Below are 72,089 nucleotides of genomic sequence, written 5' to 3'. Positions count from 1 at the left end.
CTGCCCTTTGGTGCTCTCTTGCACATTTCCATGTCTAGTTCCAAGGCTCTGCTCTGAGCTTGGGCCTACACTCCGCTGCTAGTTCTATGTCTCGTTTCCTGGCTAGTCCCAAGGCTCAGCCTTGGCCTGGCTCTGGTCTTTGTCCTACGCTCCGCTGCTAGCTCTGTTCTCTCTCTGACCTGACTCTGTGTTTCTGCCTATGTTCCTCTCCAGGTTCCGCTCCTTGCTTTGTCTTTTCCTTGCCCTGTTGGTTTTCTCTCCCCTCTGTCTTGTTGTTTCAGTACCGACCTGTTGGTCGCGTCACACAGGACAGTATCACTAGTCAGTCCTGTTGTTTTAGTACCGGCCTTTTAGTTGTGTCACACAGGACAGGCGTACATGACAAATTGCCCTTGCCCGCCTCCTGTGCCTTAGTCATGCCGCGTGCTTGTGTCTCAGCCGTGGGCGCTGGCCAGTGAGGCGTGGCCCCTGCCTTGATCCCTGGCGTGGCTCCTAGCACGCACCCTGCCTTGAACCCTGGCGTGGCTCCTAGCACGCACCCTGCCTTGAACCCTGGCATGGCTCCTAGCACGCACCCTGTCTTGTTTGTTGAACCTTGTGCCTTGGCGTGTCTCTATACAAGCACCCTGTCTTGTTTGTTGCTTTGAACCCTGGTGTGTCCCCTACGCACGCACCTTGCCTTGCACCTTGCTTTGAACCCTGGCATGTCCCCTACACATGCACCCTGCCTTGCACCTTGCCATGGACCCTGGTGTGCCCCTAGCACGCACCCTGCCTGGAATCCTGCCTTGGACCTTGGCGTGTTCCCTAACATGCACTATGCCTGGATATCTGTCGTGCCACCTTGCCTGAACCCTGGTTTGCCTGCCGGAGCCTGCCGATCGCTGCCAGAGATCGTAAGCCTGATGACTGCGGCCTGATGTCCTGAGCTGATGTCCGCAGCCTGATGCCCTGATCATGTCGATCATTGCCAGCTGTCCGGAGTCCGATGCCATTGTGCCTTTGCCTGTACCCAGGCGTGCCACCTGGCACGTACCATGCTATGGACCTTGGCGTGCCCACGCACACACTTTTCCTTGTTTGCTTGTTCTCACGTTTTTGCACTGAATGTTCCTGCAGTTGTCTAAATGAAGATACCTTGAACATACGTCTTGTCTTGTTTCCTGCTTGTCCCTGGTTGTCAGACAGTCACATAGTGTCCCCCTGAGCCGGCCGTCTGGTCCCAGCAGTCGTGGTCGCTCACCCCCTTGGTCTTGCCCCTGACACTCCCTGTATAGCGGGTGGTTCCTCACAAGGTCAGCTCGCCCTCGGTGGGTGGGTGCCACGACCCAGAGGGTCCACTCAAAAAATAGGCTCAGCAGGAGCTGAGCCCGTCACACCGCCTCTGCAAGCACCGGGTCAGGGGTTACCTGTCGGTGTCTGGCTTTCTCAAACTTTATATCTCTCCTCATTGTTTAGCTGCAAGTTATCACCTCTGCATGGTGGACCCCGGGCTGCGATTGCACTTCAAATCCTATTACCATCTTTATTATTGGGTGCGTTCCGCCAGCCCTTAACAAATATGCTCACTAGTTCTTACTTTCAATGGACATTTAGTGCGACCCACTTAGATTTCATTGCATGGGCACTTTATTATATGTATAACACCCTCAGAGGAGCATGTAATAAAATTCTTAATTTCATATTCTGTGCCATCTTTAGTAATGCCCAGTTTTTTGCTGGTTTGAATCAGTTGGCACATTTTGCATCTGCGGCAGGGAAAAAAACCTTTCATAATGTTCTGAAAAAATCTGAATGATTTTTGAGGGTGAGTATTCTGCACAGTCGGTGTAATCAAATTCCCTAGATTACGACCTTTTGTATAGGTGAGACAGGGGAGTGCAGGAATTTGTTCCTCCTGAATTTTATCATCCTTCAATATATCCCAATGCCTACTGACTATTTTTCTAAGGTTATTGGAGTGAGAATTGTACTGAGTTGTAATAGGAATGACATCAGTAGAATCTTTATCTTGCATTTTTAACTTTTCATTAAAAAGATCCTGGCGAGGTATATTTTCAACATAATATTTAGATGTAGCCAGTAATTGTTTATCGTAACTCTTTTCCAGAAATTTAGAAATTAATGATTCCGCTTCCATATTAAATTAATGGGGTTTTGAGCAATTATGGTATAGTCTCATATACTGGCTTTTGGGTACATTCAGCAATCATCTAGGTAAGTGACAGCTGTCAATGGAAATAAAACTATTGGTGTCTGTAGGTTTGTTAAAAGTGCAAGTTTGCATTGTAGAGATTTCAATAAAAAATTTTAAATCTAAAAAATGAATAGTTTCATTACTGGTATAGTGGCTGTAAAATTTAAAAAGAAGTCATTTTTATTAATATCATTTAAAAATTGATTGAAGGACAGTGGTCCTCCAGACCATATAAATATCACATAATCTATAAATCGCTGCCAGAGGACCTGGTTCGCACGCAGCATGCCCCCATGGTAGATGGTGTCCTCCTCCCATCATACCACGTATATATTAGCGTAGCTGGGTGCAAACCTGGTCCCCATAGCAGTGCCCCATTGCTAGGTGTAGTAGTGCGCCTCAAACTTAAAATAATTACGCGTTAAAATAAATAGCATACATTCATTTAGAAAGTAAATTTGATCCTTAGGTAGGGAAGAAAATTTATTTAAAAAATATGTTGCCGAATCGCAACTTTACCATGCTCAATAACAGTGTAAAGCGATGAGATATCTAAGGTGCCAAGAATGTAGTGGTCCTGCCACTGTATACTCTGCAGAAGTGTAAGTACATGAGTACTATCTTTTAAGTAGGCCGGTAAGGAGGGTAACAATTTCTGAAGATGAAGATCTACATAACGTGATATGTTAGCTGTGAGGCATTGTATTCCCGATATTATGGGGCGCCCTGGTGGATTTGTCAAACTTATGTATCTTGGGTAAGTAATAAAACATAGCCAGCCTTGGAGAAGTAGTATTAATGAAATCATATTAGTTTTTAATTAAAATTCCCTTGTTAAGTCCTACGGAAATTAGATTTTTCATTTCCACAATGAATTCCATGGTGGGATCTGCTTCACGTCACTTGTCTTATCTATTGCATTTTTTCTGTGCTGTGTTGTGCATAAATATGTGATTCTTCAGATTTTGTATTAGTCCATGCCTGATGAAGAGACCTGAGTAGTCTCGAAAGCTTGCAATTTGTTACCATCTTTTCAGTTAGCCATTAAAAGGTATGAACCACTGAGGACTCTCTATTTTTATATATTTGCAAGTGTTAACACAATAAAATTTCTTGACAGATTTGTTAAAATAGAGATATTGTGGCCAACCATAGATGATCAAATTGAACCCACTATGAATTTATCAGAAAAATCAAATTTTCCCAGCATTTTAATTTTTGCAATTCGTTTCTCCTGAATCTAGTAATCCAGCCAAATGGTGACTGGTCACCACTTTGCCAGATGCTTTTAGACCCAAGAAGGGATTAATAAAAGATAAAATGTTATATTGACCTCACCCATTTCTTATTATGCTGTTGCAACTTTCTGCCAAGCCTTCTGTCTGCTTCCTCTTGTTCTCTCTCATTGACTACTGATTCTTCAGCACATTACACTATTACTAGACCATGTACACACATCATAGACATTAGTAACATGCAAGTGGCCTCGTCAGCATTAAAGGGGGTCAGAGACCTAAAAGTGAGTATTGCAACAGTGGAGGAAGCTGCTTCTGCAGGACAGGTGATGGACAAGGTGAGTACAATATTTTCCTATTTTTTAGTTCCTTCCTTGGCTTTCATTTATTATTGTTTGAGGTATTTAGAGACCTTGGAACATGATAAATGTCATTTAAAAGCAAGCGGTGCACTTTCGATGCACATCAAATAAATATGATGCAAATAAAATTTCCTATCCGAATTCGAAAAAGTCTTCTAAATTCAGATTTTAGGAGATTCGCTCATCTCTATGGTCAACCTGTTTAATATAAAATCAATTGCAATTTTATTGGCTCAGTGAAAATATAGGTTGAACAGATAATACAGTATATTACATATCTTGCATTGGTTACACGTTACTTTGGCAATGCGTGCAGTAAATGTGATTTCTTTTTCTTTCATTGTTCTGGCACCACAACTTAAAAAATGTATGTAATTGATCCATAGTTATCATTATTATACGAAAGTTTTATCTGAATCTCAGTACAATAAATTTGTGATTGGTGCTCACATAATACTTTCAATGCATACAAGTGGTCTTCCAGACTACTAACACTTGACCCTTTTGCATAAGATGGTGTCTGTCCTTATCAGATAGATAAGTTTTCTGTTGGTACTGAAGTATTGTTATCAGTGGTTAAGAAAGCCTGTTATGTTTCGAGGATCTGGTGTTAACCTTTATGACAATACGTTTACCCCATGAAACATTGCAAAGAAGGGTGAGTGTTCAACCTTGAAGATGTGATGAACAGAAGCCAAGAGAAGTGGACAATTCATCTTCTCAACAGTGACACTCATGCAAAAGAGAAGAAATGCTCTACGTCAAATTATAGGGAGTTGTCATTCAGTCATAGCTTAATATTGTGCTTCTTTTTTTATAAACAATCTTTAGTATTATTTAATATTACTTTTTCACCTCAGTTCATAATTACATAGTACATACGGTTAAAAAGAAAAAAACAAGTGGCCGTCAAGTTCAACCAAGGGTAGGGAAAGGACAAAGGAAAGGGCAAACGCACAATCATAATGCATGATCGAGTCTGTCTCAAAAGAGGTATTCGTTACCTCCTGATCCCAATTGTTGATTGCCTGGACGAAACAGTCAGAAAAAAACTTTACACATTTCCATAAACAATTAAGTTATTTTCTTCTAAAAAACATCCAAGCTGTTTTTTAAAATGATCAGTGGTTCATCAAGCAATTTTCACGAGAAACAAAATAGAAAGAGGGGCAAAAAAAATTTAATGTGAAAATTGCCATTTCGAACATATTTTTGAAAAATAGGTGAAGCTCATTTTGGCATTGCCATGCGTGCCCAGGAGGGGAATCATAACTTGTGCCACTATTGGCTGGTGTATATTTCTGGCAATGGCACCCAGAAGTTGAACGATGTGCCAGGTTCATTAAGAGACATGTACACTCCTTATTCCAGTACTCCTTTAATTAAGACTGCCATGCAAAAAATGCCAGTCTTAATCAATTGGTGATTACTAGAGTTAAGCAAATTTGTTCAGGTTCCTGCTTATTCAGCAAGCTATAGCGCTTACCAAATAAGCTACAGCGGGAACCCGGGTACATGGAGCGCGCTGGCTGATCGGCGCCGCAGCTGCGTCGCGGCTGTGTCACTGTCACAGCACATGCATGGAGAGCCTGTGTGTTGGCTCTCCATACATGTGCTGTGACAGTGACACAGCTGCGACACATGCAGCTGCAACGCCGATCAGCTGATCAGCCGGCACGCTACATGTATCCAGGTTCCCGCTGTAGCTTATTCAGTAAGCGCTATAGCTTGCCGAATAAGCAGGGACCCGAACAAATTCGCTCAACTCTAGTGATTACAGTATGCAGAGGTATATCTAGGTTTTTTGACACCCGGGGCAAGAATTCGTTTTGATGCCTCCCCCCATCACAAGCAAATATGCGATTTGCACTCTTAGTCATGTGCCAACAGGCTGCTCTTTCTGTTTTTCTCAATGTTCAGTGAAAAACTGAGCAAAGCAGGAAGAAAAGCTCGTTGTCACGTGACATTAAGTATAAAAATCACATATGCGTGAAGAGGCCATGTGATAACTGCTGGAGTCAGCAAGTTGAGCTGAATCATGACAGTGCTTATGTTACACACTGTTATAATTGGCATGCTACAATACTTCACTTTATAATTAAATGGCTTGTTCAGGTTTGAGATGAAAGTCTGCAGTCACTCAAGGTGACTGCAGGCTTCTGCATTCTCACATCACATGCACTGAAGACTTTTAGGACTCTCCGTTGCCGGTGTCAAAAGTGAATGGTCATGTCAGCACAACTATGCGATTTTGGGGCGTTCTGCGGTGGTGTCTGTAACTTGGCTGGATTACATCATGGGTAAGCACTAAGCTGGTATTATAGCAGCATGTGTGGCTTGAATGATCGATCCTTTCATTATACTAAGGGAGAATTCCTTGAAATGCTTGTTTATAATCACAGAATGATTGGTTGATCCATACTGGGGTCCATTGCGATTCTATTGCCCTATATGACCTTTATGACTTATCACCACTGCTTTTCTTCTGCTTGCCAGATCCTCTTTATATAAAAACCCCTTTTTGTTTGTGATATTTGCCTTTTAAATATATGTTCAATAAACTTTATTGATTTTATTTTTGAGTATTCGTGGTTTATGGATACTTTGTATCCATCTTGAGGTTATACAAGTATGCAATTTGTAGACTTTTGACCACATTAGAATTGACTGGCCTCACTCAATTCATTTTCATTGAGTGAAGCCACATATGTCTAGTCGGCCAAGACTGCATGTATGCAAATCACCCGCACCAAAGAATCTTGACAGTGTGAAGTGTGCACTGTATTTCAGAAGTATGCAGTCACATAGATTGACTGCAGACTCATCACAAACTTGGATGACCGCCATAATGCTCCTAGCATAAATAAAAACATGAGAATTAGTATCACGAAAAATCAGTTACATCCAGGCACCTTATAGATGATGTCTGTGGAGTCTTTATCTTTATTTTCTCCATCTTGTCCAGACTCCAAGATGACTTTTCACATTCACAGCTCGTCTCTGCAGACTTTCATCTTGTGCAGCACATCCCCACACAATGTAGTTTTCTGCGTGCAGACCGGAAGTACGCCGTACTGAATGGAAGCGCTCGCAGGATAAAACGAATGCACCATAATAGGTGACATGATAATGACAGCTTAACACCTTCTTTTCATTATTCCTGTCATGAGTACAGCAACGAAACGCGTAGGGAGTGGAGATAGCCACCGGTTTGGTAGGATGCAGTATTAAGTGTATTTGCCTTCTAAAGCATTCATTTTGACTGAGGTGACCGTGTTCCAATTATTCTGTACAAAATTGGCACCGCATGTCTGCACTGTGGCCCTGGGGATGAATAAGTATACACCCCATCTGGCCTTGCTTTTAGTGTATTGCAGTTGTGAACTATCTGGGGGACATTTGCCTTGCACACTCAGTATGACACTAGTATGCCTAAAGTGTTTGAGAAGCAGCAGCATATTTTCTTGAATTTATAGCATGTTTTAAAAAAAAAAAGGTGTGGACAAATCTCCGTTATTGTTATATTGATCTACTATCATAATATCTCTTTAGCTGCAGACAACTATATAAGGATATTGGAGATGGTTGAGGCCATTTACCCTTGATAATTACAACTAGAAAGTATAGTTGTCTGATTGATATTGCAGTGATAAAAGGTACTCTGTACAATATATGCTGTTTCTTTGCCAAATATGACAATCCAATTCATTGAAAAAATATACAGTATATGATACATTTACTGTTGAACTAACCTTGAGGTATATGATCTAATTCGAATCTGTTGCAGTTATTTTCACAGGCTTCATTAATAATTGTAAAACTATAATTATAAGCCCAATTAATCTGGCACTGAGCATTACATGCCAGTCTCTTAAGAGGCTAATCTGTGCAAACTGAGTACCATATATGTGCTGTTTGTCCTGCGCTCAGCACTTTTGATACGTTTTTATATAACTAACAATAAAACTTATAAAAATATCTGCCCTAAGCTGAGCCCCTGAATTAATAATTGCTCCTCACTATATTCCCTGCACAAAATATGACCCACGCACTGTCCCTCTTATGGTACATGCCCTCCATACGGCCCCCTCCTTTCCATACTAGGGTCCCTCCTCACGCTGTCCTCTCACGTTGGTTCCCCCCTATAGGGCCCAGTCTCTATACTGTACGCCTTCGTTACACTTCCCTTCCTTGGCATACTGTCCCCTCCTGGCTGTGTCTTTACACTGCCACCCCATACTAACCCCACACTACTCAGTCTCTATTCTGTGACCACTCACACTTTTCTACCCCCATACTTTCTCCTCACACAATTCCCCTAAATAGTCTTCTCACACATTTCCCTCTACCTCCTCATACTGTCTCCCCTCACATCCCCCTGCTAACCGTACTACCTCCTCTCATTCTTCATACTGCCTGCCCCCACATCCCCCTGACTCCCTATACTGTGCCTGCACCCATCCTATCACCCTTGCTCCTTATACTGTGTTCACAAACTTTCTCACCCTCGCTCTCATACTGTTTCCGCACCCATTGCCCGCACTCCCCATACTGTGTCCGCACCCATCCCCCCACACACCACACTCTGTCTGCATCCATTACCCCCTCAAATTTCTTGTGCTTCCCCTCATTGTGTCCACACCCATCCCTTTCTCGTTCCTCAAACTATGTCCTCAAATCTTACTTCTTCTCCCTCCAAAACTGTGTACTCAAATCCTATTTCTTCTCCCCTCACGCCCCAAACTGTGTCCTTAAATTCTATTTCTTCTGCCCCCCCCTCAAACTGTGTCCTACAATCCTATTTCATCTGCCCCCACCCCCAAACTATGTCCTTAAAATCCTATTTATTCTGGGCCCCCAATCTGTGTTCTTAAATCCTATTTATTCTGCCCCCAAACTGTTTCCTCAAATCCTATTTTGTTTGCCCCAACCCACCAAACTGTGTCCTTAAATCCTATTTGATCTGCCCCACCCCCTGAACTGTGTCCTTAAATTCTATTTATTCTGCCCCACCAAACTTTATCCTTAAATCCTATTTATTCTGCTACCCCAAACTGTGTCCTTAAATCCTATGTCTTCTGTCCCCCCCAAACTGTGTCCTTAAATCCTATTTCTTCTGCCCTCACATTCGTTACAACAAACCTTCAGTGTCTTCAGCTCCACTGGAGCACTTACCACCGCTCGTGCCTCTACAGTGCCAGCAAGTGACGTCAGCAGGGTGATAACATGACCTGATTACGCTGCTGACGTCGCCCTGACTCTGCGGCTAGAGCTTCAGTTAGTACAATTGAACACTGGGAGCCAGCGCACTGCATCTTATCTAAGCTGGCTGTCACCATGACAGCTGGCTCAGAAAGCTGCTGACTCCCAGACCGAGAGTGGTAAAATATAGCCACCGGGGAAGCAACCCAACGGTGCCCGGGGCATATGCCCTGCCTGCCCCCCCTCCCCGATATGCCTTTGACAGTATACACTACTTGTTTACATTCAGTTAAGATTGTATAGAAAAAGGAGACACAAATAGTCATGTAATGATTTCTTCCTGTGAAAAGTCTTCATATATACAACAATAAATAATACTTTTAACTTTTCTTAAATTTTCTTTATGTTAAGAAAAGCAGAGATTTAAATTTGAGACTGATGTTTCTTTAGTATTATGAACAATGTGGGAGTAAAATCACTATTCTCTTCAGTGTAACAATCATTTACTTATGTTTTATTATAATTTTTCTTAAGTGTATTTCTCAGTGATGAAAGCATTTACTATTGATCAGCGTAAAAAAGACATCGTTGTAGATGATGAGGAAAAAGCTAATATATTAAACACCTTCTTCTCCATGGTATTCACAGTGGAAAATGAAATGCTGAGAGACAAAGAAAACCCTATATTTAAGGGCCTTTTACACGTAGTGATATCGCTAAAGCGTCACCGATTTTGTGATGCAGCGGCGATATCGCTAGCGATATCGCTACATGTGACACTCACCTCTGACCACCCCCCCCCCCCCCGCTGGCTATCGCTGATCACGCGAGATCGGCCTGGTCCATCTCTCGTCGTCGGCTTCCTGCTGGCGCCGACGAGCGAGCCATGGACGCGGGCGGAAGACGTCACCCTCGGCGCGTCTGACAGGTGAGTAACGACCGCCGACCGCTGCTGCATCGCTAGTGAGATCTGCCTTTTTGGCAGCTCACTAGTGACCATTTAGCGATGCACCAGCGATCCTGACCGGGTCATATCGTGGTCGTGATCGCTGGTGCATTGCTAAATGTAACGGGGCCTTAAGGGTCAGCAATCTAACCCAAGAAGAGTTGCGAAACTGGCTAAATAAGATTAAAATGGATAAATCACCCACAAGTACTAAGAGAACTAAGTAATGTAATATACAACCATTATTTCTTATATTTATGGAATCTATTGCGATGGGGTCTGTTCCACAGGACTGGCGCAGAGCAAATGTGGTACCAATATTCAAAAAGGGCTCTAAAAGTGAATCTGGAAATTATAGGCCAGTAAGTCTAATCTCTATTGTTGGTAAAATATTTGAAGGGTTTCTGAGGGATGTTATTCTGGATTATCTCAATAAGAATAACTGTATAACTCCATATCAGCATGGGTTTATGAGGAATCGCTCCTGTCAAACCAATGTAATCAGTTTTTATGAAGAGGTAAGCTATAGACTGGACCAAGGAGAGTCATTGGATGTGGTATATCTTGATTTTTCCAAAGCGTTTGATACCGTGCCACACAAGAGGTTGGTACACAAAATGAGAATGCTGGGTCTGGGGGAAAATGTGTGTAAATGGGTAAGTAACTGGCTTAGTGATAGAAAGCAGAGGGTGGTTATAAATGGTATATTCTCTAACTGGGTTGCTGTGACCAGTGGGGTACCGCAGGGGTCGGTGTTGGGACCTATTCTCTTCAACATATTTATTAACGATCTGGTAGAAGGTTTACACAGTAAATTATCGATATTTGCATTTGATGCAAAACTATGTAAAGCAGTCAATACAAGAGAAGATAGTATTTTGCTTCAGATGGATCTGGATAAGTTGGAAACTTGGGCCAAAAGGTGGCAGATGCGGTTTAACAATAAATGTAAGGTTAAACATATGGGAAGAAGGAATCAATATCATCATTACACACTGAACTGGAAACCATTGGGTAAGTCTGACATGGAGAAGGACTTGGGTATCCTAGCTAATGATAAACTTACATGGAGTAGCCAGTGCCAGGCAGCGGCTACCAAGGCAAACAGGATCATGGGATGCATTAAAAGAGGTCTGGATACACATGATGAGAGCATTACACTGCCTCTGTACAAATCGCTGGTTAGACTGCACATGGAGTATTGTGTACAGTTTTAGGCACCGGTGCTCAGGAAGGATATAATGGAACTAGAGCGAGTACAAAGGAGGGCAACAAAATTAATGAAGGGGATGGGGGATCTACAATACCCAGAGAGATTAGCAAAATTAGGATTATTTAGTCTAGAAAAAAGACGACTGAGGGGTTATCTAATAACCATGTATAAGTATATAAGGGGACAATACAAATATCTCTCCGAGAATCTGTTTATACCAAGGAAGGTGTTGGTCACAAGGGGGCATTCTCTACGTCTGGAGGAGAGAAGGTTTTCCAACCAACATGAAAGAGGATTCTTTACTGTTAGGGCAGTGAGAATCTGGAATGCCTTGCCTGAGGGAGTGGTAATGGCGAACTCAGTCGAGGGGTTCAAGAGAGACATGGATGTCTTCCTGGAGCGTAACAATATTGCATCTTACAGTTATTAGTTTCTTTAGAAGGACGTACTGTAGATCTGGGATTTATTCTGATGGAATATAGGCTGAACTGGATGGACAAAAGTCTTTTTTTTGGCCTTGCTAGCTATGTTACTATGTTACTATGTTATATTTATTAATTGTGAATGGATCTTTTTCAATATATTTTTAAAGGTTAGGCTGAGTTCAATCAATCCTGTGAAGATCAGGCCAGTCACTTCCACAAATTGCGGACTTAATAGGTTTTGCGGGTGCTTGTCCACATCGCAGTTGCTATCCACTATAGCATCCATTAGTTATATCATACGTACCAGAATTGTGCATGCAGCAATTAGTTCAAGCGATAAAAGTCTATGTTCACTCGCACATTTGCTACAGTTCAACCTTGTGCTGTCCATGTATGGTTCACCGCACACATGGACCAAACACACGCTTATCTGAGTGAACCCTTAGATGTAGGATAAAAAAACAACATAGAAAACATTCAGTGCTTAGAAAACCTGTCATACTACAGTATATTATTGAAAATAGACTAAGGGTGCTTTCACTTTGCGTTTTGCCACCCGTTCATTGGTCCCTTCGGGGCTAACGTCCAAACACCCCCACAAAATGGAATTCAGGCATATGTGTCGTCAGGGCCATAGACTATAATTGTGCCGACAGAGTGAACTTGCGCTCTGACGTGCATCATTTTTGGGAGTATACGTCTACTGGACTCTGACACGCAGATATAGTACACTATGTCTATGGCTCCATCGGTGCATATGCCCAAATTTCGTTTTGCGGGCAGGGTTCAGACGTAAGCCCCAGCGGGACCAACGAACAGGTGGCAAAACGCAATATGAAAGTGTGGTGCCCCTGAGGGTTCAGTCGCCACAGAGGTACTGCACCTCCTCCTGAGGTGTGGTACCCCACTATCCAGGTAAGGTGGAGACACCTGACCACACTCCAACACCTGCATCCCACACCACAAAGTAGTGTAGCAAAGCACCTTCGGCGGCTCCCTGCTTGGAGTGTAGCATAGCACCCCTTGGTGGCTCCCTGCTTGGAACACAAAATGTGCTGGGAGGTGGGTGGAGTTGAGTTCACATAAAAGAGCGGGAAGAGTTGAGTCAGTCAGTCAGTCTTTCACTCAGTCAGTGAGTGAGGATGTAGAATAACAGAGTGTGAGACAGAGAAGATCCCCGGGAGAGGGATGGAAGAAGGAAGTGCTGCAGCAGGCTACAGTGATCTGGGTCTGCTGGCACAGGAAAGAGACAGAGAAAGGAAGCTTGATTCTCCATTGGGAAGAAGGATTAGCACAGAACGTGAGAAGAATAAGAGAACAAGGACCAGGGTTAGAGGAGAACCCTTTTCAAGTTCTAAGCGCAAGGTCGGGGTCCGGTCCCCGAGGTGGTATGGATACTAATGGTCCTGCAGCAGACACCGGAGCAATAGAAGTAGTGACCACTTTATTCCCACTCAAGACTTGGGGGCACAACAGCAAGATATTAGTGAGCCGGGACTTAGTAGCAAGGAGTACCCGAAGCCGTACAAGTAGAGTTCATAGGAACATCTTACAGGAGGAACTCCAATGTAACTCAGTACTAGGAGTACTTCATTCAAAGTCGCTATAAGAGGAGATGTTCAGAAAAGGCACATATGTTGGCAGAGTGTTGGAAAGGAGTACTTCATCTTGCCTGGAAGTTGGCTGAGCTCCTGACCCGGAGGACACGGCACGGATGCGGGCGCCTGTACCTGCAACAGACTGTGAGTAAAGCTTTGGAACTACATGCCCTGGTGTCCTCCACTTATTCCTGCGCCAACCTGCCCAGCACTGCTACATCCCTTGCGCCTGACACTACACCATCTACGTGTCACTTCACCTACACTGCCCTGGGACTACAGCCCTGCCTGTGGAGGGCTATACCATCACTGCTGCACCACACCATCTGTCCCAGAGGATCTGTCTGCAGCGTCGGCTTACATCTCTATTGCCGAACACCACAGGTGGCATCACGAAACACTCATAAGCACACTGAACATTTCCCTTTTACAATGCGTGCCCGGGTCCCAGCTGCCGTGACATCTCCCATTGAGGCTCATCGGGCCCGGTACCGAGTACCCCACAGCCCTGGGTGTGAGGGCATCCCAAAAGTACCCTGACTCCGTTGCAAAAGAGTGGCACACGTCTACTAATTCTTGGCCATGTGCTTCCCACAGGTTGACGCCTTCAGTTCACACTACAAATGTCAGCTGACTCAGAAAGGTTTTGAGAGAATTAAGTGATAAGCCAGTGCCAGAGAGCAGCTCTCATAAAGAACACAAGAACGCTCAACAGAGCGAGTGCTCCTGTGTATGGGAGAGTCAGGCAAGACAGCGCCTGATCGAACGATCAAAAAACATTGTTCAGCTGACAGCAATTCAAATTGTATTGGGGGAGATTAAGGTGTAATCATTACAGTTGAAGTCAAAGCATAGAAGGTCAGATAACATTCAGAATTAGAACAAATTATAAGGATGGTGTCGGACAAATCAGTAGTTGTGGATCTGCGACAAAAGATTAAGATCAGTGAGTTTAAAAAATTTTCACTAATATCCGCTTCAGGGAGGAAGACTAGAATTCATACAAACAGGAGACAATCTGGACAAAGTATAGAACCAAGATAAGGAAAAGGATCAAAGTTATTAGGACAATAAGCAGAATAGCATTCAGTAAAGGGCCTTTTACACATAGCGATATCGCTAGCGATATCGATAAAGTATCACCGATTTTGTGACGCAGCAGCGATATCGCTACATGTGACACTCGCCTCCGACCGCCCCCCCCGCTGGCTATCGCTGATCGCGCGAGATCAGCCTGGTCCATTTCTCGTTGTCGGCTTCCTGCTGGCGCCAACGATTGAGCCATGGACGCGGGCAGAAAATGGTCATCATCGCTGCGTCTGACAGATGAGTAACGACCGCCGATCATCGCTGTGTCGCTGGTGAGATCTGCCTGTTTGGCAGCTCACTAGCGACCATTTAGCGATGCACCAGTGATCCTGACCGGGTCATATCATGGTCGGGATCGCTGGTGCATCGCTAAATGTAACGGGGCATTTAGACTGAGGAACAAGATATAGTTACTAGTTACTGTTACTCAAGTAAAAAATAAGATTTAAAAATGTAATGCCAAAATTGACTCACTTGGGGATGTCATGTCAATATAACTTGGAAAAGCGTGGTAAAACTGAACGTGGATATAATAATCAAAATGATATTAATAATGATAATTTTTGTTTTTAAAGCGCCAACATATTCCTAATCATTTTGTCTAGTTGTTAATGTTATTAATTGGACTTGTATGCCTAGAAAACAACTGTGATGATTAAATCTTAGGCCGGTTTCACATTTGCGCTTTAGGCGCTGCGACGGCCTGCGCACGGCCGCCGCTAAGCCCCGCCCCCTGCCGGCTCCCTGCCCGCCCCATCCGGTCATCGCCTCCTACTAGCGCACATGGACGGCAAAATCCTGCTAGCGCACGGCCAGCGCACGATCTGCGCACCCTATGCTAAAGATAGGGTGCGCAGATCGCAAGCGTCCATGTGCGCTAGTAGGAGGCGATGACCGGATGGGGAAGGCAAGGAGCCGGCAGGGGGCAGGGCTTAGCGGCGGTCGTGCACAGGCCGTCGCAGCGCCATAAAGCGCTAATGTGAAACCGGCCTTATACTTTATTCTGTCAAAATCCTTCTGAAGGTACATGTTCAAACAATAAGGCATTTCAAAGCAACACATATGGAGTGAGCACCAAGTATACAAGCGTACAATAAGTAAGGAAAAACACAAACATTAACCCCTTAGTGACAGAGCCAATTTTGAGCATAACTACAGAGCCCCATTTTTCAAATCTGTCATGTGTCACTTTATGTGGTAATGACTCTGGAATGTTCTACGTATCCAAGTCATGCTGAAATAGTTTTTTTTTTTTTCGCAACAATTTTCAATCTTTGAATGCTTATATCCTTAAACCAGACTGTCATATCACAAAAATAGTTGATAAATAACATTTACCATATGTCTGCATTACATCAGCAGCATTTTCAAACATCCTTTAATTTTGTTAGGATGTTAGAAAAGTAAAAATTTAGCAATTTTTTTTAAAGGAGATTTACCAATCCTATGTCATACAGATCTGTTCAGTTTTGAGGTGACTTTGAGGGGCCTATATATTGGATGAATCCCAAAAGTCATGCTATCAAATATTCTATGGTATTCTAAACTGCTGTCTGGAAATTTGTTAACCCTTCAGGTGCTGCACAGGAATTAAGGGAAGCAGGGAATGAAAAATTCGATTTTTTTCCATTAATATATTGCTTTAACCGGTCATTTTTTATTTCCACAAAGGGTAATAGGAGAAAATTAACCCCTAAATGTATTACTTATTTTCTCTTTAATGGGGCAATATTCCATATGGAGGCAAAAACTGCTTTCTGGGCACACGGCAGAACTTGGAAGGTAAGAAGCCCTGTTTGGTATTTTTTAGCATAAAATTGGCTGGAATAAATTGCCGACACCATATCACGTTTGCAGAGCCCCTTGGGTACCAATATAGCAGAAATCTTAACAAGTGACCTTTTTTGGAAACTAGACCCCTCAAGGAATTCATCGAGGTGTTGTGACCATTTCGTACCCATAGCTATGAAGCCCCCAGAAGTGGCCACATTTTGGAAACTAAACCCTTTAAGGAATGTATCTATTTATTTTACTCACTTATATAGCGCCATTAATTCCACAGCACTTTGCAGACATTGTCAGCACTGTCCCCATTGGGGCTCATAATCTACATTCCATATCTGTCTTTGGAGTGTGGGAGGAAACAGGATAACCCATGCAAACATGGGGAGAACATACAAACTCCTTCAAGATGTTGTCCGTGGTGGGATTTGATTCTAGGACCCCAGCGCTGCAAGGCTGCAGTGCTAACCACTGAGCCATCTTGTGTGTAGTGAGCATTTTTAACCCAGAGATACTTCACAGAAATGTGTAACATTTGCATGTTAAAACGATAAATGTTTGTAATTTTTATAAAGGCGCAGAGAACTGTAGAACCAGAAAAGGGCTCAAAGAGTATAGTCCTAAAATAACATTTTATTAGATTTAAATCAAAATTACCAATACAGGGCAGAATACGGGGGAAATACAGACAGATAAAGTGCATAGTGCAAACCGCCATCCACCAGCCAAAGTTGCTATAAGAGCTTTACCATTATATATTAGCACCTATAGTTCTAAATGTTTTTTTGGCATTAATATAAGGCGACAGGTTTATACAGACGATATTACCACATGTAAGTAATTTCATGTTAAAGAGCCGTTCTGGACTGAATTTCAGCACTAAGCATTTGCTCTTTAGTCTCGATACCTCTATGGAGTTTATTTATACACCGCTTTGCAAAGCCTATTATTATTATTAGGAATCTTTCCTGCTGTCATTAGCTTGATAGAGCAAATGGTGCATATTTATTTGGCAATTGATGTATTTGATTTAGCAAAAAAATCCTTCTATTAATGCCCAAAAAACATTTTGAACTATAGGTGCTAAAATATAATGGTAAAGCTCTTATAGCAACTTTGGATGGTGGTTTGCACTATGCGCTTTATCTGTCTGTATTTCCATGTATTCTGTCTGGCAGTCTCTGGATTTTATTGGTAATTTTAATTTAAATCTAATAAAATGTTATTTTAGGACTATACTCTGAGCACTTTTTTGGTTCTACACTCCCTTACAGAAGTTATGTCGCTTATCCATGTTATGTAAATAAAAGCTTATAACCTGACGTTAAATTCATCCATTGGTTGTATAAATTATTCTTTTGAAAGCTGAAACCCTACAATATGTGGTTTAGGTTAAGAAAATAAATTGGCATCAATGCAGAAATATTGATCATTTAATGGACACAGAATGCTCAGATTTTGGCAAGACAAAAGTTTTGTCGCCTGGTCATATAATGCACCCAATCCTAGATAACATCCTCACCTGTGCTCAGTAAATGATCGGTTAATTAGTGGGTGTGTATAAAAAGAAACCTAGCACCCCAGACCTTCACTTGAGCTGCAACTGGAGCTCTGACAACATGCCAAATAAACACCCTGCGACCAAAGCCTGGATTATCAAGAGGCTGAAGACCAGATCCACTGCATAGGTGGCTGACACCTTTAATGTGTCTCAGCGTCAAGTACAAAGAATTAAAAAAAGATTTGAAGAGACTGGAGATGTGTTTGACAAGCCCAGGTCCGGCAGACCCTGCAAGACAACTGCTCAGGAGGAATGTTTCTTGGTTAGAAAATCCAAAGCAAGCCCCTCTTCCACTGCAGCAGAGCTCCAACAGGCCTGGTCACCTAAAGTCCCTGTGTCAACTAGAACAGTTTGTAGGATTCTGTCTCGAAATGGCCTCCATGGTCGAATCAGTGCCTAGAAGCCAGCACTAAACAAAACGCAAATAAAAAACCGTGTGGCATTTGCAAAGTTCCACAGGCTGCTAAACAGATGGATGCTGGAAAAGTGGCAGAAGGGAGATATCTCTGATGAATCTTCAGTAGAAGTACACCACAGCCGCCGCAAATACTGCAGGAGACCTACTGGAGCCAGTATGGATCCAAAATACACCCAGAAAACAGTTACATTTGGTGGTGGAAAGATCATAGTCTGGGGTTACATTCAGTATGGGGGTATGGGAAACATTTGCAAGGTGGAAGGCAATATCAATAGCCTAAAATATCAAGAAGTATTAGCTACCTCTTATATTCCAAATCATAAAAGGGGTCAAATTCTACAGCAGGATGGTGCTCCATCTCATACATCCATCTCTACAACAAAGTTCCTCCAGGCAAAAAAGATCAAGGTGCTCAAGGACTGGCCAGCCCAGTCACCAGACATGAACATCATTGAGTATGTTTGGGGTAGGATGAAAGAGGAAGCTTGAAAGACAAAACCAAAGAATCTAGATGAACTCTGGGAGGCATGTAAGACTGCATTCTTTGCCATTCCTGATGACTTCATTAATAAATTGTATGAATCATTGTTGAACCGCATGGATGCAGTCCTTCAAGCTCATGGAAGTCACACAAAATATTAAATATGTGTCTAATAACACCACAACTTCATTCACCAATGTTATGCAACATATATTTGTATTTTAAGTTAATTATTTGTTTGAATATCACATTACTTTCTGTGGCCGACAAAACTTTTGTCTTGCCAAAATCTGACCATTCTGTGTCCATTAAATTATCAATCTTTATTTTCTTAACCTAAACCTGGAGGGTTTCAGCTTTCAAAAGAATAATTTATACAACCAATGGATAAATTTAACGTCAGGTTATAAGCTTTTATTTACAAAACATGGATAAGCGACATAACTTCTGCCAAGGAGTGTACAGTTCTCAGCTTCTATATTATTTATATGAGCTACTGTCTGCTAGATCTATTTATTTTGACATTTCTTTGAGTTACTTTAACCCCTTAAGGGCCAAGCCACTTTGTAGGTTAATGACCAGGCCTTAATTTTGAAATCTGATCACTGTCACTTTATGTGGTTATAACTCTGGAACGTTTCAACGTATCCCACTGATTCTGAGAATGTTTTTTCGTGATATATTGTACTTTATGTTAGTAGTAAAATTTCTTCAAAATTTCTTGTGTTTATTTGTGAAAAAAATATAAATTTGCAAAAATTTTGAAAATTTCACAATTTTCAAACCTTTAATTTTTATGCCCCTAAATCAGAGCGTTACTTAAAAAATAACATTTCTCACATGTCTATTTTACATCAGCACAATTTTTTTAAACATATTTTTTTGTTAGGAAGTTATAAGCGTTAAAATTTGACCAGCGATTTCTCATTTTTGCAACAAAATTTGCAAAACCATTTTTTTAGGGACCACCTCACATTTCAAGTCACTTTGGGGGCCTATATGATAGAAAATACCCAAAATTGACACCATTCTAAAAACTACACCCCTCAAGGTGTTCAAAACCACATTCAAAAAGTTTATTAACTCTTCAAATGCTTCACAAGAATTGAAGCAATGTGGAAGGTAAAAATGAACATTTAACTTTTTTCACAAAAATGTTACTTCGGACACAATTTTTTTTAATTTTGTCAAGGGTATCAGGAGAAAATGAGCTACAATATTTGTTGTGCAATTTCTCCTGAGTACACCAATACCCCATGTGTTGAGGAAGACCACTCTTTAGGCACACAGCAGGGCTCGGAAGGGAAAGAGCACCATTTGAGGTTTTGAACGTAAAATTGGACAGACTAGAGAGTGGATGACATGTCACGTTTGGAGAGACTCTGATGTATCTAAACAGTGTAAACCCCCCATAAGTGACCCCATGTTGGAAACTAGACCCCCCCAAGGAACTTATCTAGATGTGTGGTGAGCACTTTAAGCCCCCAAATGCTTCACAGAAGTTAATAACGTAGAGCCGCAAAAGTGAAAAAATCATATTTTTTCCACAAAAATGAATTTTTACCCCCAATTTTTTATTTTCCCAAGGGTATCAGGAGAAATTGGACCCCAAAAGTTGTGGTGCAAGTTGTCCTGAGTATTTTGATACCCCATATGTGGGGGTAAACCACTGTTTGGGCGCATGGCAGAGCTCAGAAGGGAAGGAGCGCAGTTTGACTTTTTCAAAATTCAATTTTTATCGAAAGGTTAAATAATTTTCACAAAAATACAACAAAAAGAAAGAATAACTAGGACAATATCAGCATCACTATATCATAGAATATAAGTATAATGTCCAATAAACATCCAGTTATAGGAAGAAAAGAGGGAAAGGAACATTTTAGGCCATCAATAACAATTATCAAGTTACTAACATCCAATGGAAACCATACATAGTGCAGCCAGGCGCGAACCAACACGGAGCACAATCCAGACAGAGAAGAAACGCACCCAAGAAGACGGTGGGTCACATCAGTCAAATGTAAGATGGTAGGCATCGGATTCTTGGAATTCAATCCAGTTTCTCCAAGTCTCATAGTATCTGTCACAGTCTGTGGGGGATTGGGCTATCAACTGTTCCATCCTATTTAGAAGGGCTATTTCACAGAACCACTCCTCCAGAGTAGGTGGAGAAGTACTTTTCCAGTGACGAGGAATGATATTCTTAGCAGCCTGCATAAGGTAGATTATTAAAGACCTTTTGTATCTGGTGAGACTAGTTGGGATCATAAAGAGCAAAAGAGATTCAGGAGTGTTGGGAACAGAGATACTAGTCATTTTTTTAATAGTCTGAATTACATGAGTCCAGAAACCTCTTATTATGGGACAGCTCCATCAAATGTGTGTCATCGTCCCCTCTTCCACTACACATCTCCAACATCTATCTGTCACTGCGGGAAACCACTTATGAAGCAATACGGGAACCCGGTACCATCTGGAGATCATCTTAAAAGAGGTCTCTTGAGCTTTGGTTGCAAATGATGTTTTGTGAGCAAATTGAAAATATTTAGCCCATTGTGAATCTTCAAAAGATTTGCCCAGTTCTCTTTCCCATGCATCGCAATAGGATGGTCTGACAATTTGTAGTATGGGCTATTAGGAGTTTATAAAGCAATGAGATGGAGTGCAGGGGTGGAGGCAACGACAGGCATAGTTTTTCAAAATTTGTAAGATCCCCATTGAGCTGTCTATCTTTTCTAACATGGGAATAGAAATGTTGCAACTGTCTATAGTCATAGTCGGCTCTTGGAGGGATAGAGCAGTCTTGAAATATCTCATTGGGGGGTATTAAAGATGCGTTAGATAGTACATGAGCAAAGTGAAGAGGGTGATATTTACTTCTACCCAGAAATCGATTGGAAGATAGCCCCGGTAAAAAGTGGGATTGTCTGATATTGGGTATAATGGGCCCTGTGGGTCAATTAGAGAGATCTTCTTATTGTCTTGACGTAGGGATAGAATTGTACAGTATAAGATTGTTGAGAGAGTTTAAGGGCTGAGGAATGTGGGTTCCATGGGAATTTAGTTACTGCCTTTGGACATATACTGTAGCTTATGCTATATGAACCCAAAGCTTCCCATGTTGTTGGTGAAAATAATCGAGCATTCTACCATGGACTGCTGCCATGTAGTATTTTCTATAATCCGGAAGACCGAGGCCTCCCATCTGTTTAGACATGACTAATATATCACCACGAATACGTGGACCACCAGTCGGCCAGATGAACTTACAAAAGCTACTACGTAGATGTTTCCAAAAATTTAAAGGCATTCCAGTTGGGATAGTTTGAAAAAGGTAATGCAGTCTAGGTAAAATATTCATTTTTAATATATTTACTCTGCCAAACCATGAGAAATCCTTCACAGTCCATGAATTAAGGTTGTTATGGACTTGACCAAGTAAGGGTTTCTAATTGAGGTCAAACAGTCTAGAAAGATCACTATGTATGTGTATCCCTAAATATTTTATACCTTGTGATGGCCAAGTAAAAGGAAAATTTGATTGGATGATAGCCTGAGTAGTTGGCAAGGAAACGTTGAGAGCCTGAGATTTTGAAGTGTTTGGACCATGTGCCAAAATGATCCACTTCTGCCATTATAGATGGAATTGACGTATGTGGGCTTGTAATGAATTGAAGGACATCATCCGCAAAGGCGGAGCATTTATATTCCATTTGCCCTATAGTGATACCTTTAATATTAGGGTTATCACGAATAGAGGATAGTAAATGTTCCATCACTAGGATATACAGGAGAGGGAAGAGAGGGCACCCCTGTCTTTTTCCATTAGAGATTGTGAATGTTGGGAACAGGGTTCCATTTATCTTTAACCCCTTAATGGCAGTCAATATGTCTGTAACACCCCTTTAGGGCTACCACGGTACACTGGGTGTTATGGGGGAGGGTCTCACCTCTCCAGGGCGCTGTGCCTCCACCCGAATCTTGATTGAAGCTCTCTCTCTGGGACTGCAGAAGGACAGATAACTTCTGCCAGGGGCTGATTTGGGAAGCCCCTGCCACAGCTCAGTACACACACTCAGGGAACAGGAGTAAAACTATTTAACAGGTTTATTGCTATGCAGCAGAATTGAGGTGGGATTAAAGTAATAACATACAATGCAAGTAACGGTGCTCTATAAAAGTCATATACACATCACAGTCTACTTCTACTCCGACCCTGCAAATATAATGTAGCAGGTTCTCCCCCTCTTTTGCATTAACTCAGTCCAAACGTTGGAGCCCAGTTGCCGCGGATGTTGGCGCACAAATTAGAACCGTGGGTGCACTTAGAGGAATATTACTGTCAATAGTCTGGGTTGTAATGTACTCACTGTAAATAGCGGTGGTAGAACCACAAGTCTCAGAAGGGCACTCACTGTGTGTCTCAAACGGTCAGAGGGTTCTTTGGACACCAGCTGGGGGCGGCAGAATTCAGGCCTTTATGCAGTGGGAGTGCCGGCAGAACTCTCCGGGTCTTTGATGTTAATGGCCTCAAAGGGTGACAGGACCGAGCTCTCTCCAGTAGCCAGGTATCTCAGCGGGGGCCGCAACACTCTCCAGAGTAGAGGAATGCAGATCCACACTGCTCTGTTGCTCACAACAAGCTCCTATGCTCCTTCCTCTCTGCACATTTACTTTCACTTCCTCAGCTCTCTCCCCCAAGTCCCTCCTCCTCCAATCCACTCTCTCTCCTTCTATCCTTGCAGGCTGTGTCATATGACTGAAACAAGGGTCCCTAGGAATTGTAGTCCACTGCCACTCAGGGGAAAAACGATTAATGTCTGTAGGTCCCTGTTTAACAGCCGCTGCAAAACTCTTCTTAGTGTCTGTAAGCTCCAATATGCCAGTAGCTGCTCTGACAGTTTCCTGTGCAGGTGTTACATGTCTTTTAACTGACCTGAGTTATAAGAGAATAGCATCCCCATACAGCTGACAATCCAGCAGCTGTCAACTGTACACTTTATCTGACAACCATCAGTGTTGGCACCGTCCATATCTGTTTAACCCTTTAGATGCTGCGGTCAATAATGACTATATCATATAAATGGTTAAAAGAATGTTTCTTCTCCCTCTTTATCCCCATTGATACCCTGAGATCATGATTGTGTGGTCCTGATTTTTCCCATGGCAATTCACGACCAAATAGCGGCCTTAAGGTACTGTCACACTTAGCGATGTACCAGCGATCCCGACCAACGATATGACGCGGTCAGGATCGCTGGTACATTGCTAAGTGGTCGCTAGTGAGCTGCCACACAGGCAGATCTCACCAGCGATATCGCTGGGGACGGGGGTCGCTACTTACCTGTCACACCAGGCGATCCTGCGTCCTCCCGCCCGGCTCCACGCGTCTGTCCAGCCTGTTCTCGCGCGATCAGCGATAAGCAGCGGGGAGCGGGTTGTAGGTAAGTATCACACACAGCGATATCGCTAGCAATATCGCTATAACGTCACTAGTTATAGCGCTATTGCTAGCGATATCGCTTAGTGTGACATGCCCTTTAGAGTCTGCCGGCTGTTGTAACCTGTTTAGAAGTCAGCGACATTTAGGTGGTGGAAATCAACTTTTTCATTCCTATCATGCCACTGTATTAATTCCTGAAAAGCACCCGAAGGGTTAATAAACTACTGGACAGCAGTTTTCAATATGTCGGGGGGCGCTGTTTTTAAAATGGTATCATTTTGGGGGGTTTTCTAATAATATAGGACCCCTAAAGTCACTTCAAACCTGGATAGGTCACTAAAAAAATAATTTAGTAAATTTTCATGAACAAGTAAGAAATTACTGCTACCTTTTTAAACCTCCTAAATAGTTAACAAAATAAAAGAGCATTTTACAAATGGTGCTGATGTAAAGCCAACATGTGGGAAATGTTTGAGTGTTTTTGGGTGGTATGACTATCTGGATTAAAGGGATAATCATTCAAAGTTTGAAAATTGCTAATTTTTTTACATTTTTGTCAAATTTATGATATTTTTATAAATAAACACAAAACACATCAACCTAAATTTACCATTATCAAAAATTATATGGTGCCAGGAAATAACAATCTCAAAATCACTGGAATTTGTAGAAAGCATTCTAGAGTTATTACCACATAAATTGACACTGGTCAGATTTTTAAAATTTGTCTCTGCCACTAAGGGGTTAATCTCGCTGTAGGGTTATAATAGAGGGCCATTATTTTAGCTATAAAGCGATCACCTATATTGAGTTTTTTAAGGGCGTAATAGATGGCTGACCATGATATTCTGTCAAATGCTTTTTCAGCATCAAGTGACAGTATTAAGAGGTATGTTTCTTGTTTGAGCGTAGTGAATGATATCAATGGTTTTTAGTGTTATTGCGGGCCTCTCTACTGACCAGGAACCCAACTTGATCAAAATGAATATGGTTCGAGAGTAGGGGCTGGAGTCTATTTGCTAATATTTTTGCGTATATTTTTAAGTCGACATTCAACAAAGAAATAGGCCTGTAATTTGAGCAAAGGAGGGGGTCCCTACCAGATTTAGGGAGTATTGTGATGTGGGCCTCTGTAGTTTGGGAGGGAAATGGATTAAAGTTGGTAGCATGGCTGAACGATGCTAATATAAAAGGGAGAGAAGGGGAAGGAATGTCTTATAAAATTTAAATCCGTCAGGTCCGGGACTTTTTCTGCTTGCCAAAGATTGGACCAATGAGGATAACTCAAAATCTGATAGGAGTTCTTCCAACAAGGAAGCAGAAGATGTACCTTCAGAAAAAGGTGCAGAATTTTCAGGTGGGGGTGTATTGTCCGGAGGGCCATCTAAGTTATATAGGTTAGTAGAATATTTATGAAATTGTGTGGAGATCTCTTCTGTTGTGTGTAAAATATGGCCTGCGGCATTTTTGATTTTGCAAATATGGTTTTGGGATTGTTGAGCTTTCAGTCCTCTAGCCAATATACGGCCACATTTGTTACCAAATTCATAGAATTTGATACGACAAACTTGAAGTGAACATCTATGGGCCAGATCTAACAATTTTTTAGCTTCTATTCGAGCTGCTAATAATTCTCTGAGTGTTGCCGGGGCAAGAGCCTGTTTATGAGCACCTTTTGACTTTTTCAATGCAAAATTGGCTGGAACTGAGATTGGACGCCATGCCGCATTTGGAGAGTCCCTGATGTACCTAAACAGTGGAAACCCACCATAAGTTACCCCATTTTGAAAACTAGACCCTCAAGGAATTTATCTCGATGTGTGGTGAGCACTTTGAACCCCCAAGTGCTTCACAGCAGTTTATAACTTAGAGCCGTGAAAATAACAAATCATATTTTTTCCTCAAAAATGATCTTTTTGCCCCCAATTTTTTTATTTTCCCAAGGGTAACAAGAGAAATAGGACTCCAAAAGTTGTTGTGCAAGTTGTTCTGAGTATGCTCATACACCATATGTTGGGTGTGGTGTGACTGGTGGTCACGTGGTTAATGGGAGGTATGTCACAGAGATGGATGCTCCCTGCAATGCAACCCGGAGTTTTTTGTCTTTAGTGCACGTGAGCACTAATACGTCGTTTAGTGCACCTGGGTCCGGGTTGCGGGTAGCTATGAGAGATGAGAGAACCTGGCTACTCATATTACCTCACCTCTGGGTGAGGGTGCTCACTGTACCCCTGTTTTCCTTCAGGACCCACAGGTGTGACCAGTCTATGTGATTCATACCTCACCTATGGGTGTGGTTACAGGCTATGTAATCAAGGTGTGTTTAGCACAGGAGGTGAGTGTTTGGGAGTCTGCCAGTGTGGACAGATTTCCATGTGTCCAGGCTGGACACTACAGAGTGGTCTGTATCTTGAGATGGAGAAGCCTTCCTGTGTCTGTGGCTCCAGATAGAGCCTGAGTCCTGGACATTGCACAGCCTGTGTGCCCACAGGCCTGAGAGAGCAGAGCTCTGCTATGGACATTGATGCTGTATTTTGCCTGATGTAAAGACTGTTTACCTTTATTGTTGCTGACTTGATGGTTTATGAAGCAAATAAACCCACATGGATATTGAAGAGAATGTGCCTCCTGTTTCCCCCTACATACCTGAGTGAGTACAATCCTTACAGGGGGTAAATCTCTGTTTGGGCACATGGCAGAGATCAGAAGGGAAGGAGCGCCGTTTGACTTTTTCAACGCAAAATTGGCTGGAATTGAGATCAGACGCCATGTCGCATTTGGAGAGCCCCTGATGTGCGTAAACAGTGGAAACCCCCCACAAGTGACCCCATTTTGGAAACTACAGTTTTGTGCAAATTAATTGGGACAAAGCAAAAAAACACATATTTTTGAATATTTAAAAATAAAATGTTATAATGCACTGTCACATACTAATTTTAGAAAGAAATATGTCCTCCTTTAGCAGATATGAGATTTTCAATGCGCTTTGGCATTGATTCTACCAAGTTTTTGCATAATTTCTTCAATTCTTCATCATGGAACCACACTTGTATGGCACTGTTTATCATGCGTTTTTTGGTTGTACAGTCCATTTTGCCAAGACGTCTCTTCACAATGCTTCACAAATTTTCTATAGGATTTAAGTCTGGTGAATTGCCAGGCCAATCCAGCACTTTTACTTTATTTTCTTCCAGGAATTTCTTCACACATTTGGAATTGTGGCATGGAGCCAAATCTTCTTGGAATGTCCCTCCAAATTTACGCATGAATGGCACTATAAAACGTTTTAAAACGACTATGTATTTGGATGAATTCATCATACCATCGACAGAAAATAAGCTCACTGTAGCATCAGCTGTAAAAAAAAAAGCCCCAAAACATCTGTTTTTGAGGGTGTTTTACAGTTTGTTGAATATGATCAGCTCGCAATGGTTCATTTTTGCTTCTTCTAACAACACTTGCTCTGTACCCTTGAACAAAAAGATGGGCTTCATCACTGAAAATTACCTTTTTCCACTGGCTAGTTGTCCAAGATTTATATTTTTTTGCCCATGCAAGTCATTTTGCCTTCATTGGAGATGTCAGAAGTTGTTTCTTTACTGGCTTTGTTGCCCTCCGACCAACTTCCAGAAGCCTTCACCGTACAGTCGAATCGCTAATATCAATACCTGCTGCGAACAAGTCTCTTTGGAGGTCTTTACTTGTTTTTCTTGCATTAATTTTACTATTTCTGATAAGCGTTTTATCAGTTCTTGGTGTTGTTTTCCTTTTTCTTCCACATTTCCCTTTTTGTTTTGGAGAAAACGATCCAGTTTCATTGTGTCTGCGAATTAGTCTTGAAACGGTAGATTTTCCAATACCAACGGTGGAAGCGATTTCTCTTACAGTCAGACTTGTACGTTCATTAAGAGTAATAATTCTAGACCTCTTCCATGGAGTAACATCCATTTTTACAGCCACGAATCACACTGAGAGAAAAAGTACACTAAACCACTCCTCACAGAAACAAGCTCTCAACTGAAGCTGAGGGGGCATCTAGCTGTTATTTTCTGACTAAAACCCTTCAAAACACATTTTGTTACTCAAGGTTGTATACTCACACCTGTTCAAAGCAGTTAAAACTGGTCTGAATCACTGACTGGTAACCAACTTACGATTTTACTGCTTTGTCCCAATTAATTTGCACAGCACTGTAGACCTCTCAAGGAATGTATTTAGATGCATTGTGAGCACCTTGCACCTCCAGGTGCTTCACATAAGTTTATAACATAGAGCCGTAAAAATTAAAAATCAAATTCTTCCCTCAAAAATCATCTTTTAGCACCAATTTTTTATTTTAACAAAGGTAGCAGGATAGCAGGAGAAAATGGACCCCAAAAATTGTGAAATTATTCCTGAGTTTGCCGTTACCCCATGTGTGAAGGAAGGCCACTGTTTGGGCGCATGGCAGGACCCGGAAGGGAAGGAGAAAGGTTTGACTTTTTGGACACAAAATTGGCTGGAATAGAGACTGGATGCCATGCCACATTTGGAGGGCCTCTGGTGTTCCTAAACAGTGGAAACCCCCCTCAAGTGATACCATTTTGGAAACTAGACCCCTCAAGGAACTAACCTAGATGTGTGGTGAGCACCTTGAACTACCAGGTGCTTTACAGAAGTTTATAACAAAGCTAAGAAAATTTAAAAAAATACATTTTTCCAGCAAAATTTTTCTTTTAACCCCATATTTTTATTTTCTCAAAGTTAACAGGAGAAAATGGTCCCCAGAATTTGTTTTTCAATTTCTCTTGAGTGTTCCAATACCCCATGTGTGGGTGAAAAATACTTTTGAAGCACAGTGCAAAGCTCAATAGGGAAGGAGTGCCACATTATAGCGCAGATTTAACTATTATGGTTTGAGGATGCCATGACTGAGAGAGGCCCTGAGGTGCCAGAACAGTAGAACGCCCAATAAGTGACCCCATTTTACAAACTACACCTCTCAATGAATTAATTTAGGGGTGTAATGATTGTATTGATACCAAGGGTGTGTCACAGAATTTTATACCTTTGAGCAGTGAAGAAAAAATAATTACATTTCAATTTTGTTTTAGCCCCAGATTGATTCAACATTTTTACACAAGAAGTGGGTAAAATTGGCACCAGAATGTGTCCCACAGTTTCTGCTGAATATAGAAATACACTAAATGTGACTGTACAGTACTGCTTAGCCTCCTGGAGCGCAGATTATCCTTGAATAGTTTACAGACTCCATATACAGAGCCCCCTAAGTGCTAGAGAGCAGAATCCCCCCCCCAAGTGATCCCATTTTGGAAATTATACCACTGCCAAATGTGAATGCTAAAGGTGGTTTATGCACACTGGGGCTCAGAAGGGAGGGGGGTATTTGCATTTGGGAGTACAGAATTTGCTGAATTTATTTTGTTTTTTCAAAATACTTTGTGCTACCAGTAACATGGAAACACTCTATATTTCTGTTAAAAGATGACAGAGCTGATTGGGGACTTTTTTGTGCATTGAGTTGAAGCTCTTATTGGGAACATTTTTCATAACATTTGTGATCACATTTATCCGGCGCTCTACGCTGAGCACATACTTTGTGGTTTCCATCTAAATCTCCCAGCTATGTGACAGATGAAACCCCTGAGGGATCTATTCACTGTAATGTGGCAGCAGAGTTACTCTGGACTCATACTGGCCTCTTTTCAGCATCGTTCTTCCTTTCAGAGGTGCACACAACTATTGTGGACTGTGTTGTTATGCACACCGAAAAAGACTGACACTGCGGGATCACAGGTCCTATGGCGTTCACAGTGCCTCCACCTACCTCATTAGGGAATCTTCCACCGGTGGTTCTGTCTGAATCACATATTTCAGAGATTTACATGGAAACCCCGATGCAAGCGCTCACCGTAGAGCGCAGGATAAATGTGGGCCGAGCCTTGCTGCGATTTTTGGGAGGCAGATTGAACAAATCCACAAACGGTGAAGAATTGGTTTTATTTTTACGCCTTTCCTCGTGGAGTATAAGTGATTAGGCGACTTTATTCTTGGGGTCGGTGCAATTACAGATACCAGATTTATATCCTTTTTTATGTTTAGCTTCTGTCAGACAGTAAAAGATGCTTTTTTTGTAAGAAGATGTTTTCGCATCGCCATATTTTGAGAGCTATAATTTTTTCATATTTTGGCCCACAGAGTCATGTGAGTGCTTTTTTTTGTTTCGGGACAAGCTGACTTTTATTGGCATCATTTTCGGGCACAGGACATTTTTTGATCGCTTTCTATTCCGATTTTTGTGGAGGCAGAATGAACAAAAACCAGCAATTCAGGAATTGTTTTTTTTCCATCTGTTCTGCATGTGGTAAAATTGATAAGGCAGTTTTATTTTTCAGGTCAGTACGATTACAGCGATGCCACATTTATATCTTTTTTTATGTTTTGACGTTTTTACACAATAATATATTTTAGAGAAAAAAATAATTATTTTTGCATTGCTTTATTCTGAGAGCTATGACTTTTTTTATTTTTCTGCTGATGGACCTGTATGGAGGCTTGTTTTTTTGTGGAACAGGATGGCGTTTTCAGTTATACTATTGTTATTTACATTCGTCTTTTTTATTGTGTTTTATTCCACTTTTTCCAAATGGTATGATGATAAAGCATAGTTTGCTACTTTTTTTGTGTCTTTTTTTATGGCATTCACTGAAGTGATTAACCAGTGTGACACTTTCATAGATCGGATTTTTCCAGACGCAGCGATACCAAATGTGTACTTTTTTTGTTTATTTAATTTTTTTTACATAAAAATGTGTATTTATTAGTGGATTTATTATTATTATTATTATTATTATTATTATAGTGGTTTGAAAAAACCACTATATTGTAATCCGAACGCCGCTAACTTATTCTTATTATTATTCAGTTGATTTCCGCAATTAATGCGGCCCGAACCGCTACACGCACAGACTCCGTTGAGGTGTCGTTTCGAAGCCAGCGTCCATGAGTGGTGTGCTAAGTATTTTTCGTGTCAATCGGATTTGTAGTTTTTGCGCAATTTGCGTTTGAAAATTTTTTTCCCGTCATTGGAATGCACTGTCTCAATGCTTTTCAATGGGAAAATGTTGCCACAGTCAAAACATGCCCTGAGGCGATTGAAATGGCAGTTAAGCTCATTGATATGCGGAGGCAGACCCAGTTACTATCCCAACGCCTACGAACATCACATGACCTCTCCAGGACACAGTTTCTAGCAGATAATATCAGCTCTTAAAGCGAAACCCACAGCACAAATGCAAATCTAGCTTCATCACATGACGAATGCCCCTGAGAGAGAATATGCGCCAAAGTGGATTTAGAAGCCCAGTGGGCAAAACTAGCTCTTAAAGGGCCGACGCGCCAAAGTGATTCTTAAAGGGCCGGCGCACCAAAGTGATTCTTAAAGGGCCGGCGCACCGAAATGAGTCTTAAAGGGCCTGCGCGCCAATTTGAAAGCTGAGTGACTCCAGGCTCCAAATCGGAGACTGAGCCACCCCGGCCTCCAAATCGGAGGCTGATCGACCCTGGCCTACAAATCAGAGGCTGAGCCACCCTGGCCTCCAAATCGGACCCAGAGTGGCCCCTCTCACCAAATCGGACCCAGAGTGGCCCCGCTTACCAAATCGGTCACAGAGTGGCCCCGTCCACCACATAGGACCCAGAGTGGCCCCGCCCACCAAATCGGACCCTGAGAGGCCCCGCCCACCAAATCGGACCCTGAGAGGCCCCGCCCACCAAATCGGACCCAGAGTGGCCCCGCCCACCAAATCGGACCCTGAGGGTCCCACCCACCAAATCGGACCCAGAGTGGCCCCACCCACAAAATCGGACCCAGAGTGGCCCCGTCCACCAAATCGGACCCAGAGTGGCCCCGTCCACCAAATTAGACCCAGAGTGGACCCGCCCACCAAATCAGACCCTGAGGGGCCCCGCCCACCAAATCGGACCCTGAGGGGCCCCGTCCACCAAATCGGACCCTGAGGGGCCCCGCCCACGAAATCGGACCCTGAGGGGCCCCGCCCACCAAATCGGACCCTGAGGGGCCCCGCCCACCAAATCGGACCCTGAGGGGCCCCGCCCACCAAATCGGACCCTGAGGGGCCCCGCCCACCAAATCGGACCCTGAGGGGCCCCGCCCACCAAATCGGACCCTGAGGGGCCCCGCCCACCAAATCGGACCCTGAGGGGCCCCGCCCACCAAATCGGACCCTGAGGGGCCCCGCCCACCAAATCGGACCCTGAGGGGCCCCGCCCACCAAATCGGACCCTGAGGGGCCCCGCCCACCAAATCGGACCCTGAGGGGCCCCGCCCACCAAATCGGACCCTGAGGGGCCCCGCCCACCAAATCGGACCCTGAGGGGCCCAGCCCACCAAATCAGACCCAGAGTGGCCCCACCCACCAAATCGGACCCTGAGGGGCCCCGCTCACCAAATCGGACCCTGAGGGGCCCCACCCACCAAATTGGACCCTGAGGGGCCCCGCCCACAAAATCAGACCCTGAGTGATCTCATCCACCAATTCAAGCCCTAAGGAGCCCAGGCCACCGAATCGGATCCTGAGGGGCCCCACCCACCAAATTAGACCCTGAGTGGCCCCACAGGCCAAAATGGCCCCTGAGAGGCACCCACAGTTAAAACGGATCCTGAGTTGAAAGTCTTGCAGGGGTAGCAAGCAAGTCTCTCTTAAAGGGCAGCCCGGGCTCCATTTCAAAGCACTATCTGTACTTCCTTCAGGAAATACACATCTAGTTATTATTATTATTTTGTGATATATATTTTTTTAACATATTTTTTAAAAAATGTTTTCTTTTTTACCTAGTCCCTTTATGGGACTTTCAGTTTTTTTTACTTTGATTGCAGGTATAATGCCTTGCAATGCACTATCATTGCAGTGCATTATATCTGTACTGAAAGCTTCTGACACCATGCTGTGAGCATGGTCTCAGAGGCTTTCCGTAGCTTGATGACCCGGGGGTCATCATGGCAACGATCGGGCCCCCGCATCGTGGGGATGCTGATCTGGAGGCAGTGGGAGCTCCCGTCCATCTGCCTTCCTCCTGAACACTGCAATCGTGCTCGATCGCAGCAGTTAGGAGGTTAACAGCCAGGAGTGGCGCAGACACCGCTCCTGGCTTCTAGTGCAGAAGCTCAGCCACTGGCAGCGCTGAGCTGCTGCACTGATTGGGCGGAAGGTGCTGATATTTCAGCATCTCCTGCGAGATCATGCTGTTATCAGTCAGTCAGATTGACTGACTGATCACAGCGTTCTGGATGCATGGAAGAACAGCACAGGTCCCTGTTCAGCAGAGAGGTGTCAGGGCAGAGCAGACCAGAGCCTGGGATGACAGAGCACTTTGACGGGAAACCGTCGACTGAGTACCGTTCAGACACCACTGTCCCAGCCGACATCACTACCCTCACTGAGACCGCTGACACAGCCGACAATGCTGCCACAGAGGCTCCTGCTGACAGTACTGACCGTGAGAAACAAGGTCTGTTAGGCTTGTGTCATTTCGGCACAGCGAACCGGGCTGCCCATTGTAAACTGTGTTTGGGCAGTGCTGAAAATCTCCGAAGTGTTGGGACACGCACCACTGAGGATAAGGACGTATCCCGCTTCATCACCTCATTTGCTGGACCCAAGACCCACATCAGGATCCCAAGGATTCGCCGCCATCGTCAGGACCACGGGAGCACACCGCCAACATCAAAAGATACTACATAACTTACCTCAGGATTGTGACAGACCCACACTGCGGCGCAATCTAGGCAGCACCAGTCAGACAGAAGTTCAACCGTGACTGGCGCCTGAGTGATATAACCGTGACTGGCACCTGAGTGATAAGTTATATTTTATTGTATTGTCGGCTTTTCTTGTCCCTGTTCCTTAAAGGGAATCTGTCACCCTTTTTTTTGGCTTGCAGCTGTCGGCATAGACATCGGGGGCTTATCTACAGCATTCTGTAATGCTATAGATAAGCCTCCGATGTAACCTGAAAGATATGAAAAACACGTTATATTATACTCACCGGGGTGGGCGGTCCGGTCCGGTGGGCGTTGCGGTCCAGTCCGACGCCTCCCTTCTTCATGCGATGACATCCACTTCTCCCATCCTGTGATTACTGCGGCGCAAGCGCACTGCTCTGCCCTGTTGAGGGAAGAGCAGAGTCCTGCAGTGCGCAGGCGTTGGGAGAGGTCCGGTTAAGTGTCTTCAGTATTTGGTTAGTGTGTCAGTTTTTACCGTCATTGTCTCATCATTTTTTTCATATATGTGTAGGTAACAGCAGGATGCAGTGACGAGACGCGAGACTGAATTGAACTTTGGCTAAAGAACTTTTATGAATTTGAGCCGCTAGGGCTATGCTAAGCAACCAAACCAAAACTATAACAGATATTGTCCTCGCAGGGACTATGCACAAACAAGCACTCTAAATGAGAACACGACTAATCCGGCAACAGCCGGTTGCTATAGGGCCGCGATATGACCGACTACGGGTCCTTATTTTCTACAGTGTCACTTAGCCGTCCTGACGTCCCTCGGTGTCTCTGATGAGGCTGTGTTGGCGTCGCAGCCGCTGGGCCCAGCTGCTGAAGATCTATCGCAGTCTTCAGCCGCCCCAACGCCTGGGCTAGAAGGAGTCCTTTGATGAGGTGACACCCTGTAGACACAGCGGGGTTCGGCTTGTGAGCGAGTTTAATGAGACTCCAGTCTCCAAGCAGCGTTGTGTCGCAGTTCCCAGGAGTGGCGGTTGGCAGGCCACGTGCACGGCCTAGGCCTAGGCGAAGAGTCCCCTTGTAGGCGAGGAGTAGGCCCCAACTGCTGACTGCGGCGGGGTGACGTCCACTGTGACCGATGATGAAGAGGCCGCAGTTGTGGACTGAGGTGGGGCGGCAGCAGGCAGGCCGCAGCCGCGGGCTGGAGTGAAGTGGCAGCGGCTGCGAGGGGCGGCGGACCAGCCGCAACAGGCTGAAGCACAGCGGTAACAGCTCCGGAAGACCGTGGGCAGGGAGCGACCCCAGATTGGAGTAAAGCGCAAGTCTCTGATTGGTAGGTTCATCGCTTACTCTCCGCAGGCCACTGAAAGTCTCCCCTCTGCCGCTGGTCTCTTCTCAGGTCACCGTCTGTCACTCTGGTTCCAAAGTCCCACAGTCTCTTGCTTTGTGTCTGCCATTCAGCCAACTGACTCCCCTGCGCGCTCCCTGTCCCTTTTATACTCACCCCTCCCCTTGCTGTCCTGTCACTCTCAGCCGTCCACTCTCCTCCTCGTTCCCCGGGTACTGTTTCCTTAGGAACCTAGATGGCAGTCCCCTTGGTTCCGGACACTCTGCAGGGGCCCTCCTCCCTACACTCCCCCATCCTGTATGCTCGCCAGTCCTCGGGCGAGAGCCTCAGTATACTTGGGTTGGTCTGTGGAGGTGTCAGTTTTTGTTGCCATATGAACTGGTCCTGTTCGTATTGTTAGGGGGGTTTGCCGGCTGTTGACCGTTCGGAGCGTCTTAGTTTGACTAGGGTGGAGTCTTCTGGGGTGGTGGACGGTGGTGGGCTAGCTGGTTTGGGCAGGCTAATTATGTCAGTTGGTTTATCATTGAGTAGAGAGCCCCTGGTTATTGTGGGGAAGTCTTCTTCGTCATCCGGGACCCAGAACAAGGGCAATGGTTCAGAGACCTGAGGAGCAGGTTCAGGTTGTTTCGGGTCGGTGGAAATACATGGGCATAACATATTACGGTGCACAATGCGAGTAGGCAGCGTTTCGTCTTTCTTGGGTCATATCTCCTACACAGCTCCTTCAGGGTTTATACGGCGTAGGACTCGATAGGGACTCTCTTCCCAGCGTGGCTCTAATTTGTTCTGGGGGCGTTGGTCTAGTACGAGTACTCGGTCTCCACTTTGGAGGTCGGGAGGTGGAGATAAATTCTTTCCTGGGTGTTCTAAGTCTTGGAGTTTGGTATGTACGATTCGATGAAGAGTTTGCAGCCGATGCTGGTGATTTCGGACCCACGAGGATACCCCGATCCAGGGCTGAGGTTCCTCGGGGTCCAACTCAACCTCCATGATCCCTTTGCCCTTTCTTCTGAATAACAGGGAGTAGGGGGTATAGCCGGTAACTCAATGTACTCGGTTGTTATAGACCCATACTAATTCAGGGACATATTCGGGCCAACGGGCCTTCTCGTCACTCTCCAGAGTACGCAACATTTGGATTAATGTCTGATTAAATCATTCACAGGCCCTGTTTCCCTGCGGGTGGTTTGGTGTGGTCCTGGATTTGTCAATACCATAGAGACGGTGTAGTTCCTGCATTACTTTTCCCAAAAAACATGCTCCTTGATCGGAATGTATCCATTGAGGGCAGCCGTAGACTTGTATGAAGTTTCTACAAATTGCGGAGGTGGCCGACTCCGCGGTCTGGTCTCGAGTGGGGGTGACCACAGCGAACTTAGTGAAATGGTCTACCATGACGAGGCAGTGTTCATACCCCTGGAATGCGGGGAATGGTCAGGTAATCCACCGTCAGAAGCTCGAGGGGTGCTGAAGTCACGATTGTTTGTACTGTGGCTCGCTGTGTGGGCGGTTTGGCTAATTTGCATAGGCAACAGGTCCGGCAAGTCTCGTCCACAACAGCATGCAAGCGTGGGTGGTAAATTATCTGTTGTAACCATTGTAAGGTCTTTTGAGCTCCGAAATGAGCCCCTTTTTCGTGGGCTTCTGGAGCCAGTTCGTTAAGTTGGGCTGCGGGCCCAACTACCTGCCAAATCATCATAGATGTTGTTCGTGATGTCATTTTACGATACAAAAGTCCCTTTTGGATAACCAGCCTCTCCCATTGTTGTAACATCAGCGACATGTCCTGAGTCAAAGTCTGTCTTTGGGAGTCAGTGGGCAGTTTGCCAGCGGCGACCCATGTCCGGAGAAGTCCAATTTTTTCGTCTTCTTGCTGCTGTTGAATCCATTTATCACGGGATTGTTCCAGCATGTCCCTTAGGGTCTCCGAGGGGAGTACTTTCTGGGTGGCAGCTGTGAGCACGGCAGCAGTGAGGGCGAACGGTATCTCTTCCCCTTCTAGTTCGTCGTCTCAACTCTTCCCTGGGGTTGTATGTCGAATCCTGGAGAGGGCGTCAGGGTGTACATTCTCGGCCCCTCTTTTATAGATTATTTTATAGTTGAATTTCACCATCCGGGCCACCCATCTTTGTTCCAGTGCCCCCAGTTTGGCATTTTCCAAATGAGCCAGCGGGTTATTGTCGGTCCGCACCACTACTTCGGAGCCTGCCAGGTACTCTGCGAATCGCTCCGTCATGGCCCACACTACTGCGAGGAGCTTGAGCTTAAAGGAGCTGTAATTGTCAGGGTTGCGCTCGGAATCATGGAGTGAGCGGCTTCCATATGCGATCACTCTCTCCCGGACGTCTTGAACTTGTGACAACACAGCCCCCAGCCCGTGAAGACTCCCGTCAATGTGTAGGATGAACGGTCGCGAGAAATCCGCATAAGCTAACACCGGAGCACCCGTGAGCGCAGCCTTAAGGTCTTGGAAGACCTCTTCTTGAGGTTGTAGCCACTGAATCTTTCATCCATTTGCCCCAGCGGAAGCCCCCTTCAGCAGGTCGTGCAGGGCTCGAGCTCGACATGCAAAATTCTTTTCGATACGACGGTAGTATCCGGCCAACCCCAGGAAGGCCCGCACGTCTTTTATCGTCTCGGGGGTAGGCCATCCCTGAATGACAGCAACCTTTTCCAGGGACGGCCTTACGCCCTCTGCCGAGACGACATGACCCAGATATTCGATCTGGGTGCGAAATAGGCAGCATTTTTGGGGTTTTACCTTCAACCCGTACTTTTGCAACCGGCCGAGTACCTGCCCCAACCGCTTCAGGTGGTCTTCAAACGTGGCAGCATAGATGATGATATCATCTAAGTATATCAGCGTGGACTCAAAATTGAGATCTCCCAGGCACCGCTTCATCAACTGCTGAAAGGTCCCCGGGGCGTTGGCCAGTCAGAACGGCATGCAATTGAACTCAAATAGTCCCATAGGAAGTATGAACGCCGTCTTAGCCCTAACTTCTTCTGATATGGGAACCTGCCAGTACCCACTGACAAGGTCCAAAGTCGAAAAATACGTCGCCTTCCCCAAGGCGGACAAGGATTCTTCTATTTGGGGTAGTGGGTATGAGTCTTTAATGGTGCAAGCATTCAGCTTTCAATAGTCCACGCAGAATCGTAAGGTGCCATCCTTTTTGCAGACCAACACAATGGGAGCCGACCAGGGGCTTTGGCTTTCTCGAATAGCTCCCTTTCGTAGCATTTGGGCCAGCAAAGTTTTCACCTCTTGGTAGAGTTGTGGAGGAATCTGTTGATATCGTTCTCGGATGGGGGCCGCTCCTGCCGTGGGAATTTCATGGGTGATGGCGGTAGTACATCCAAAATCTTCCTCATGACTAGCAAATACCTCGCGGTACTGTCCGAGCAGTGTAACTATCTGGGAAAGCTGAGCTGAAGTTAGTCTGGAGAGCTCAGCCCGTATTTGTTCCAGGATGTTTCGACCCTTCTCCTGAGTCGAGATTTCGGTAGCCTGTAGAGTCCGGATAGTTACTTCCCAAGGGTGCTCGGATTGCACTCTCAATCCGGAGAGCTCGGCCCGTATTTGTTCCAGGATGTTTCGACCCTTCTCCGGAGTTGAGATTTCGGTAGCCTGTAGAGTCCGGATAGTTACTTCCCAAGGGTCCTCGGATTGCACTCTCAATCCGGAGAGCTCGGCCCGTATTTGTTCCAGGATGTTTCGACCCTTCTCCGGAGTTGAGATTTCGGTAGCCTGTAGAGTCCGGATAGTTACTTCCCAAGGGTCCTCGGATTGCACTCTCAATCCGGAGAGCTCGGCCCGTATTTGTTCCAGGATGTTTCGACCCTTCTCCTGAGTCGAGATTTCGGTAGCCTGTAGAGTCCGGATAGTTACTTCCCAAGGGTCCTCGGATTGCACTCTCAATTGAATCGAGGGGCCGGCAGCACTTCTTCCAAAGGCCTTACTAGCTTGACCAGTTCGGTCTGGGCTTTCAGGACAATGTCTTGGTCTTCAAGGTTGACGCAGCGCACCAGGACGGTCCCTTTTTGCACTGTGGTCAGGGAACGGGCCACCAATATTCCAGGAGGCAAGTGCTCAGAGTAGCTTGGCTCCAGCTGCATCTCCACGCACTCCAAGGGTATCGAGGCTCAAATTGGCAGGGCCACCACTGTTTGCCCAGGAGGCATGACAAGCAGGGGAGCCCCTGGCGCGATGACTTTGCCCAGAGCCTCGCTCTCCCAGCAATCCTGATGTACTCGCGCTTCCCGCACCAACTGCTGGAATATCTGTCCTTGGGCCGTGCGGGAACCCCATTGCTTCAGTATCTTGTGCGTGGGATCATTGAGGAGCAGATTGCCGAACTCCTGTAGTATGTTCATGCCCAGAATGACTGGATGCTGCCTATCGGTTTCCCCTTGAGTCAGTACCGAGGGATTTACCGCACAGCATCACCTATACCCACACCACCCCGGCAACAGGGAGCGGTAGTTGATTGGCGGCTACTAGTCTGATCATGGGTCCCCACTGGGGTTTCGCTGCCTCGGGGAAATTTTGCCGGAAATAAGTTGCAGGCATAGTTGTCACTTGTGACCCCGTGTCTAGTAGGCACCAGACGGCCCGGCCCTCTACTTCTGCCCATACCACTGGACATTTTGCGACCAAATCTTCGGGACTTCCACCACCCCTAATCGTGGTTTCTGGCTCCGAATGGCGTCCCCCCAGCCCGGAGCCCTCTAGTTTAATGGCCGCCGATGTGGGTATCTCCCACGCCGTGGACACTCTTGGGCAAAGTGGCCCGGCTCCCCGCACTCATAGCACCGGGTCTGCGCAGACTGATCGCCCCGGGTGGATCGGGGCCCCCAGGGGCCGGGATTGAACCAGGCCGACCAGTCCCGGACTCAGTCCTTCTCTTCACTTCGGCCAACTCGCCCTTGATGTTCTTCAATTTTTGTTTCATCTCCTCCACCCATTGAGGCTCCTCAACTGCGTTCATGGAAGCCTCCACACTCCGGACCTTTCCCATGGGGACCGCCATCCCCTGCTCTTGCTCTCGAGCGCGTGCTTGACTTCCCACCTCTGAAAAGTCCATACGGAGATTCATTCTGACCTGTTCCCGTAATGCCTCTTTTATTAACGGGTCCCACAGTCCAGTAAACAACAGGTCACGTGGGGTAATGTTAATAGGTCCTACCCCTACACCGTCCTTTCTTTCGATGGCCGTATGCAACTCTTGGAGGACAATCATATACTTGGTGATGGTCTCCCTCTCTCCCTGCATCCGACTGAACAACCGGGTCCTTAACTCTCCCACATTAGTTGGGCCCCCATGGGTCTGTTCTACAATCTGTAAAACTTTATCAAAGGTGTCCCAGGGGCCTCAACATTACTGAATTCCGAGCCTCCCCGTCTAACGCCATGAGAGCTACTTCAGCTTCCAGGTCAGGAGTCATCGGGTGCATCCGAAAGAGCCCCCGCATCCGTTCTGTCCAGCTCCATAGCATGGTATTAGAACCGAAAAACCTAGGCAGATTGCTCAGCATAGCCCCCAACGAAATGCTGGAGCGGGGGCCCTCGCTATCTGTCGAGTTCACGGCCCTGCCCTGGTCTGGGCCGTCGTTGTCCGCGCTCGGAGACTGCATCCTGCCGACTACGCCAAATGTAGGTAACAGCAGGTACGCAGGATGCAGTGACGAGATGCGAGACTGAATTGACCTTTGGCTAAAGAACTTTTTTATGAATTTGAGCCGCTAGGGCTATGCTAAGCAACCAAACCAAAACAATAACAGATATTGTCCTCGCAGGGACTATGCACAAACAAGCACTCTAAATGAGAACACGACTAATTCGGCAACAGCCGGTTGCTATAGGGCCGCGATATGGCCGACTACGGGTCCTTATTTTCTACAGTGTCACTTATCCATCCTGACGTCCCTTGGTGTCTCTGATGAGGCTGCGTTAGCGTCGCAGCCGCTGGGCCCAGCTGCTGAAGATCTGTCGTAGTCTTCAGGCGCCCCAGCGCCCAGGAGGAGTTGGGGCACAACAGGTCCAGAAGGAGTCCTTTGATGAGGTGACCCCCTGTAGACACAGCGGGGTTCGGCTTGTGATCGAGTTTATTGAGACTCCAGTCTCCAAGCAGGGTTGTTTCATAGTTCCCAGGAGTGGCGGTTGGCAGGACACGTGCACGGCCTAGGCCTAGGCGAAGAGTCCCCCTGTAGGCGGGGAGTATGCCCCAACTGCCGACTGCGGCGGGGTGACGTCCACTGTGGCCAATGATGAAGAGACCGCAGTTGCGGACTGAGGCAGGGTGGCAGCAGGCAGGCCGCAGCCGCGGGCTGGAGTGAAGTGGCAGCGGCTGCGAGGGGTGGCGGACCAGCCGCAACAGGCTGAAGCACAGCAGTAACAGCTTCGGAAGACTGTGGGCAGGGAGCGACCCCAGATTGGAGTAAAGCGCAAGTCTCTGATTGGTAGGTTTGTCGCTTACTCTCCGCAGGCCACTGAAAGTCTCCCCTCTACCGCTGGTCTCTTCTCAGGTCACCGTCTGTCACTCTGGTTCTCCCAAAGTCCCGCAGTCTCTTGCTTCGTGTCTGCCGTTCAGCCAACTGACTCCCCTGCGTGCTCCCTGTCCCTTTTATACTCGCCCCTCCTCTTGCGGTCCTGTCACTCTCAGCCGTCCACTCTCCTCCTTCGTTCCCTGGGTACTGTTTCCTTAGGAACCTAGATGGAGGTCCCCTTGGTTCCGGCCCGGACACTCTGCAGGGGCCCTCCTTCCTACATATGGATATATAAAAAATTTACTAAGCTTCTCCTATTCTTGCAATGTTAACAGACAGCACATGGACTGCATACTGAAGCCATCCATATAATGTCCATGATTTTCACGGACCCATAGATTACTATTGGTACTTTTCATTTATGTTGCTGGTGAAAAACAGACATGCCTTCATTACTTTTGCAGAGACACAAGAACCACAAAAAATGCAAACCTGTGAACGGCTAACCAAAAACTTTATACAGTGCTGAATATCTTTATAAAATCACCAGATCAAGAATCTGATTTTACACTGGAAAATTCAAATCTGGTATGTGTTAGTTTACATAGAGAAAATTTTGAAATGCCTGTAAATATCCGGGGGGATCGGAGATTTGTTTTTTTCATGACACATTATACTTTACGTTAATAGTACATTTAGATCTCTATAATTTGCATTTATTAGAAGAAAAATCAGAAATATATAAAATATTTTTAAAAGTTTTCACTTTTCAAACATTTAGGCTATGGGCCCACGTACCGTTTTAAAACGCACAATGAAAACCGGACTCCTTCCCAGAAATCAAGCGTTTTTTTCCGCGCGATTTCACCGCGATTCTATTCGTGATTTTGCCGTGATTTTCTCAAGCACTTTCCAGCGATTTGAAGCATCGCTTGGAAAGTGATTGACAGGTTGGTCACACTCGACAAACATAGTGTTTGACAAGTGTGACCAGCTTTTTACTATTGAGGCCGCCTATGCGGCATCAATAGTAAAAGATAAAATGTTAAAAATGATAAAAAAATAAAAAATCGGGGTATATTTACCTTCCGACATCCCGCGCTGCCATCCCGGGCCTCAGCGTTCCCAGCGATGCCTTGCGAGACCTGTGATGACGTTGGTCTCGCGTTACAATAGCAATCTCGCGAGACCACGTCATCACAGGACCTTGCCGCAAGGCATTACTGGGAATGCTGAGGCCCGGGAATGCAGTGCGGGACGTCGGAAAGTAAATATACCCCGATTTTTTATTTTGTATTCTTTTTTTTTACAGGGGTATGGTACCCAGGGCCTGGAGCACAGTCTCCTCTCTTCCACACTGTGGGTACCAACCGCACATGAGATGCTTAACTTCCCGCATGGTGGGCATAGCCACATGCGGGAAGTAAGCGATTCTCATGCATTCCTATGGGTGCGGAATCGCGGCAATTCTTTGCGATTCCGCACAAAAGAATGATCATGCTGCGATTTTTTTCTGCGATGCGATTCCGCCGCGGAAAAAAGTGCAGCATTAGCACAGCATGTACGGAATGCCATAGGAATGCCTGGGGTGCGTCATGTACAAGATTTTTTAATGTTTTCGTGCCGAAAATCGTGGCAAAAACGCTTAAAAATCGCATCGTGGGCACACAGCCTTAACATTTCTGCCCTTAGAACAAAACAAAAAATAGTTAAAGCATCACTCCAGCAGTTTTTTTTTTTCAGAGCTGAAGTGGCGCTTTAAATGTAAGTCCACTGCCCTGTGCATATGCTCACCCTCTGGCATCTTTATCGTTTTTTGGCGCTGCTCTGGTCACCTTCTTGTGAGCACAGGTTCTGACTGACTGACTGCAAGTAAGAAGCTACATCACAAGCTCCCAATGCAACTCTATGAGAGCCAGAACGAGGACAGAACGAGACTCTCATAAACTTGTATTGAAAAATGACCTCAGCGCCGCTCCATGAAACATTGGACCTGTGAACAGGTCACTTTTTGCCGGAGACCAACAGGAGTGACGCTGGAAAACAATGAAAGCGGCAGCAGGTGAGTATGAGACACGAGGCAGGGGACTAACATTTAAAGCACCACTCCAGCGGTGCAATTAAAAAAAAACCGCTGTAGTGTTGCTTTCACTAACTATTCTCATATGCTCATATGTCTACTTTATGTTAGCATCATTTATTATACAGTATGTCCTTTCATTTTTTTGGAGACATTAGACTTTTAAAAGTCTAGCAGCAATTTTTCTACTTTTCAAGAAACTTTCCAAAACCCATTTTTTAGTGCTTGATTCATTCTCATGTGCCTTTGAGGGCTACTACATTGGAAACCCCACACAAATCATCCCATTTTAAAAAATACATCCCTTATAGTATTTCAAAATGCACTCTTCAACATTGAAATTACAACACCTAGAAGGAGAAGTCATGGAATTATGGAAATCACAGGATGGATAGACATGTTTATAATATGCAAATGATGAAAAAATGGAAACAAAATTTTCAGAACATCTCAGCACTTATTAAATATCAAGTAAGAAAGCCAAGCGTAGAAATACACACACTAACACGCCCAGTCATGCTATCAATGAGGCTATTAATGGTTATCTGTGAAATGTTCTGGCACACTGAATGCACTTGGGCAAATCATCAAAATCTGCTCCTGGCAGCTCCCTTTGCAATTGCCAACCAATGACGTCCCAGAAGTGCTCGAGGGGGGACAAGTTCCTGGAGACAATGCATGCTAGTGAAGCAAGTTTAGGTCAGGCACACCGCTCACTGTAGCACGAACAGCCTATAGCCTGGCCTTGTATTGTAAGACTGGGACACTGGAGAAATGGCTGTACCACTGGTTCCATGACTGATCCATTATGTACTGCAAGTGATCTTGGCCTTCATATACTAAATATAAGGAGTCAGTATCTACATAAACCATCAGAAAGTGTTTTAGTGCATTTATTTCTGCATGTGGCGCTCATACTTGTTACTGAATAAATCAACATGTTTTAAAAATTATCTTTTCAGTTTTTCATCATTTGCGTATGATTAACATGTTTATTGATTTTATGACTTACATAATTGTATGATTTTTCCTTCTTAGGCTAGTTTCACACTAGCGTTCTTGGACGCAGCGCAAGGCCGCCGCTAAGCCCCGACCCCGGTCACGCCCCCTCCGGTCAGTTCCTCCTCTGATCGCATGAGGCTACATGCGATCAGCGTATCCTATATTTAGCGTTGGATACGCTGATCGTGTGCTGACCATGCGCTGGTCTGATTTTGCTGGCGCTACGTCCTTTTGGCGCTGTGCCCAGAGCACAAAAAATGCAACACAGTGCGTTTTTGTGCACTGGGCGCAGCGCCACCAAAATCAGACCAGCACATGGTCAGCGCACGATCAGCATATCCAACGCTAAATATAGGATATGCTGATCGCATGCAGCCTCATGCGATCAGAGGAGGAACTGACTGGAGGGGGCGTGGCCATGGGCAGGGCTTAGGGGCGGCCCTGCCCTGCACTGCGCCCAAGAACGCTAGTGTGAAACTGGCCTTAGTGTTGCAATTTAAATGTTAAGGAGTGTAGCATTTAGGAGGTTTGTTAACCCTTCAAGTGCTTCACAAGAATTAACACAAAGTGAAAAGAAAAAATGTTCTCATTCCATGTTTTCCATTAAAATGTAGTTTTGTGTTTTTCACTTTCACCTCACTTTTTATAAACCAATTTCTGCTGAGTACAGGAATAACCTATATGTAATCTACCGTTTGGGCTCACAGCATGACTCAGAAGTGAAAAAGCGCATTTTGACTTACCACTATGACATTTTGGTGAGTTGTTTGCTAAGCGAAAATATGAAGCATCTTTCAATTCCAGCAAAGTGAATGAGATTTAGATAAATCTCATGCCTGTTGTGCATTTTTTTTAAAACTGTGTGAAACTTACCTGCGATGCATGTGTCAAATCTGCAACATCTTAATTTCTCTTGCAGGTATGCTTTTATGTGCCGATTATCCCCATAGAATTGCATTAGACATGGAAAATCCTCAGGTAAATGTTTTTAGTGTGCTTCTGCTGCAATTTTTTCGATATAAGGCTACATTCACACTTGCGTTTTTTTGCTGTGCGTTTTTTGCACACACAAACGCATGAAAAAAATGCATCATGCGTTTGTGTGCGTTTTTTGCGGGTTTTGATGCGTTTCTTTGCGCATACGTGCGCATTACAATGCGCACGTATGCGCACACATAGACTATAATGGGTGTTTTGCAGTAAAAAAACGCATTGCGTGCACATGCGTTTTTTGGGGGCAGGTCGTACGCACAAAAAATGCAACAGGATGCATTTTGTGCGCCCGAGCGCACACTACAAAAAACGCATGCTCATACAAACGCATACAAACGCATGTTTATGCTCATCTATGCGCACCCATGTAAAAGATAGGGGAAAAAACGCATGCTTTTTTTGCGCTAAAGAACAGCGCAAAAAAAACGCAAGTGTGAAACCAGACTTACTTGTGTTTATTTGCGGAAAAAAATGAAATTTGGCAAAAATTATGTTATATCACACAAAACAGTTAATAAATAATATTTCCCACATGTCTACTTATATCAACACAATTTTTGAAACATAATTTCTTTGTCAGGAAGTTATAAGGGTTAAAATTTGACAAGCGATTTCTAATTATTTTTTAACAATATTTACAAAATAATTTTTTTAGGGATCACATTACATGTGAAGTGACTTTTTTTTTTTAATTCGTTTATTGAACCTCAGGACACAAAAATGGACAACATACATATTGGCTTATGATGACAAGCATTATACAGAGCATACATGTTTCTGTCCATTGTGAAATATAAAGCCAAGAAATTGATAAACAAGGTAATACAGTTGTGGCCAAAAGTATTGACACCCCTGCAATTTTGTCAGATAATACTCAGTTTCTTCCTGAAAATGATTGCAAACACAAATTCTTTGGTATTATTATTTTCATTTAATTTGTCTTAAATGAAAAAACACAAAAGAGAATGAAGCAAAAAGCAAAACATTGATCATTTCACACAAAACTCCCAAAATGGGCCAGACAAAAGTATTGGCACCCTCAGCCTAATACTTGGTTGCACAACCCTTAGCCAAAATAACTGCGACCAACCACTGACAGTAACCATCAATGAGTTTCTTACAATGCTCTGCTGGAATTTTAGACCATTCTTCTTTGGCAAACTGCTCCAGGTCCCTGATATTTGAAGGGTGCCTTCTCCAAACTGCCATTTTTAGATCTCTCCACAGGTATTCTATGGGATTCAGGTCTGGACTCATTGCTGGCCACCTTAGAAGTCTCCAATGCTTTCTCTCAAACCATTTTCTAGTGCTTTTTGAAGTGTGTTTTGGGTCATTGTCATGCTGGAAGACCCATGACCTCTGAGGGAGACCCAGCTTTCTCACACTGGGCCCTACATTATGCTGCAAAATTTGTTGGTAGTCTTCAGACTTCATAATGCCATGCACACGGTCAAGCAGTCCAGTGCCAGAGGCAGCAAAGCAACCCCAAAACATCAGGGAACCTCCGCCATGTTTGGCTGTAGGGACCGTGTTTTTTTCTTTGAATGCCTCTTTTTTTTTTCTCCTGTAAACTCTATGTTGATGACTTTGCCAAAAAAGCTCTACTTTTGTCTCATCTGACCAGAGAACATTCTTCCAAAACGTTTTAGGCTTTTTCAGGTAAGTTTTGGCAAACTCCAGCCTGGCTTTTTTATGTCTCGGGGTAAGAAGTGGGGTCTTCCTGGGTCTCCTACCATACAGTCCCTTTTCATTCAGACGCCGACGGATAGTATGGGTTGACACTGTTGTACCCTCGGGCTGCAGGGCAGCGTGAATTTGTTTGGATGTTATTCGAGGTTCTTTATCCAACATCCGCACAATCTTGCGTTGAAATCTCTTGCCAATTTTTCTTTCCCGTCCACATCTAGGGAGGAGTGCCATGGGCTTTAACCTTCTTGATGACACTGCGCACGGTAGACACAGGAACATTCAGGTCTTTGGAGATGGACTTGTAGCCTTGACATTGCTCATGCTTCCACACAATTTGGTTTCTCAAGTCCTCAGACAGTTCTTTGGTCTTCTTTCTTTTCTCCATGCTCAATGTGGTACACACAACGACACAGGACAGAGGTTGAGTCAACTTTAATCCATGTCAACTGGCTGCAAGTGTGATTTAGTTATTGCCAACACCTGTTAGATGCCACAGGTAAGTTACAGGTGCTGTTAATTACACAAATTAGAGAAGCATCACATGATTTTTCGAACAGTGCCAATACTTTTGTCCACCCTCTTTTTTATGTTTGGTGTGGAATTATATCCAATTTGGCCTTTTTGTGTTTTTTCATTTAAGACAAATTAATGAAGATAATAATACCAAAGAATTTGTGTTTGCAATCATTTTCAGGAAGAAACGGAGTATTATCTGACAAAATTGCAGGGGTGTCAATACTTTTGGCCACAACTGTATGTACATATCCTTCCAAGCATACGCAAAGGATAATTGGCTATACACTTTTCAGCATGTATATCAATCCATTTTCACAAGCCCTGTCACATCACTCGAATAACAAGGTCTAACTAAAATTCCTAAACTACAACTACCACTACATCAACTAGTATCTACTATTTTCGCAGCCTGGTTTCCTATATCATATTATGTCGCATGTGATGTCTCAACCTTGCAAAGTAAGATGAGAGGAATTCCACCTCTCCCAAATCTTTTCAAATTTACCCAGGCATCCCCTATTTTGTTATAATGTACGCTCATATGGAACAATCGAATTTACCAAATCAATCCAACATCTAAGGGAAGGACATGAGCCTCCCATCCACCGCAGTGCCAGCACCTTCCTTGCCATAAACAGTGTTTCCCAGTATAGTGATCCCAAATCTCCTCCTCCCATACCCCAAACAAGCAGACCAATGGCTCTAGAGGGACAGGGGTTTGTACTAGGGATGTCAGTAGTGAAGTCACCTCTTTCCAGTAATTTAACATAATCCAACATAGCAATGAACATAGTACTTATTCCTATCTAGAATAAAGGACGTTCATAATGGCATAAACAAAAGGGCAACTCCCTTGGAAATATATAGACCTACATAGAAGACGGAGTATGACGCCATGGAGTCAATAAAAATAATTGGTTATAATGTCAAAAATTATTCGCTCTTTATTAATACAGGTGCATAAAAAGTGTACATTACAAAATACAATCATATGATCAGATGTCGGATATGACACTACGAAAAAGAGGGGATGGATACACCGCACATGTATGGTAAATGCAATGGTACAAAAAATGAGGTTACAAAGCCCCAAAAAAATGCATGAAAACTAGTACCCACGCTAAAGAGTCTCACACTTAACCGTCTAGTGTTGCTATCAGAGTGAAGTGCATAGCACAAAGCATGGGGAATTCATACAAAAACTTTCCAATAAAGTGCTATGTGCAAAAAAAGCATGGGGGATTTTGTAGAAAGGTGATCATGCTTACCCATAAAAAAAAGTGCATGTGCGTAGCGTCCAGCCCCAAAGCCCCTACGCACGTTTCGCGCTAGGCTTCATAGGGGGGCACATGCATGATCACCTTTCTAAATGATTTAGTAATTCCGGAAAATAGTTATTGTTCCACATGGGCATTTCAGCTATAAAATCTTTAGACCCAATTAGGTTCTTGATTTGCCTCCATATTAATCGTGCCAGCCGGAGCAGGGGCAGCAGACGTGGGACATTAGCATTCTCTAGCTCAAGGAAACCTAATGGGCAATCCGCTTGTGCAGCGTGAAGCAGGTGATTTTCAGAATTAGGGAGGCAATTACCCGGCATCCATTTACTTAAAGCTTTAGCCTGCCCAGCCAAGTAGTATAGGAAAAAATCTGGCAGCGCCGTCCCACCTCCCTTCTTTAGTCTTTGTAAAGTGGACAATTTAAATTTGGGCCTAGTTTTCCCCCATATATAGGACGTGACCAGGGAATTGAGATTTTCAAAAAAGGACCTAGGCACCGCTACCGCACTGTGCTGAAGGGAGTAACTAAACTTAGGGCGTAATATCATTTTAATCAGGTTAATGCGTCCAGCCACAGACAATGGGAGCCTACTCCAGGATGCAAATTTAACTTTAAATAGTTCCAGCAGCGGGTGGACATTAAGTTGTAAATCAAGCGTACTATTGTGAGATATGTGGATGCCCAAATATTTAAAACTAGATACAATAGACAGCGAGGAGAGAGCCTTCAGCTGGGGCATCGGAGCATGGGAAAGGGGCAACAGGGCAGACTTCTCCCAATTTATATGTAAACCTGAATATTTACTTAATCTATCTATAAGGGATATCACCTGTGGTAACGTTTTTTCCGCTTCATTCAAGGATATCACCATGTCGTCGGCATATAGGCCTATAGTATCCACCCGACCTGCTATATCTATACCTTTGATGTTAGGGGAGGACCTTATACGTATTGCTAGTGCCTCATTCGCAAGGGCAAAGAGTGCTGGGGAAAGAGGGCAGCCTTGACGAGTTCCTCTATGTAATGAGAAAGACTCAGATATAGAGTTATTTACTATAATACTGGCCTTGGGTTTTATATATAATATTTTGATCCATGTTATAAATTTATTGCCAAAGCCATACCTTTGCAAGCATGCGGAGAGGAAAGGCCATTCAAGAGAGATAAAAGCCTTGGCAGCATCCAGCGATGCCAATGCCCCTTTGTTGTCTGGCATTAGAAAGCTATATTGGACTATTGACTGGACTCGTCTGATATTAATGGAAGTACTTTTACCAGGCATAAAGCACGTTTGATCAGGATGTATAAGGTTCAATATAATTGAATTCAGTCTAGTAGCTAGGATCTTGGTGAAAATTTTATAGTCCACATTTACTAATGAAATAGGGCTATAGGATCCACATTCCAAAGGGTCCTTCCCCTCATTCCTGAGCACTATGATGTTAGCCTCATAAAAGGACTCAGGCATAGAATTCACTTCCCAAAGTCCCCGAAATACCTTCACCAAAAGTGGCATCAATATATCCTGGTATCTAATATATAAAGCTCAAGTGTGTGTATGTATGTATGTATGTGTGTATGTGTGTGTGTATGTCCGGGATTGGCATCCGCACCGTCGCAGCTACAGCCACAAAATTTGGCACAGTCACGCGTCTGGACCCCGAGAGTGTCCTAAGCTATGTTGTGAGGTGAAATTTTAACCCTGTGCGTTCCAAATCACCAATTTTTCCCCTATCTACATAATGGGGAAAAAGTGTGTGTATATCAAGCCCCGCCCCTCATTATGATGTCATAATGGTTGCCATGGCGACGCTGATGTCATCATAGGTTGCAAGCCCCGCCGCTCATTATGATGTCATAATGGTTGACTATGGGTGGAGGATGTGTGATGGGTATATGGGCACTGGACTATGGGATGGAGGATATGTATGACGGGTATATGGGCACGGGACTATGGGATGGAGGATATGTATGATGGGTATATAGGCACGGGCCTATGGGATGGTGGATATGTATGATGGGTATATGGGCACAGGACTATGGGATGGAGGATAATTATAATTTGTTATAACTAACCACAGTTAGTTACTATGCCTGGGCAGTGCCGGGCTCTTCAACTAGTTTCCTATATAATTCAATAGGGAACCCATCTGGTCCAGGGGCCTTCCCAGAAGCCATGTCTATCATAGCATTTTCTATCTCCTCTGCGGTGAACACTGCGTCCATAAGGGCTCACTGCTCATGATCTAATGTGGGGAATGACACATCTGACAAATAGTCTACCCCAAAGTGTCAAAGTCACTTTTAGATTCATATAGTGACCTGTAGTAGTCGTGAAAACAGCCAAGAATCTCCTCGGTCGAAGACACCAAAAGACCATCCTCCCTCCGAATCTGTAATATTGTATTAGAGGTGCTATGTTGGCGCACCAGATAGGCCAAAAATGTGCCCGTCTGGTTCCCCAATTCAAAATAGGATTAACGGGTAAAGAATAGTTTACGCTTAGATTTAGTGTCCACATGCTGAATATATAACCTCTGGGCAGCCAGCCACTCAATCCTGTTCCCACTAGTTTGGTTAGATATATATGTAGCCTCTGAGTCTTTCAGTCGTTGCTCCACCTCGTCATCTTCTCTTGAGGTTACCCGCTTAATATAAGATTTCGTGGAGGACAAACAACCCCTCAGGTATGCCTTAAGGGCATCCCAAAATAAATTAATATCTTGCGGTTCCGGGTGGGACGCGATGAAGCAATGCAACTGATCAATCGATCTGTCAGGAGGTCCCATCAATTTTAAACAGAAAGGATTCAACTTCCAAGCTATCCCATTGTTTACTTGTCCATATTTGAGTTTAAGGATGACCGGCTATGGTCTGAGATCCCCCTACTTCCATGCTCTATATAAGCCACCCACATTGCCAGACCGCCAGAACCAAATATATAGTCTATGCGTGATAGAGAGCGTTTAGTGGATGATTGACAAGTATATTCCCTTAACTCGGGGTGATGCACCCTCCACAAATCCAACCACCCGCCACCCCCCATAAATAATGACAGTGGAGTTGTAGTCGGCGAAGAGGATCCCCCAGTCACTCCACCATCCAACCTCAACTTATCAAGGCAATTGTTCTTGACCATGTTAAAGTCTCCCATACAAATAACATCAGCGTCTGGTTAGTTAAGGGCAAAACTCATTGCCTTTTGCAGAATGGATATACGAGCCGGGGGGATTATAAATACATAAGACTACATATTTCCTGGTATTTATCAATGCATGGACAAAAACAAAGCGACCCTCAGGGTCCCTCCGCATCTCCCTGGCTTCCCATCTGATGTCTCTATGTACCAACAGTGAGACCCCTCTTGAGTAGCTGGTGTGGAATGCATGGACAGACCATTGTACCCAAGGCTTCTGTACGCACCGCGCCGTATCCCTGGTCAGGTGTGTCTCCACCAAGGCCACAATGTGTGGGCGATAATGTCTGATCTGTGAGAAAACTTTGATCTTTTTTATACCCCTCACATTCCATGACATACATATCAACTCAGACCCCATGTTTTACTCCGCTGAATATGGTGCATAATATTACCAGGGCAAAATTTAGAGACATCACCTAGAGACTGAAATCGGTGTCGGCTGCGATTTTTACATAAAAATACAAAAAACCACTACGGAAAAAAAGTGAATAAACAACAAACAACGCAGGAGCAGAGTCCTGTACTCCCATCATGAAGCAATCAAGGGGATACCATCACTGAGCCCAGTGTCCGGGAATTGTTGGTAACTTGGACGCTTTCGAGTAGAGCTCCAATCAGCCGATTAATAGAAAAATACCAACTAGTAATAGATACGTTAGGATTCCTTTGCAGCAGACCCTTTGTGGGACCGTAGCCGCTCAGCCGTAAAACACAAAGTAGAACCCTCATGGACCACCCAGAGCCGGGCCGGGTAAATCATCGAGTACATAACATTCCTCTCCCATAGATGCCTTTTGACTTCCGTAAACTGTGCCCGTTGTTTCTGAAGTTCCATAGAAAAGTCTGGGAAAATCGATATCGTGGCATTGTTGAACTTGATATGACTCTTTTGCCGCGCCAGACGCAGAGCCACACCTCTATCCCTGCAGTTGAGGAGACGCGCCAGAAAAGGTCTAGGTGGGGCTCCAGGAGGAAGAGGCCTAGTAGGGACCCTGTGAGCCCTTTCCACCCCAAATATTGGGCAGAATTCATCTCCCAAAGTAGTTTTAAGCCAATCTTCTAGGAATTGCTCCAGGTGTTGTCCCTCCGAGCGCTCCGGTAGTCCAATAATTCGGATATTATTCCAACGCATTCTGTTCTCCAGGTCATCTGCTTTTTGCCTCCATGCGTTCATAGAACCTGCCACTTTCGTTAGTTTGGCTTCCATAGGTGTGATGGTGTCTTCTACCTGGGATACCCTTGTCTCCACCTCCGTGATGTGGCCCATCATGGCTTGCATATCTTGTCGGAGGTGTCCCACCTCAGTGTGCACGTCCTCTATCTTCCCAGACAGAGATGTCCTGGTTAAGGAAATGGCCTGCATCAGTTGTTCAGATGCCTGTTTAAGAGTTAATTCCTCTTGCTCACTCTCCTCCCCACCCTCAGATGGGAGGTTCTTACGCTGAGCTTGTGAGGGATTGTTTTTAAGAGATCTTGAGACTTCAGTATGTTCTATCCTGGCATATTCCTTCAGCATTTCAGCCGCCCCAGACTCCTTGGAACGACTCATTTCAATAGCAATAGGACACAGCCGAATACTAGAGACAGTGCACCCTGGAGTCCCCTGAGTCAAAGTTATAAACGTAGTAAAACTATCAGATAGTGGCTACAGGGTCCCAGGAGCAGCACAGATCTGCAGAGTCAAACAGGGAGGCAATGTCCAGCTCCGAACAGCAGACAAGGGCCCTTATAGCCCGGGGAGAGACCCTCAGCACCCCACAGGGACAGCAGCCAGAGAGGGATCCAAGTCCCTACAGTAATGGCACTGGCAGGCCAGGTGATTTAGCAAAGAGGGGGAATGCAGAGCCCATTCTTTCAGGGCACACACCGCCTGTCCCTCACAGATATTCAGTGTGTCTGCTCACTGTCTGTCAGCGCTGCAGCAATGGGAACCCGGTGCCACGTCTCTCACAGGCAGAGTGCGTGCTTCCAGGATGGCCGCAAGCTACCCCGGTCTTCACAGCTACAAGCACACAGGAATCCAGCCCCGCTCTCCCGCGGGGGCCCAGGAGCGCCCCAGAGTTCAGAGGAGTCCGAAAACTAGCAAATATGTCGCAGAGGTAAGGGTCCGCTGGTCGGATAGCTTCAGGATGGCAGGAGCTCTCTCTGCTGCTACATAGCCACGCCCCCCGTTTGAAGTGACTTTGAGGAGTTTATTTGACAGAAAATCCCCAAAAGTGACACAATTGTAAAAACTGCACACCTCAAGGTGCTCAGAAGCACATTCAAGAAGTTTATTAACCCTTCAGATGTTTCACGGGAATTTTTGGAATGTTGAAGGAAAAGATAAACATTTAACTTTTTCTCACAAAAATTTTAATTTAGACCCAATTTTTTTATTTTTCATAGGGGTAACAAAAAAATGGACCCCAAAATTTGTTGCACAATTTCTCCTGAGCACGATGATACTACATGTGTAGAGGACAACCACTGTTTGGATGCATGGCAGGGCTCAGAAGGGAAGGATTGCCTGTTGACTTTTTGAATGCAAAATTTGTTGGAAAAATTAGCAGATGCCATGTCGCATTTGGAGAGCCCCTGGTGTCCCTAAACAGTGGAAACCCCCCCACAAGTGATACAATTTTGGAAACTAGATCCCTCATGGAACTTATCTAGATGTGTGGTGAGCACCTTAAACTCCCCAGGTTCTCAGAAGTTTATAACATTGAGCAGTGGAAATAAAAATATGAAATTTTTCCCACAAAAATGTTTCTTAGCCCCAAATGTTGCATTTTCAAAAGGGTAACAGGAGAAATTGCACCATACAATTCATAGTGCAATTTCTCCTGTGTACGCCAATACCCCATATGTGGGGGAAAACTACTGTTGGGGCACACAGCAGGGCTCAGAAAGAAAGGAGTAACATTTTTGAATGCACACTTTGTCGTGTTTGGAGAGCCCCTGGTGTGACTAAACAGTGGAAAACCCACACAATTTGCCCCATTTTGTGAACTAGTCTCCTCAAGGAATTTATCTGGACATGTTGTGAGCACATTGAACCCCCAGGTGCTTCACAGAATTTTACGTTGATCTGTGAAAATGAAAAAAAAAATTCCCACAAAAGTGTTTTAGCTCCAAGTTTTTCTTTTTCACAAGGCTAGCAGGAGAAAATACACCCCCAAACTTGTTGTGCAATTTCAACTGAGTACAACGATACCCCATTCATGGTTGAAAACTACTTTTGAAGCACAGTGCAAAGCTCAGAAGGAAAGAAGCTCCATATTGGAGTTCAGATTTTGCTGGAATGGTTTGAAGGTGCAATGTCACATTGGCAGAGCTTCTGCGGTGCCAGAACAGCAGAAACCCCCATATAAAACCTCCCATATATAACCTTATTTTGCAAACTATACTCCCCAATGAATTCATGGAGGGGTGCAATGTTCATAGTGCCTCACAGATATTTATACTATTAGGCGGTGAAGAAAGAATAATTACATTTTAATGATGTTTAGCCCCAAGTTTTTAATTTTTCAAAGGTCTAATAGCAAAAAATTGACCTCTGTTTGTTGTAAAAATTTCTCCTGAGTGCGCCAATACCCTGCATGTTACCGGGAAATACTTTTCATTCACAATGCAAAGCTCAGGAGGGAAGGAGCGTGATATTACAGTGCAGATTTTACTGCTATGGTTTGTGGGTGCCATGAACCGGTAGGAGAAATCAAAAAACTGACCGCCACATCCAAACATGAATTAGGTGTCAACAGGCGCCTACCTAGAGTCGCCAACTCATATACAATCAATCAAACAAGGCAGCACATTGCAGCGCTATAGCATGCAAAAATGAAACATGAAAATTGAATTGCATTACTGCACTAGAAATATGAAAAATTGAAAATGCTTAGCGCATAAATTGGCCAATTCATGTGTACCTAGTAACCACGGTAAGGCGATTCTCGTATACCAGGACCTAACAATGCCAACTATGGGAACCTAATGTGAATTCTCTCCTAGACTAAAGTCTAATATCCTCGTGGAGGGGTACTAGGGGAGAACTCACATTGTCTTATAGACACCTCTCCATTACTAAGCCATGGAATTGAGTCACCGAACAATACAAAGATGACATTAACCCCACAAATATGAACCCCACTTGCCACCTCCATAGGGCAAGTGGGAAAAGCCAGACAAAGTGCCAGAATTGGGCAGCTGCAGGCTGCTATTTTTAGGCTGGAGAGGCCAATAACCATGGTCTCTTACCAGCCTGAGTATACCATCTGCAAACTGCTTTAGCTTGGATGGTTGTCAAAAATGGGGGGGGGGACCTCATGTCATTTTTTCTACAATAGAAGACGGTATTGAAAGGATTATGGCCCATAACATTTATGAACATAACAACGCAATTAAAAATGATAACATTGCAAAATATGAAGAAAAAATTGGTCTTTCTGGAATAGAAAATTTGGGACAACTTTAATCTAATTACCAGTACCACCTCTCAGGCAGTTGACAATCTTATAGGCATCCTAGAAAGATCAGAATTTAGGTATAATTGTTTATTATAATATTTACTGGTCAATTGTTCGACCATTAAGTAGTTCTGACTCCCCTTTTGCCTTTTTTTATTAACCTCTTTATCTGCTTTCCTGTTTCCTTCCACCTTTCTGCCTCCCCCAACCCTGCTATTTTGTTCATGCCTTTATCCAAACAACTTAGGCTGATTCTACACTTACTGCATTTTTTGCAGTCCATTATTGCGGATTGCGTTTTTTTCCCAATACTATGGAAATAGTATTGGAAAAAAAACGGCGTTCCGCAAAAACGGAAGTGACGGCACGCCGCAAAAAACTTCAGTTTGTTTTTGCAGCCCCATTGATTTACAATGGGGGCCATGTCCGTATGCCGTATAAAAGATCGACCAAGCTCGATCTTTTATCACGGCCGCAAAAACGGCCCTCACGGCCGTACGGCACACGGCGCACCATGGAATTTTTGCGGGCCAATTTTGCAGCCCCATAGAAATCTATTGTGGCCGCAAAATCGACCCGCAAAGATACGGCAAGTGTAAAAGCAACCTAAAGGGGGTTTTACACTAAGCGATATCGCTAGCAATATCGCTAAAACGTCACTGGTTTTGTGACGTTATAGCGATATTGATAGCGATATCGCTATATGTGATACTTACCTCCGACTGGCTCCCCCGCTGTCCATCGCTGATCGCGCGAGAATGTCCGGCTCCATTTCTCGTCGGGCGCTTCCTGCTGGGCTTCCTGCTGTGTGAGACGAGCGACGCTGGACGCGGGCGGGAGGACGTCAGGATCGCTGTGTGTGAAAGGTGAGTATCGTGCGCTGCGTCGCTGCTGCATCGCTGTGAGATCTTTCTGTGTGAAAGCTCACTAGCGATCATTTAGCGATGCACCAGCGATCCTGACCGGGTCGTATCGCTGGTCGGATCGCTGGTGCATCGCTAAATGTAAAAGGGCCTTTAGACTTCTTTTTACTTCCCTCCCAACCCTTAATAGTTATGTTTGAAAATATATTTTGTTATTGTTAAACCTAATAAAAACAAAATTGGAAAAAAAATTATGTTTTTGTATGTTTTTCTCAGGAATGCTGCAGCATTTCAAAGACAAACATACAGTGGGTACGGAAAGTATTCAGGACCCTTTAAATTTTTCACTCTTTGTTTCATTGCATTCAAAAAAGTTCATATTTTTCTCATTAAGAAACACTCTGCATCCTATCTTGACTGAAAAAAACAGAAATGTAGAATTTTTTTTCAAATTTATTAAAAAAGAAAAACTGAAATATCACATGGTAATAAGTATTCAGACCCTTTGCTCGGACACATATTTAAGTGACATGCTGTCCATTTCCTTGTGATCCTCCTTGAGAAGGTTCTACTCCTTCATTGGAGTCCAGCTGTGTTTAATTAAACTGATAGGACTTGATTTGCAAAGTCACACACCTGTCTATATAAGACCTCAAAGCTCACAGTGCATGTCAGACCAAATGAGAATCATGAGGTCAAAGGAACCGGCCAAGGAGCTCAGAGACAGAACTGTGGCAAGGCACAAATATGGTCAAGGTTACAAAAGAATTTCTGCAGTACTCAAGGATCCTAAGAGCACAGTGGCCTCCATAATCCTTAAATGGAAGAAGTTTGGGACTACCTGAAGTCTTCCTAGACCTAGCCATCTGGTATGAAACTTAGAGTGGACCCAATGGATTGTGGTACCGGCCGACCCTGGGCAAGCTGGCCAGGTGGAACCGACCCCTATACAGGGACCGTTAGGGGCAGGCCCAGGAAGAAGGTATACCGCAATAGCTAGTAACAGGGGATCGGCTCGAAGAATCAGGATACACACCAAGAATGAGACGGAGCTGAGTAGCTGCAGAGAGACATGGGATCTGGGACAAGGCAGAGTTCACAGAGGGTGCGAGATCCTGGGCAGAGCAGAGCACACCCTGGCAGGTGTACAGGGACAGAGAAGAGCACGCACTAGAAGCGTACAGGGACCGAGCAGAGCTGGGCACGCACTGGAAGCATACAGGAACAGAACAGAGCACGCTCTACAAGCATACAGGGACAGAGCAGAGCAGAGTGCACACTGGAAGTGTATAAGGACAGAGCAGAGCATGCACTGGAAGCATACAAGGACAGAGCAGAGCACACATTGGAAGCATACAGGGACCTGGGAGAGCACCTACACAGGCAAGTGGAGGAAATAATAATCAGGTGCCAAAGCCATCTGAAATACCTGACATCGGGCGCCCAGCGAGATCACTTCCGGGTCAGGATTTTGGCAGAAGACTAGTGCACCCGACAAGCGCGTGGTCGAGGCCTAAGATTTCTCTTGCACGGACAGAGAGGGACCTGGGAAGGCTACAATGCTGGGAGCACAGTGACAGCGCGGCGCACCCCGATCCCAGCAGCTCGTCGGGAGACCGGAGTGTGGGGAGCACAGGCGGACATGGACATGGTGGTAATAGTACCCTCCCTTTATGCCCCTCCTTCTTATGTCTGGAGAGGAACCTCTCGAGAATACAGGGGGCATGAATGAACTCTCGGAGCTCCGGAGATTTCTCCCCAGGACCGAAACCACACCCGTCACTCTAAAAGAAGGTTCTCCCTCTAACCCTTTTCGAGGCCAGTATGTCTTTTACCTCAAAGACATCCCCGGTGTTAATGGATGTAGGAGAGTGACTAGATATGGCATGGAAGCGATTGAGAACCACTGGTATAAGGAGCAATACGTGGAAGCGAGGCACTCAACCTCAGTTTGTAGGTAACATCATTGACTTGCTTCAGGACTTCAAAAGGGCCGATGTAGCGAGGACCCAATTTGTAGGATGGAATCTTGAGCCTGATATACTTGGACACAAGCCAAACCCTCTCACCCGGAAGAAACGTAGGGGAATCCAAGCGTCTCTTATCTGCGTATTTCTTCATCTTGCCAGAAGCCCTCTCAAGCGCATCCTTAGTCTCCCCCCAGATCAGAGAAAATTCCTTCGACATGGAGTCAGTTGCTGGCACACCCAAGACAATCAAAACCGGGAGTGGCATGTTGGGCTGTTGACCAAAAATTATGTAGAACAGAGACTTGGTAGAAGATTCGCTGGGATGGTTGTTATATGCGAACTCTGCCCAGGGAAGAAGGCTGACCCAGTCGCCCTGATGGACATTAGTAAAGTGCCGAAGTGACGTCAGGGCCTGGTTGACTCGTTCTACCTGGCCGTTAGTCTGAGGGTGATAGGCTGAGGAAAAATCCAGAGTTACCTTCATGAGTCCGCAGAGAGCTCTCCAGAAGTGAGAAGTGAATTGTACACCTCTATCAGATACTATGTGTAGAGGGAAACCATGAAACTTGAAAATGTGACTAATTAAGATCTTCGCCAATTCTGGAGCAGATGGTAAGCCGGGTAGGGGAACAAAATGAGCCATTTTTGAAAAACGGTCCACAACCACCAAAATAACCGAACAATCTGAGGAACGAGGCAGGTCAGTAATAAAATCCATGACAATGTGTTGCCAGGGAGCCGAAGATACCGGAAAGGGATGCAGAAGTTGCCTTGGAGTCTTGTTCTTGGCACAGGACGGGCAAGAGGCTGTAAAATCCTCCACATCTTGACAGAGGGAAGGTCAACAGTAGTAGTGAGAGATGAGAGAGTCTTCTTGATTCCAGCATGGCCAGCCAATTTAGAGTAATGACCCCAGCGAAGTACCCTGACCCTGTCGTTCTCTGCCACGAACGTCTTACCCAGTGGTGGTGTGGTAACCCTGAGTGGAGCCACGGTGATTACCCTAGAAGGGTCGATGATGTGAGAGGGATGCTCCTCAGTATTCTCCATCTGGAAGTACCTAGAGAGAGAGTCTGCTTTAGCGTTTTTGATGCCAGGCCAAAAGTGGAGTTCGAAGTCAGAGCAGAGTACGCACTGGAAGTGTACAGGGACAGAGCAGAGCACACACTGGAAGTGTACAGGGACAGAGCAGAGCATGCACTGGAAGTGTACAGGAACCTGGGAGAGCACCTACACAGGCAAGTGCAGGAAATAATCAGGCGCCAAGACAATCTGATATACCTGACACTGGGTGCCCAGCGAGATCACTTCCGGGTCAGGATTATGGCAGAAGACTAGTGCACCCACCAAGCACACGACCGAGGCCTAAGAGTGCACATGCCAGGACAGTCAGGGATCTGGGAAGGCTGCCAGGCAGGGAGTACAGTGACAGCGTGGAGCACCCCGATCCCAGCAGCCCGTCGGGAGACCGGAGTGTGGGGAGTGCGGGCGAACATGGACATGGCGATAGTACCATCCAGCCAAACTGAGCAATCATGGAAGAAGAGCCTTGGTGAGAGAGGTAAAGAAGAACCCCAAGATCACTGTGGCTGTGCCTCATGGATGCAGTAGGGAGATGGGAGAAAGTTCCACAAAGTCAACTATCACTGCAACCCCCCACCAGTTGGGCCTTTATGGCAGAGTGGCCCAACGGATGCCTCTCCTCAGTGCAAGACATATGAAAGCCCGCATAGAGTTTGCTAAAAAACACATGAAGGACTCCCATACTATGAGAAATAAAATTCTCTGGTCTGATGAGACAAACATAGAACTTTTTGGTGATAATTCTAAGTGGTATGTATGGAGAAAACCAGGCACTATTTATCACCTGCCAAATACAATCCCAACAGTGAAACATGGTGGTGGCAGCATCATGCTATGGGAGTGTTTTTCAGCTGCAGGGGACAGGACGACTGGTTGCAATTGAAGGAAACATGAATGCGGCCAAGTACAGAGATATCCTGGATAAAAACCTCTTTCAGAGTGCTGTGGACCTCAGACTTGGCCGAAGGTTCACCTTCCAACAAGACAATGACCCTAAGCACACAGCTAAAATAACAAAGGAATGGCTTCAGAACAACTCTGTGACCATTCTTGACTGGCCCTGCCAGAGCCATGACCTAGACCCAATTGAGCATCTCTGGAGAGACCTGAAAATGGCTGTCCACCAATGTTCACCATCCAACCTGATGGAACTGGAGAGGATTTGGAAGGAAGAAGGGCAGAGGATCCCCAAATCCAGGTGTGAAAAACTTGTTGCATCATTCCCAAGAAGACTCATGGCTGTACTAGCTCAAAAGGGTGTTTCTACTCAATACTGAGAAAAGGGTCTGAATACGTATTATGACCATGTGATATTTTAGTTTTTCTTTTTAATTAATTTGCAAAAATTTCTACATTTTTGGGGGTTTTTTTTAGTCAAGATGGGGTGCCGAATGTACATTAATGAGAAAATAATGATTTTTTTGTGAATTTACCAAATGTCTGCAGTGAAAAATTTAAAGGGATCTGGATACTTTCCGTACCCACTGTACATGGCTGTGATTGTACAGCCAGTAGCTGATACATGCTATCCTCGGTCCGGGTAGCAAGTATCAACTGACAGGTTCCCTTTAGGGTTACCTCACACTAGGGAGTAGCCAGTGTATAACTTGACAAGTGCTATCTGATGTTTTCATTGTTTCATCGGATAGCATTCACTCCAATGTTATACTGTGGGGAAGTGCCAAGTAGAGTCTCTTTTCTCATGCCGAGTTGGCATGAAAAAAATAGCTGCATGCTGCAATTTGTCAGTGTATATCGATCGGCACGTACCCATGGGTGCGTGCAAAACATTGGACTGCACTCGGAGTGTAGTCCAATAAATGCCGACTCACACAATGGAGAAGCTCTCCATTTTCTTCACACCAAAGAACTGATTCTTGAATGCAAGAGAATCGGATCACAGTAACATGACACTCAGCTCACGCTCGCAGCAGAGTTTCAGCCTAGGGTCAATTGCATATAACATCCGATTCTCTCTCATGAGAGAATCATCAGATGCTATATGCCAGTGGGAGTGAGCCCTTAAAATGAGGGTTAGGATTGTGTGCGGTCACACCTCCACCTGTCAGGTTAACCTCTGATATCTTGGGCTGGGTCATAACTATAGCGGTGACTGTGGTCTCATTTTAAAGTTTACCCCTTGGCTACTTAGTTCACACTCTGCAAATACAGTTTATAAAATATGTAATTGGTAGGGAAAGGATTAAAATACTAATAAAACGCATTTGTGGCATAACTTTTTTCTACAGTTTCCCATGATGCAAGGAGGAGAGTTTAGTTGGAAAGAGAAATGCACAATTCCTACTCCAGCGGTATTTGGAAATCTTGCCTTTTGCGTTTCAGTTCCTCACAGTTTTAAATAAACATTTTTAATACAATTAATTTGAACAAGTTAAAAGGTAGGAAAATGTCACACTTGCCATCAATTTGTGATAAGCGGTTTTCTGACCCCCAGCATCATCATGGTTAGCAGAAAGAAAGGACTACATTATTTTCTGAAGCAGCACAACCCTTGAACTACTGCTGCCACTGATTGGTTGCAGTGGTCAAATTCTGTCTGAACCAGAAGAATGATTAATAGGTGAAATGTGACTATAAAGACAATAAGTAGCCACTTATTGGCTGCAAAGGTCACCTAATGCCTACCTAACCTGTAAAGGAGTGGTGGGCTTCAATAGGTGTGGACCCCTCCCCGGGCCCAATATTAACCTATGTGAAAGTAGTGGAAACCCCATTTAACTACTGATTTCATGAACTTTCAACTCTTGACTACTTATCTAATAATTAACTAGATTACCTGCAAGTACTTTAGTTTCTCAGTCACAAGTAATCTGCATGGAACACTCTATTATAAAAAGTTTTAGTTAAACATTTCAGTGATTATTAGTTTGCCAATGCCCATTTACCTGTGTACATTCAGGTGAGATAGATTATTGAAGTATGTCCACTTATGATAACATATCTGCTCCCAATCCATCATGTCTCCACAGTCTGGCTGTCTACCCACTGATAACCTCTCGATTGAGTAGGCAAGGTCTTGTGTCTTGCTAGTTCACAAATGATAAGAAAGGGCAAAGTGGTCACGAACAACAAACAATAAAAGATTCATTTAAAAGAAGCCTTTTTTCAGTAGTAATTGTCTGAATCTCTTTTCTCACATATTTGGGGTTATTATCTAACATGCAGATCCTAATATTTGAACCAGATCACACTTATTTTGATGACATTTTTCTGCCCTAAATTAGATCTGGATTAAAAAAAGAGTAGACACCCCTTGGCATCATATATTCCACTCCTGCTTTTAATGAAAAAGCTGCAGCAATAGCTCAGTGTGAATTGGGCATTTAAAAACCAAGATATTTTAACTCCCTTAACCCCTTAGTGATGGGGCCAATTTTTTAAATTCTGACTAATGTCACTTTATGTGGTGATAACTCTGGACCACTTCAACAAATCCCAGTGATTTTGAGAATGTTTTTTCATGGCACATTATAATTTACGATAATGGTAAGGTTGATATGTTTTGTGTTTATTTTTAAAAAAATATCAGAAACTTGACAAAATGTAAAAAAAAAATGCAAATTTCAAACTTTGCATGATTATCCCTTTAATCCAGATGGTCATACCATACAAAAACATTAATAAATAACATTTCCCACATGTCTGCCTTATATCAACACCATTTTTAAAATGCTAATTTATTTTGTTAGCCTTTTAGGAGGTTTAAAAATGTAGCGGTAATTTTTCATTTTTGCAAGGAAATTTACAAAATTTATTTTTTTGAGGGACTTTTTCAGGTTTGAAGTGACTTTGGGGATGCTATGTCCTGGATAACCCCAAACGTAAAACCATTTTAAAAACAGCACCCCCTGACATATTGAAAACTTCTGTCAGATGTTTATTAACCCTTCAGTTCATTTTCAGGAATTAATGCAAAGTCGCATAGCAGGAATGAAAAATTGTTTGTTTACCACCTAAATGTCGCTAACTTCTGAACTGACCACTATAGCCGGGAGACTTTAAGGCCGCTATTTGGCCATGAACTGCTATGGCAAACATCAGGGCCACACAATCATGATCTTGGTGTGTCAATTAGATTAATGTAGAAGCCCCCACAATTTATTATCCATTTATTTGATGTAGTCACTTTTGACAGCAGCAACTAAGGGGTTAAACAGATATGGACGGTGTCAACACTGATCGTTTATGATACAGCAAGTTGTCAGATATAGTGGACAGCCAACAGCTGTGTGGCGATGATATTTTCTTATATCTCAGGTCAGTGAAAAGACTTATTGGCGGTCATTAAGGGGTTGATGACATTAAGATTTTTAACTGTTAGATATGTTAATTTTTAACACATTAATGTTGATTCGTGACATATAACATACTAAGTGTAGAATTTGTTGTATTGTTTATATACTTGCTAGTTAGGGGCTTTTCCCATCTTAGGCTATGTGTACATGGAATTTTTATCTGCCTGAAAAAGCATTGCAAGAGCGCCCCATAAAATGAACATAACGCACAGCAATGTCAAAAAGAAAGTGATGTGTAAATGTTCCGTTTTATGTCAGTTCTTTTAACTGCTTCAAGGTTAAACCATGAAGCGCAGTTAAAATAAGTGACATGCTTGGTCTTCGGATGTCTTGGAAGACACTCGCTTTCTATACTATACAGTATAGAGTAAAAGACGATATGCGGGAGAGCCGCTGCAAGAATGATGGCAAAACCACTGGTGAAGCTGCCTCTGGAAAACGACTGTCAGTGTTTTCGTGAAGTGGCTTTGCTTAGGAAAGCTCAGCGTTTAGCAAAAGAAGCCATGTGCACATAACCTTAGATATTTGAGGTATATCTAATACATACAGCAGTTATTTATGATTTGAAATATTGTGGCCCACATTGATGCAACACTGTGTTAGGCCCCCTTCACACATCCTGATTTTGCCATTCCTGGAAAAACCAGTAACGGTGTTATCTGTGTCCGTGTGCATCATCCATGTGCTGTCCATGTGACATGTACTGGAATAGAAAGCAAAATAGAAATTACAGATGTTTACAGTAGGTGTTAAAGGGAACTTGTCACCAGAAAAAGCGCTATTAACCTGCAGATATTGGGTTTATCTGCAGGGTAGTAGCGTTATTAACCTGCCCAGTACCTGCACTAAGCCCAAAGCTTCAGGGAGAAAATTAACTTTATTCCCCCGTCAGCATTTCCTGTTTCAGTCACGAGGGCGGTGCTGGTACGGTACTGTAAATACACCCCCAGCCCTGACTATCAGCCTGCCCCAATGCAGAGCCAGAGCCAGTCAAGGCCTGGGTTACAGCTGCCGCTCTGTATTCTCAGAGCAATGACTGAGCTGGTGCTGCCCCCGTGACTGAAACTGCAAAACTGCCAGGGAGTTTATTTTCTCAGGGCGGCTTTCAGCTAAGTGTGGGCGCCGGACAGGTTAGTAACGATATTAACCTGCAGATTAACCCCATATTGGAAGGTTAATAGTGTTTTTTTTCTGGTGACAGGTTCCTTTTAAAGATGTGCAAAGATATAGATACAAGTGCTTCTCACAAAATTAGATATCATCAAAAAGGTAATTTATTTCAGTTCTTCAATACAAAAAGTGAAACTCATATTATATAGAGTCATGACAAACAGAGTGATCTATTTCAAGTGTTTATTTCTGTTAATGTTGATAATTATGGCTTACAGCCAATGAAAACCCAAAAGTCATTATCTCAGTAAATTAGAATACTTTATAGCAACAGCTTGAAAAATTGATTTTAAAATTGGAAATGTTGGCCTACTGAAATGTATGTTCAGTAAATGCACTCAATACTTGGTTGGGGCTCCTTTTGCATCAATTACTGCATCAATGCTGCGTGGCATGGAGGCAATCAACCTGTGGCCCTGCTGAGGTGTTATGAAAGCCCAGGTTGCTTTGATAGCAGCCTTCAGCTCATCTGCATTGTTGGGTCTGGTATCACTCATCTTCCTCTTGACAATACCCCATAGATTCTTTATGGTGTTAAGGTCAGGCGAGTTTGCTGGCCAATCAAACATAGTGATACTGTTGTTTTTAAACCAGGTATTGGTACTTTTGGCAGTGTGGACAGGTGCCAAGTCCTGCTGGAGAATGAAATTTCCATGTCCAAAACGCTTGTTGGCAGAGGGAAGCATGAAGTGCTCAAAAATTTCTGGTAGACAGTTGCGCTGACTTTGCTCTTGATAAAACACAGTGGACCTACACCAGCAGATGACATGGCTCCCCAAATCATCACTGATTATGGAAGCTTCACACACTAGACCTCAAGCAGCTTGGATTGTGTGCCTCTCTACTCTTCCTTCAGACTCTGGGGACCTTGATTTCCAAATGAAATGCAAAATTTACTTTAATCTGAAAACAACACCTTGGGCCACTGAACAACAGTCCAGTTCATTTTCTTCTTAGCCCAGGTAAGACGCTTCTGGCATTGTTTATTGGTCATGAGTGGCTTGACACAAGGAATGCGACACTTGTAATAATAATAATAATAATCTTTATTTTTATATAGCGCTAGCATATTCCCCAGCGCTTTACAGTTTTGCACACATTATCATCACTGTCCCCGATGGGGCTCACAATCTAAATTCCCTAGCAGTATGTCTTTGGAATGTGGGAAGAAACTGGAGCACCCGGAGGAAACCCACGCAAAAACGGGGAGAACATACAAACTCCTTGCAGATGTTGTCCTTGGTGGGATTCGAACCCACTGGCTGCAGCGCTAACCACTGAGCCACCGTGCTGCCCCGTGCCCCGTTGTAGCCCGTGTCCTGGATATGTCTGTGTGTGTGGTAGTGTTAGGAACGGCGGAACACACTAATTAAAAATAAATAACAAAGTGCGTTCGCTGCTCGGGGTCCACCGTGCAGTACATGTTACACCACTGCTAGGTAATGACAGACAGCAATATGGCGGTATAATGCGCACGGGTTAGACTTCACCCGAAGTGCGCAAAGCGGGCTCTGTTTACACACAGAGGCGCTGCAACATAAACATACAAAAACACTGAGCCTGTTAGTATCACATGCCTCAGGTAGATGCACACACGGTATCAGGTCACAGGAGCAGGACCTAAGACGGAGGAGCTGCGTCCGTCTAGACATACCGTGTGTGCGGCGTCGCTACTGCTAGCGCCAAGAAGGGCTGCAACTGCAGCGCGGCGTAGGACACTGCCACAGGACGACACAGCTACAAAGCAGGCGCAATGTCGGACGCTAGTGCAGAGGTGTGGTGTACACAGAGGCCTAAGGCTTGCCACTGACTGGCGCTGACTGCTGAACTAATTCCCTATCCACATGCGTAATATCAGAGGGAAGGGGTTTCTTAATAAGTCAGTCACCAGAATCATACATCCGTCACCATTCACACATAGCAAGTATAGTCTATACTAGCGCATGGCCGAATGGTCATGCGCGCTTTTTATAGCCATGTGGGACCTTCCAGATCTCCGAGATGGACCAATGAGATCTGGAGCAGGACCTGGGCACATGACTCCCGATCTCCAATGGGAGATCGTCTCATGAGCATGCCCAGTATGAGCACAGAGGAACTTAGTCTCTGGAGCTGTCTGCTGCAAAGTAATCTTCTGTGCAGTAGATAGACAGCAGGAGACCGCAGAATGTGAGGCTCTGGATTCCTGCAGAGCAGACGCAGAAACCTGATGCCTAACATTACCCCCCCTCCTAGGGCCCCCTCCCCTCTGAGACTTCCAATCCACCACCTTGTGCCCATCAGAGACATAGGCCTCAGACTCGTCCGAAGGCACGTCTGATGTCCCGGTAGGTGACACGGAAAACTGGGACACGTGGAAGGTATCAGAGGCAGCAAGATCGCCAGGTTTAAGAAGGGACACGTGGGATACAACGGGAGCGGCAAAACCTCCCGGAGCATAAGTTGAAGTGGAACGCCGCGGTGTGTCGGCGGACGTCTCCACTCTCTGTTTAAGGAGGCTAACCCGAGCACATGAGGCACATGCCTGAATATATTTTTTAATGTACCGAGCCCTGTGTGGCCACCAATAAGACCCTACCAGGAGTTTTGTGGTCTGCATGTAGCCACAGTGACCACCCGCCCTGGACGCGTGTGCCCACACGAGAACCTTCGGCCGAAGGCGAGGGGGAACAAAGGTCTTGCCCGGCGGCACAGAGTTTGGCCATTGTGGGTCCCCGTTATCCTGGGGAACAGCGTGTTAACAATGGTAATCGCAAATGGAGTTTTGTGCCAGACGCGCCTCGAGAACGGCACGAGACACCTCCATGGGCTCTGGGAGTGGAGTCTCTGGCTCGGGTGGTTCCAGAGGCTCAAAAAAGTTGGGAGCCGAGGTAACCTTCCATTTGGATTGAGCACGCTCCAGGCCGTGCTCCGAAAAATGGAGATCAATGCGGGTGGAAATGGCAATCAGCTCTTCCAAACTTGCAGGAACCTCTCTAGTAGAGAAAGCATCCTTAACATGCTCCACCAAACCTCTCCAAAACACAGGGATGAGGGCTTTGTCAGACCACTCCAGCTCGGAAGCCAGTGTCCGAAAACGAACGGCATATTGACTAAACGAGTGGGATCCCTGAGTCAAAGCAAGTAGCTGAAGAGAAGTGTCGTGCGTGACCCGTGGTCCCAGGAAGACCTGCTTAATAGCTGTTAAAAACTGAGCAGCGGTCCGAACCTCTGGGTCACCACACTCCCATAGTGGCGTTGCCCACTCCAATGCCTTGCCCGACAGAAGGGAAACAATAAACCCCACCTTGTCCAGTTCCATAAGGAATCACGCAGCCAGTAACTCCAGCTGGATAGAGCACTGGCTGACGAAACCCCTACAGGAGGCGCCATCGCCAGAAAATTTATCGGGCAACGGGAGGCGGGTAACTGTCGGTGCGTGGGAGGACGTGGACATATGTGAAACCGCGTCTGCGATTGCCTGTACAGCAGCTTCAGTGGATTTCACAGCTGAGATAGCACTCTCAAGAGTAGCCAGCCGGCCCTCCAGCTGCCGAATATACTGTAAGAGTTGCTGCTGTTCTGCCATCACTAGCCAGACCCTGGCACTAGTATAAAGTTAGGAACGGCGGAACACACTAAATAAAAATAAATAATAAAGTGCGTTCGCCGCTCAGGGTCCATCGTGCAGTAAATGCTACACCGCTGCTAGGTAGTGACAGACAAGCAATATGGCGGTATAATGCGCACAGGTTAGACTTCACCCGAAGTGCGCAAAGCGGGCTCTGTTCACACACAGAGTCGCCGCAACATAAACATACAAAAACACTGAGCCTGTTAGTATCACAGGCCTCAGGTAGATGCACACACGGTATTAGGTCACAGGAGCAGGACCTAAGACAGAGGAGCTGCGTCCGTCTAGACCTACTGTGTGTGCGGCGTCGCTACTGCAGCGCGGCGTAGGACACTGCCGCAGGACGACACAGCTACAAAGCAGGCGCAATGTCGGACGCTAGCGCAGAGGTGCGGTGTGCACAGTGGCCTAAGGCTTGCCACTGACTGGCGCTGACTGCTGAACTATTTCCCTATCCACATGCATAATATCAGAGGGAAGGGGTTTCTTAATAAGTCAGTCACCAGAATCATACATCCGTCACCATTCACACATAGCAAGTATAGTCTATACTAGCGCATGGCTGAACGGTCATGCGCACTTTTTATAGCCGTGCGGGGCCTTCCAGTTCTCCGAGATGGACCAATGAGATCTGGAGCAGGACCTGGGCACATGACCCCCGATCTCCAATGGGAGATCGTCTCATGAGCATGCCCAGTATGAGCACAGAGGAACTTAGTCTCTGGAGCGGTCTGCTGCAAAGTAATCTCTGCAGTAGATAGACAGCAGGAGACCACAGAATGTGAGGCTCTGGATTCCTGCAGAGCAGACGCAGAAACCTGACGCCTAACAGGTAGCTCTTGAAGCAATGACTCCAGCAGCAGTCCACTCCTTGTGAATCTCCCCCAAATTTTTGAATGGCCTTTTCTTAATAATCCTTTCAAGGCTGCGGTTATCCCAGTTACTTGTGCACCTTTTTCTACCACACTTTTTCCTTCCACTCGACTTAATATGCTTGAATACAGCACTCTGTGAACAGCCAGCTTCTTTAGCAGTGACCTTTTGTAGCTTACCCTCTTTGTGGAGTGTGTCAACGACTGCATTCTGGACATATCAGCAGTCTTCACAGGTGCTTTTTGTTAGTTATTCTAATTAACTGAGATAATGACTTTTGGGTTTTCATTGGTTGTAAGCCATAATCATCAACATTAACAGAAATAAACACTTGAAATAGATCCCTCTGTTTGTAATGACTCTATATAATATGAGTTTCACTTTTTGTTTTGAAGAAATGAAAGAGTTAATATTTTGATGATATTCTAATTTAGTGAGAAGCACTTGTAGATAGATAGATAGATAGATAGATGGATAGATAGATACACACGTGGTCAAAATTGTTGGTACCCTAGGCACTAATACATGCATTTACATGGAATCAGCATAAGGGCAGTGGTGCCCTGAAGCAAAATGGTAGTTTTGAACAGTGGTTCCAGTGAGCATGCTCAGGCACCCTGCGGTGATTGGCTATGCAGTGATGAGTCATATGATGGAGCTGGGCGGCGACAAACACCTTTTTTACTATATAAGCCTTAGTACCCTCATAGGTTGTGTCATGATCAGATTTATTGGCAAAGCAGAGTCATTTTAAAGCACTGCATATGCACTGATGCACTTTGTAATCCAGATATCTGGTCATATGCACATATATTTATGGAGCACTTATAAACGTTACTATGGCAATGGCCATTTTGAATATTTAAGTTTGTACTGACTATGAGCACGTTGCTTGATAAAGACGGGTCACCGTCGAAACGTCGCCACCTGAGGATCAGTAAAGTATCCACTTTTTTCACATTTAATTTGGAGTGCTGCTTATTTTTCTTGATTTATTAATTCGGTTGTTTGGACACTGCTGAATAGGTTCTGCACCAATTGTATAATTTTGGTAGTGCTGCCCTTTTTTTTAATTTAGATAGATAGTTACACATGTGGTCAAAATTGTTGGTACCCCTCGTTTAATGACAGAAAAACCCACAATGGTCACAGAAATAACTTAAATCTGACAAAAGTAATAATAAATCAAAAATCACTGAAAATGAACAAATGAAAGTCAGACATTGCTTTTCAACCATGCATCCACAGAATTAAAAAAATAAAACTCATGAAATAGGCCTGGACAGAAATGATGGTACCCTTAACTTAATATTTTGTTGCATAACCTTTTGAGGCAATCACTGCAATCAAACGATTCCTGTAACTGTCAGTGAGACTTCAGTACCTCTCGACAGGTATTTTGGTCCACTCCTCAAGAGCAAACTGCTCCAGTTGTCTCGTGTTTGTAGGTTGC

The sequence above is a fragment of the Dendrobates tinctorius genome, unplaced genomic scaffold, assembly GCF_039654945.1.
Source record: "Dendrobates tinctorius isolate UK_male_01 unplaced genomic scaffold, ASM3965494v1 ptg000032l, whole genome shotgun sequence".
Classification (NCBI taxonomy): domain Eukaryota; kingdom Metazoa; phylum Chordata; class Amphibia; order Anura; family Dendrobatidae; genus Dendrobates; species Dendrobates tinctorius.
Note: the sequence above shows the minus strand (reverse complement) of the source record.